Raw genomic sequence first — 59,213 nt, 5'->3', positions numbered from 1 at the left:
GGCTGGTGAATTATTTTTTAGGTGGAGCTATTTGAAATTTGGAATTTCATAGATGTGATTTGCTGCATTCTGGTACATTTTAGGCAAACTTCTCAACCTATTCGTCATCCCAGGGCGAGATGACGCGTAGTAAAGCGGGAGATAAAGATTCTCTCAGAATTAAGAGAAATTAACAAGTAAATACGAACGTTACTACCGGGAGTCGTGCATTAGGACTTCTAGGAACGCATGCCCGTCCCACTTTACGCTCAATGGTATGTTTCTGTACTTAACAGACCGTGTAGAATTGTAGGATTGAGCCAATACTTGAATTGACCAGTCTGTAAGTCGTCTGAGACGCCACTATCTTTCACGTGGTTCACTCTCATGGTGCGGATGATCTGTTGGGTCATGTTCACTTCTGGCTTGTCTGGTCCGAGTTGTTTTACAATGAGCTTTTCCTCAAAAGTTCTTCTTCAAAGTGAAGCAGATGTGAGGATTTGACTGTATTTGGGGCAAATTCATCCGACGTCGCCATTTCACACACTTTGCTGCTGGAATGAAAACATCTGTAAACAAGCAGCTGCAGTGGTGCATCTTGGTACTTTGGGGCGCTAATCTTCAGCGCCCCAAACCCATCAAATTCATCGACGATGATTGGCGGATGTGTATTCTTTTGCCTCACAGCAGGGCAGCCATTGGCTTAAATACAGCACAATGGGGCTGAACAGGAGCCCCGGCACCAGTCTATTGGCTCCTACACCAAACATGATAAACGTTCACGTTCTAAAAGTGGAATTTGAAAGTGAATGAAAATATAATTCTGGAGAGTTCTAAACCCATAAAGCAAAATCATCAATAGCATCGAATCAACACAGGTTATTTTTTCAAAATGAGAGATTATTTAAAAAATAAAATAAAAACAGACAGTCAGGTCAGGTGGGGCGGCGCCCCCTATGGGCGAGCCGCCACTGGTTTATCAGCGATCTCATCCCATGAGTTTAATGTACTCGGTTTGTGTTTTCACCCAAAAAGGGGAGGCAACCTTCCGGCAGCACAGGAAGTGACGTGTGGTTGAAGACATGTAGGAAATACATGGATCTATAACATGTCTGGATAAGGTATTGTTAGCTTAAACCTGCCGTGAGTCGCCCCAGTGGCCAGTCTGTGGAAATGTGTGATAAAATGTGAATATATGATTATATTTCTGTGATGTATTTTATCTGCATAATAGTGATATTTTATCTGAATCATTAGTCTAAGAGAAGAACGGGTGTGTGACAAACTACATTTGTGAAGGGATCGTAAAGATGGGCCAAAGAATGTTGCCCCAGGAGGGGGTGTGACAGCCCAGAGGAGTTTGGGTAATGTTTACCCAAGGCTTGATCTCTAGGAAAAATACCAGCTGTAAAACAAGTGCCTTGATGTGAGGCTGACCAATGAGAAATGTGACACGCCTATTCCAGAATATCTAATAAAACCAACCAGCATGGGAAAAAACGGGGTGAGACGCAGGAGGGTCAGCCAGGCTGCTTACAACAACCTGGCTGCTACAGCCCAGCGTTTTCTCCCAAGCTTGCCATACAAATGTCTGATATTTCTGTGTCGTTTCATATTCTAAGTTGAATTGTGTTCTCAATGTGTTACGGAATAGCATCGGTGTATGTCTAATTCCATGACAAAAATGCAGCTAAAATAATCCTTCACATTCGGGCGTTGGAGGGACAGGGACCTACAGCTTTAACAAAGGATGGACTTTGTGGCGATTGTGTGTGTGAGCGCTATCCTCTGATATCCTCCCACCGTCCAAATACATGTGAGTTCATCTGTGTCTCTGTGTTAACCCTGTCCTGAGTCAAGAGTCCAGTCCCACCTGAACTCATCTGTGTCACACTGAGAGCAGCTCCATTCAAACTCAGGATCACTGTTTGCACTGATAAAGGCTGAGCAACAGGTGGCGCTGTCCTGAGAACATGTCCTGAGAACATGTCCTGAGAACATGTCCTGAGAACATGTCCTGAGAACATGTACTGAAACATGTCCTGAGAACATGTCCTGAGAACATGTCCTGAGAACATGTCCTGAGAACATGTCCTGAGAACATGTCCTGAGAACATGTCCAGAGCTCTGGATGAAGCAGGTCTCACCTCTGGTCTTCAGGAGGAGCTTCTCTAAAGTCTGGAGGATAGTCTTTGGAGCGGCGGTCACTTTTCAGAGACGGAGAGCTGGGAGCAGTTCCAGGTCTAGGTTTAGACCCGGGGCCAGGTCCAGGTCCATGTGGGCCCATGATGTAGGAGCTGGAATCAGAAGAAGAGTCCATTTGAACAGAATGTACAGAGAATCTCTTATAAGGGAGGTGTCGAGAGCTAGAGCACAGCACTGTGAACACTGTACCCGGTCCCCCCACCTCCTCCACCTCCACCAACCACTTTAAGATTGTAATGTCTGTGTTTAGTTTGTATGTTCTGATCAGCTCCTTCCATGTTGTAAGAACAGATTTGACCCAGGGATTCTTCACCTCCTCCGTCAGACTCAAGCATCTGTCATCTGCAGTAAGACCTGTACAGGAACCTCAGGCACCACATGACTCTCAGTATAAGACCTGTACAGGAACCTCAGGCACCACATGACTCTCAGTATAAGACCTGTACAGGAACCTCCGGCACCACATGACTCTCAGTATAAGACCCGTACAGGAACCCCCGGCACCACATTACTCTCAGTATAAGACCCGTACAGGAACCTCAGGCCCCACATGACTCTTCAGTATAAGACCTGTACAGGAACCTCAGGCACCACATGACTCTCAGTATAAGACCTGTACAGGAACCCCCGGCACCACATGACTCTCAGTATAAGGCCTGTACAGGAACCTCCGGCACCACATGACTCTCAGTATAAGACCCGTACAGGAACCCCCGGCACCACATTACTCAGTATAAGACCCGTACAGGAACCTCAGGCCCCACATGACTCTTCAGTATAAGACCTGTACAGGAACCCCCGGCACCACATTACTCTCAGTATAAGACCTGTACAGGAACCCCCGGCACCACATGACTCTCAGTATAAGGCCTGTACAGGAACCTCCGGCACCACATGACTCTCAGTATAAGACCTGTACAGGAACCTCAGGTACCAAATTACTCTCAGTATAAGACCTGTACAGGAACCCCCGGCACCACATTACTCTCAGTATAAGACCTGTACAGGAACCCCCGGCACCACATGACTCTCAGTATAAGGCCTGTACAGGAACCTCCGGCACCACATGACTCTCAGTATAAGACCTGTACAGGAACCTCAGGCACCACATGACTCTCAGTATAAGACCTGTACAGGAACCCCCGGCACCACATGACTCTCAGTATAAGGCCTGTACAGGAACCTCCGGCACCACATGACTCTCAGTATAAGACCTGTACAGGAACCCCCGGCACCACATTACTCTCAGTATAAGACCTGTACAGGAACCCCCGGCACAACATTACTCTCAGTATAAGACCTGTACAGGAACCCCCGGCACCACATGACTCTCAGTATAAGGCCTGTACAGGAACCCCCGGCACCACATTACTCTCAGTATAAGACCCATACAGGAACCTCAGGCCCCACATGACTCTCAGTATAAGACCTGTACAGGAACCCCCGGCACCACATGACTCTCAGTATAAGACCTGTACAGGAACCCCCGGCACCACATTACTCTCAGTATAAGACCTGTACAGGAACCCCCGGCACCACATGACTCTCAGTATAAGACCTGTACAGGAACCCCCGGCACCACATGACTCTCAGTATAAGACCTGTACAGGAACCCCCGGCACCACATGACTCTAAGTATAAGACCTATACAGGAACCCCCGGCACCACATGACTCTCAGTATAAGGCCTGTACAGGAACCCCCGGCACCACATTACTCTCAGTATAAGACCCGTACAGGAACCTCAGGCCCCACATGACTCTTCAGTGTAAGACCTGTGCAGGAACCCCCGGCACCACATTACTCTCAGTATAAGACCCGTACAGGAACCCCCGGCACCACATTACTCTCAGTATAAGACCCGTACAGGAACCTCAGGCCCCACATGACTCTTCAGTATAAGAACTGTACAGGAACCCCCGGCACCACATTACTCTCAGTATAAGACCTGTACAGGAACCCCCGGCACCACATGACTCTCAGTATAAGACCTGTACAGGAACCCCCGGCACCACATGACCCTCAGTATAAGAACTGTACAGGAACCCCCGGCACCACATGACTCTCAGTATAAGGCCTGTACAGGAACCTCCGGCACCACATGACTCTCAGTATAAGGCCTGTACAGGAACCCCCGGCACCACATGACTCTCAGTATAAGACCTGTACAGGAACCCCCGGCACCACATGACTCTCAGTATAAGACCTGTACAGGAACCAGCGGCACCACATTACTCTCAGTATAAGACCTGTACAGGAACCTCAGGCACCACATGACTCTCAGTATAAGACCCGTACAGGAACCCCCGGCACCACATTACTCTCAGTATAAGACCCGTACAGGAACCTCAGGCCCCACATGACTCTTCAGTATAAGACCTGTACAGGAACCCCCGGCACCACATTACTCTCAGTATAAGAACTGTACAGGAACCCCCGGCACCACATGACTCTCAGTATAAGACCTGTACAGGAACCCCCGGCACCACATGACCCTCAGTATAAGAACTGTACAGGAACCCCCGGCACCACATGACTCTCAGTATAAGACCTGTACAGGAACCCCCGGCACCACATGACCCTCAGTATAAGAACTGTACAGGAACCCCCGGCACCACATGACTCTCAGTATAAGACCTGTACAGGAACCCCCGGCACCACATGACTCTCAGTATAAGACCTGTACAGGAACCAGCGGCACCACATTACTCTCAGTATAAGACCTGTACAGGAACCTCAGGCACCACATGACTCTCAGTATAAGACCTGTACAGGAACCCCCGGCACCACATTACTCTCAGTATAAGACCCGTAGAGGAACCTCAGGCCCCACATGACTCTTCAGTATAAGACCTGTACAGGAACCCCCGGCACCACATTACTCTCAGTATAAGACCTGTACAGGAACCCCCGGCACCACATGACTCTCAGTATAAGACCTGTACAGGAACCCCCGGCACCACATGACTCTCAGTATAAGACCTGTACAGGAACCCCCGGCACCACATTACTCTCAGTATAAGACCCGTACAGGAACCTCAGGCCCCACATGACTCTTCAGTATAAGACCTGTACAGGAACCCCCGGCACCACATTACTCTCAGTATAAGACCTGTACAGGAACCCCCGGCACCACATTACTCTCAGTATAAGACCTGTACAGGAACCCCCGGCACCACATTACTCTCAGTATAAGACCTGTACAGGAACCCCCGGCACCACATGACTCTCAGTATAAGACCTGTACAGGAACCCCCGGCACCACATGACTCTCAGTATAAGACCTGTACAGGAACCCCCGGCACCACATGACTCTCAGTATAAGACCCGTACAGGAACCTCAGGCCCCACATGACTCTTCAGTATAAGACCTGTACAGGAACCCCCGGCACCACATGACTCTCAGTATAAGACCTGTACAGGAACCCCCGGCACCACATGACTCTCAGTATAAGAACTCTACAGGAACCCCCGGCACCACATGACTCTCAGTATAAGACATGTACAGGAACCCCCGGCACCACATGACTCTCAGTATAAGACCTGTACAGGAACCCCCGGCACCACATGACTCTCAGTATAAGGCCTGTACAGGAACCTCCGGCACCACATGACTCTCAGTATAAGACCTGTACAGGAACCCCCGGCACCACATGACTCTCAGTATAAGACCTGTACAGGAACCTCAGGCACCACATTACTCTCAGTATAAGACCTGTACAGGAACCCCCGGCACCACATGACTCTCAGTATAAGACCTGTACAGGAACCCCCGGCACCACATGACTCTCAGTATAAGACCTGTACAGGAACCTCAGGCACCACATGACTCTCAGTATAAGACCTGTACAGGAACCCCCGGCACCACATGACTCTCAGTATAAGACCTGTACAGGAACCCCCGGCACCACATGACTCTCAGTATAAGACCTGTACAGGAACCTCAGGCACCACATGACTCTCAGTATAAGGCCTGTACAGGAACCTCCGGCACCACATGACTCTCAGTATAAGACCTGTACAGGAACCCCCGGCACCACATGACTCTCAGTATAAGACTTGGACAGGAACCAGCGGCACCACATGACTCTCAGTATAAGACCTGTACAGGAACCTCAGGCACCACATGACTCTCAGTATAAGACCTGTACAGGAACCTCAGGCACCACATGACTCTCAGTATAAGGCCTGTACAGGAACCCCCAGCACCACATGACTCTCAGTATAAGACCTGTACAGGAACCTCAGGCACCACATGACTCTCAGTATAAGACCTGTACAGGAACCTCAGGCACCACATGACTCTCAGTATAAGACTTGTACAGGAACCCCCGGCACCACATGACTCTCAGTATAAGACCTGTACAGGAACCTCAGGCACCACATGACTCTCAGTATAAGACCTGTACAGGAACCTCCGGCACCACATGACTCTCAGTATAAGACCATTGAGCACAACATTCTGGATAACACCAGCAACGCTCTGAATTTACCTGAAATAAAGTAATTTTTCACACAAGGTAAACCTTGCCCCCTTTTACTTTTGATAATTGTAGAGTTTTAGATCAGATTCGAAGTTTCTTTCCATATAAATCTAGAGATAGTTTTATTCCATCATCAAACAGAGTCTGGAACAGAGAGAGAAATCTGAGCAAGTAAGTCAATTCTTTGACTTACACTTTAGTAGGGCATAAGGTTCCATCATAGTACTAAAAAGAGGAGTATAATTTGCCAGAACAGTTTTCAATTTAAATGGGTAAGTTTTTCTAAAGGTCAAAGGGGGGCGCAAATAAGATACTGGACCAATATCATGAAGAAAATGGATCACATTAGGTTTGGAAAGTTCTGGTTTGATCAAACACAATTGAACATCATCTGCAGCAATTTTATGTTCCGTCCCATTAACACTGGGAATTATTTTTGATTGTCTAGTAAATTGGGCCTATGTTTCCAAATACAAAGCAAACAGGAGGAGAGACCAGGCACAGCCCTGTCTGACCCCTCTGTCCAGAGTCAGTGGATCTGTCACATGACCATTGATTTTAATTCTTGATGTTGGACCATCGTAAAGAGCCCCAATATTATTTTAGATTTAAATCCTTTATTTTAAATGTGTTTATCACTTTAAATAAATAAGTCCAGCTACAGAATCAAATCCTTCTCAGCATCCAGACTTATTCTTCCATCTTTGTTCAGTTGTGCTTGTATTTGTCTCATTCTGTGTAAGGATGGTCTTATGTCGTCTTGTGTTTGTCGTTCAGCCATAAATCCTGTCTGATCTAGTCTTTAACAAGATACAGAACTTCTTATTCGCCGACAAAAGTCCAAACTCATGTCAGTCAGAGCTTTTCCTCCTCCTCCTGTGAAAGTCTCAGGTTTAGACTCCAAACGGTGCTGTTCCTCTGCAGAGTCTCAGACAAACAAACACAAACACTTTTGTCTTTAAAGCTTCAGAAACAGAGAAAGTTTGAATTGAAGCTCGTTTTAGTTTGAACGTTTGGGAAGAACAGGTCCTCGTGGTCAGAGGTTCAAACCGTTTATGACACTGAACTGTTATAAAGGTCAAGATCTTTGTTTTTACTCTGAATCTGACCTGGATCTGTGTGAAGAGCTCTGGTCCTCGGCCCTTTGGTCTTCATTCAAGGACCTGAAGTGAGACAGTCTCTGTGGGCGACTTTAGGGACAGAAAGAAGAAAAAACAGGTTTAAATCAGGACTTCATTAAAGGTGCCATAACATGCTTTTGTTCACGTTTCGTAGTCTATCCTAAGTGTATCATTGATAATAATAAGGGTTGTGCAACACCCTTAACATAATAGTTAAGAAATATCGCCCAGACCTTGGACCCCCTCACCAACCCAGAAATGCAGACGGCTTGGTTTGATATTCGCCCCCACCCTTGTGAAGAGCGATCTGGCTCCCCCGCCCAACCCGTGACGTAGTCTCAGGGTGAGGGGGGGATGATGACGCGTGCCTGTGATTATGACGTGGTCCTGTGAACACCCCCCGTCAGTTTGGAGATTGGAGGAAAGGAGATAGTCTGTAATAAAGCTAAACACTGCGGGAATCAATCAAAAAAACACTCTGGACATTTATGAAGCACAAATAGCAATGCAAGAAGGTTAAAAGCTCTGGAAAGTCGATTTTGCATGTTATGGGACCTTTAAGACTAAAACAAGAACTTTCTCCAAACGGCACAGGTTCTTTTGGCAGGTCTGGAAGTCAAATCCCTTTTCATTATTCCCAGTGCCACTTCACAATATTGATATAAAGCTGACATTTCCCTCTCGGACACAGACGCCTGGCTCCTGCTGCAGCCGAGGCACAAACCACTCAATATAAGAACAGCAATGTGTCCCATTCTTACCTTTTTATCAAGTTCTCCTGTCGCTCCAACATCTGGAGCAACATGGGCTTTGCCATCCTCCCCCAGATCTCTGCTCAGACCTGCTCAGACCTGCTTTAGTCCTGCTTTAGTCCTGCTTTAGTCCTGCTTTAGTCCTGGTTTAGTCCTGCTTTAGTCCTGTTTTAGTCCTGCTTTAGTGTCGTGTGAAGTTGCTGCTGGAATCTTGTCCGACCACATTTCTCTTCCAGGAAACAATGATAACTTATTTAAAGTCACACTGTTCAGTTTTTTCTAAAGCGTCTCTCAAACTGGTTGAGTCACTTTGTCCTCTGAGTCATGAAGTTCACATGAGATTACATACTTCAGGGTTAAACTTCTATGTCATTGTCTCCTGTAATGAGCAGAACATAAAAGAAGCTGCGGTAAATAGGGATCATCCTTTTACGTTTAAGTTCAATTAAAAAGTTAAAAATGACAGAAATAGTGTCGAGGAAATAATCTGTGTCATAATTAAACAGCTAATAAGCTGCTCATAAGAAAAGACACTTGTTAGTTTCTTTGTGCCACTTTATTTTACTCTATGTGCGGATCAATCATGGGGAATGGAACAGGAAGTGGTCACATATAACCTCCAAAATAAAACATTTACATAATAAACAATAAAGTGCATTTACAGAACATTAGCAATAGTTAAACTACACATAAATAATCATGTGTATGAGAACACAATTCTAACAACAACAAAAAGTTTCTTATCAAAGCCTGATCTGAGCCGGTCAGAGCCGGTCAGAGCCGGTCAGAGCCGGTCAGAGCCGGTCAGAGCCGGTCAGAGCCGGTCAGAGCCGGTCAGAGCCGGTCAGAGCCGGTCAGATCTCTGAAGCTAAGCAGGGCTGGGCAGGTCAGGACTTGAATGGGAGCCACAGTGGAGGAAACTCCTGGTGAACGGGTGAAGCATCTGCTCATGTCCAACCAGGAAGTAACATTATAATGTAACATTATAAAGTAACATTATGAAGTAACATTATGAAGTAACATTATGAAGTAACATTATGAAGTAACATTATGAAGTAACATTATGAAGTAACATTATGAAGTAACATTATGAAGTAACATTATGAAGTAACATTATGAAGTAACATTATGAAGTAACATTATAATGTAACATTATAAAGTAACATTATGAAGTAACATTATGAAGTAACATTATGAAGTAACATTATGAAGTAACATTATAAAGTAACATTATAAAGTAACATTATGAAGTAACATTATGAAGTAACATTATAAAGTAACATTATAAAGTAACATTATGAAGTAACATTATGAAGTAACATTATGAAGTAACATTATGAAGTAACATTATAAAGTAACATTATGAAGTAACATTATGAAGTAACATTATAAAGTAACATTATGAAGTAACATTATGAAGTAACATTATGAAGTAACATTATAAAGTAACATTATAAAGTAACATTATGAAGTAACATTATGAAGTAACATTATAAAGTAACATTATGAAGTAACATTATGAAGTAACATTATGAAGTAACATTATGAAGTAACATAATGAAGTAACATTATGAAGTAACATTATGAAGTAACATTATGAAGTAACATTATGAAGTAACATTATGAAGTAACATTATGAAGTAACATTATGAAGTAACATTATGTAGTAACATTATGAAGTAACATAATGAAGTAACATTATGAAGTAACATTATGAAGTAACATTATGAAGTAACATTATGAAGTAACATTATGTAGTAACATTATGAAGTAACATTATGAAGTAACATAATGAAGTAACATTATGAAGTAACATTATGAAGTAACATTATGTAGTAACATTATGAAGTAACATTATGAAGTAACATTATGTAGTAACATTATGAAGTAACATAATGAAGTAACATTATGAAGTAACATTATGAAGTAACATAATGAAGTAACATTATGAGGTAACATTATGAAGTAACATTATGTAGTAACATTATGAAGTAACATTATGAAGTAACATTATGAAGTAACATAATGAAGTAACATAATGAAGTAACATTATGAAGTAACATTATGAAGTAACATTATGAAGTAACATTATGAAGTAACATTATGAAGTAACATTATGAAGTAACATTATGTAGTAACATTATGAAGTAACATAATGAAGTAACATTATGAAGTAACATTATGAAGTAACATTATGAAGTAACATTATGAAGTAACATTATGAAGTAACATTATAAAGTAACATTATGAAGTAACATTATGAAGTAACATTATGAAGTAACATTATAAAGTAACATTATGAAGTAACATTATGAAGTAACATTATGAAGTAACATTATGAAGTAACATTATGAAGTAACATTATGAAGTAACATTATGAAGTAACATTATGAAGTAACATTATGTAGTAACATTATGAAGTAACATTATGAAGTAACATTATGTAGTAACATTATGAAGTAACATTATGAAGTAACATAATGAAGTAACATTATGAAGTAACATAATGAAGTAACATTATGAAGTAACATTATGAAGTAACATAATGAAGTAACATAATGAAGTAACATTATGAAGTAACATTATGAAGTAACATTATGAAGTAACATTATGAAGTAACATAATGAAGTAACATTATGAAGTAACATTATGAAGTAACATTATGAAGTAACATTATGAAGTAACATTATGAAGTAACATTATGAAGTAACATTATGAAGTAACATTATGTAGTAACATTATGAAGTAACATAATGAAGTAACATTATGAAGTAACATTATGAAGTAACATTATGAAGTAACATTATGAAGTAACATTATGTAGTAACATTATGAAGTAACATTATGAAGTAACATAATGAAGTAACATTATGAAGTAACATTATGAAGTAACATTATGTAGTAACATTATGAAGTAACATTATGAAGTAACATTATGTAGTAACATTATGAAGTAACATAATGAAGTAACATTATGAAGTAACATTATGAAGTAACATAATGAAGTAACATTATGAGGTAACATTATGAAGTAACATTATGTAGTAACATTATGAAGTAACATTATGAAGTAACATTATGAAGTAACATAATGAAGTAACATAATGAAGTAACATTATGAAGTAACATTATGAAGTAACATTATGAAGTAACATTATGAAGTAACATTATGAAGTAACATTATGAAGTAACATTATGTAGTAACATTATGAAGTAACATAATGAAGTAACATTATGAAGTAACATTATGAAGTAACATTATGAAGTAACATTATGAAGTAACATTATGAAGTAACATTATAAAGTAACATTATGAAGTAACATTATGAAGTAACATTATGAAGTAACATTATGAAGTAACATTATAAAGTAACATTATGAAGTAACATTATGAAGTAACATTATGAAGTAACATTATGAAGTAACATTATAAAGTAACATTATGAAGTAACATTATGAAGTAACATTATGAAGTAACATTATAAAGTAACATTATGAAGTAACATTATAATGTAACATTATAAAGTAACATTATGAAGTAACATTATGAAGTAACATTATGAAGTAACATTATGTAGTAACATTATGAAGTAACATTATGAAGTAACATTATAAAGTAACATTATGAAGTAACATTATGAAGTAACATTATGTAGTAACATTATGAAGTAACATTATGAAGTAACATTATGAAGTAACATTATAAAGTAACATTATGAAGTAACATTATGAAGTAACATTATGAAGTAACATTATAAAGTAACATTATGAAGTAACATTATGAAGTAACATTATGTAGTAACATTATGAAGTAACATTATGAAGTAACATTATGAAGTAACATTATAAAGTAACATTATGAAGTAACATTATGAAGTAACATTATGTAGTAACATTATGAAGTAACATTATGAAGTAACATTATGTAGTAACATTATGAAGTAACATTATGAAGTAACATTATGAAGTAACATTATGTAGTAACATTATGAAGTAACATTATGAAGTAACATTATGAAGTAACATTATGAAGTAACATTATGAAGTAACATTATGAAGTAACATAATGAAGTAACATTATGAAGTAACATTATGAAGTAACATTATGAAGTAACATTATAAAGTAACATTATGAAGTAACATTATGTAGTAACATTATGAAGTAACATTATGAAGTAACATTATGAAGTAACATTATGAAGTAACATTATGAAGTAACATTATAAAGTAACATTATGAAGTAACATTATGAAGTAACATTATGAAGTAACATTATGAAGTAACATTATAAATGATATAAACAACAAAATGCTCAAACGAGAGAAAATGTTTTGGTGAAATCTTTTAAAGAATGATGTTGACTATGTTTAAGTGAAACATGTGGTTTCACCTGTAATGTTCATTTGAACTCTTTATAATCCTGGAATAAAATGAACAAAACCAGGGCCTCGGTGCCCCCTGGTGGTCAAATGTAACATTACAAGAGAGAGAATTTCTCCCGATTGACTTCTTTGGTAAACTTTTAATAGGAATGATTTATTGTATTCAGCCACAATCACAAACGCTCTAACGTGGTGTGTTCTACAAACAGGAAGAGCTCAAGATAGTTCTTCCACATTGTACTTAAGGCACTGTTTATTATAAGAGCTGGATTAGAGTCCGGAGAGCAGAGCGGCTCAGTGAAGGCGTCGCTGAGGCTGTGGAGGAGGACCAGCAGGTCTGAGAGCACCAGGTTCAAACACAGTAGACCCCCTCGCAGACCCCCAGGGTTCTAGAGTCCAGAAGCAGCACCAGCTGTCGAGAGTCGGGCCACACCGAGTAGTAGCTGCCAGAGAAGTAGAGGCCCCGGGAAGAAGGGTTTCCCCCAAATTTACTCTCAGGCATTTGTCCTCTGGATTCCTCCGACCAATCAGAGGCTCCGAAAACAGAGGTAACAAAAAAAAGTGGAGCATCCATCAGTTGTTCAAAGGAAACTGTGTAACACCCTAATCAGATTACTTTCCTAGTAACACATTAATAATTGAGTAATTAGATTATAATTACAGCCCTAGTAACTTTTTCAGACAAAAATAAAAGATCTTTCATCTGCGTAAATCTGCTACATAAAGTTTAAAAAGAAAGCAGTTGCATCTTAGTTCTGTCATCTTTGGCTGGTCATGAGATGTTACTGACTTTTACACTTTACAAGGTAAGAACCATCTTTGTTCTTTGTTAGGAATCAGCACCAACATATTTTCATATATGTTCAAATTGTGAAAATGATTATTACATAGTTCATGTGGATCGGTCGAGTGATCACAGAGACATGAACCACAAACCCTGACAGAGTTCCACTAACTTTCTAGAGTTACTGATGGATTTATATGTGGCACTAGTTTTACAGCTTGGGCTTGTTCAGGGCGAATAGTGGGAGTCATTTCATCTCATTTATCTCTGATTGTTTTTATTTTATTATTAAAAAATAGGAGGAAATCATCAGAGCTGAGAGGGCTCTACTGCTGTGACAGTGTGTTACCATGGTTACAGCGTTACTTTAGTTTATTTCTATTAGATGTGAATAGTATCTGGTTTGGGCCTTACAAAGTCTGAGGAATAAAGTCTGGCGGTAATGCAACAATTGGATGTCAACCGCCATAAAACAACAACAACAACAACAACAACAACAACAACAACAACAACAGAGCCTGCTGATTGGACAGGAGCAGCTTTTCCACGCTTTTAGAGATTCTTCTGTGTGGGAGGAGCCAAAGGCTCTTTATCATGTTCTAACTCTTTGTTTATGTGAGTGCAGTTCTTGGTTGTACCAGGAGGAGGCGCTTTGGCCTAATGACCTTCTGTTTTAACGTAGCTGCAGCATCAAGAGCAGACTTCAAAGACTTCATGGTCAAGTGGACAGATTGGTCACTTCCCCTGGACTAAAGCTGTTCTCAGCAGGATCACATGACATGATCACATGACATGTCACATGACATGATCACATGACATGATCACATGACATGTCACATGACATGATCACATGACATGATCACATGACATGTCACATGACATGATCACATGACATGATCACATGACATGATCACATGACATGATCACATGACATGATCACATGACATGATCACATGACATGTCACATGACATGAGCACATGACATGATCACATGACATGATCACATGACATGATCACATGACATGTCACATGACATGATCACATGACATGTCACATGACATGATCACATGACATGTCACTGAATATTTGAACTATTTTTCTGAAATTGTCCTTTTCATAATTACTTCATTCTGTAGATCTTCTCTCAGCACACGTTCAGGGAAAGGAGTTCGGCTTCACGGCCCGTCTCTCCTGTGACGGGATCCGACACAGGAATGTGAGTAAGAAAATCTGTGGTAAATTTGTTATGTAGTAGAAGAGAAAAGTGCACTGTAAAGCTTGAATTTTTGAAAACTCTTGAAAAAAGGTCGATCAAACCTTGAGTCAGCAAACTCTAAAATTTCTGGTAAAATCTAAAACCCATGTTGCCTAGTCTCCGGATAGGAACAGAAATAGGACGGAAGAGAAAACAAATAAATGTAGAACATCGAAATGGGTAATTGTAATAATTGTTGCTGTTCAAAATTAGGTGAAGTATATGACTAAATATGGAAAAACAGCGATTAAATATTTGGGAAAAGAGAGATTAAGCGTGCAAAGTACCATTGAATTGAAAATAAAGGTTCAAGAAAAAACAAAAAAAAGTTAAGAAAAAAGATGAAGAATTAAAAATGACAGCATTATGCTAAAAAACGTAAGTAAGAAATTAAGAAGGCTTTTCTTTTTCTGTAACAAAAAAAGAAAAGGACAATGAAACCACTCCCCTCAGGAGACAGCATCCAGATCCTGAACCCCCCGGTTGCAGCAGCAGCAGAGGTGTCGCCAGACCCCACAGCACCACCAAGAAAGAGGGAGGAGAGCTGAGATAAATGAGGGACAGGTTCTTGAAGACCTGAGATACAACATATTGAAACAGTGCCAGTTGTGTATGTGTGAATTTAAGTGTGATTGGAGTGAACTCTTTTGAAGCAGGAGGATTGGTAGAAACCTAAAGGTGTTTAAGACAAACTTGTCGTTGTTGAAGTAGATCGAGAAACCATCTCATTAAGGCTTTAGGTGGAAGGAATTAGGAGACTAAAACATTCTGTTATTCTGGGATAGAGCCCTCAATACGTGGCCGGATCAGACAATAGGGTTGACCTAGAAGCTTGCCACGTAGGAAACACACTACGGTTCATGACCTAGAAGCTTGCCACGTAGGAAACACACTACGGTTCATGACCTAGAAGCTTGCCACGTAGGAAACACACTACGGTTCATGACCTAGAAGCTTGCCACGTAGGAAACACACTACGGTTCATGACCTAGAAGCTTGCCACGTAGGAAACACACTACGGTTCATGACCTAGAAGCTTGCCACGTAGGAAACACACTACGGTTCATGACCTAGAAGCTTGCCACGTAGGAAACACACTACGGTTCATGACCTAGAAGCTTGCCACGTAGGAAACACACTACGGTTCATGACCTAGAAGCTTGCCACGTAGGAAACACACTACGGTTCATGACCTAGAAGCTTGCCACGTAGGAAACACACTGCGGTTCATGAGTCATTCTCCTTGAATCCCAACCACACTCTGTAACTAAGAACTGATATAAATTAAGTACAAGTTAATAGAAGATATGTAAGCAATTATTTAATAATAAGAAAAACTAAGAAAGTTCATCAGGACAGGATGATGATTAATGAAAATGGGGGGAAAAGTAAATGGGGAGTCAAAATGTGATTCAAAGGAAATCGTAAAGTACAGGCTTGTGAAAATGTTTTAATGAGATTACTTTTTTACTTTTCCTGACTTTCAGTTGTAAAGAACTTCAATGTGCAGCATCATGGTTTAATTGGGCAATTAAAATATACTGAAATAAAAATTGTGGGTGTAATCCCTCATTGGTCCAGGCGTGTTCCATAGTAGAAAAAGCTTCAGTTGTTTCATCTGGACTCAGTTAGAAAAAGTTTTTCAAACTGAGTCCAGATGACTACAACTGAAGCTTTTTCTACTATGAAATAAAAATTAAAACTTTTGTAAAATATTCATCCTTATTAAAGGTGTAATGGACGATTTTTTTCCGATTTGAGAACTCAAGTGGAAGTGTGTACTTGCCCCGTGCGCATGCAGAGAAAAGCCTTGCATTTGTTTATTAGCGCGACGGATCACATCATCTCTCGTCTCCCGTAGATTTGCATCTCTTCAGAGACGGCTCAAACTGTCTTTCTTTCTTAATTTTGTCATGTACACCGAGGGAACTATATTATGATAGATCAATGCGGATGAGCCAACCAGGCTGCAGGTGAGCGGTAGGTGCATTCTATGATTGATACGTGGCAGGACTAATCGGCCGTCCACGCCACGAGGAAATGAGACTCAGATTTGGGTCCATTACGCCTTTAATTCTTCACTTTAGAAATGGGAAACGTAATTAGTTTATCAAAGTTCCGTTTTGATTTGTCAAAAACTGAAATATGTGCTTAAATAATCATTTCCATGGTAATATTGTTCCATAGTATGGCATTAAACTGTTTCCATGGAAACCTGCAGGAGACATTAAACACCAGAGCAGCTTCTTGTTTGTCTTTATTTCATACAAAAACATTTCTACAAAAACAAAATGAAGGCGTAGCCCACGTCACAGAGTGGGCGTGGTCTGAGAGATGCAGAGCTGTGATTGGTCCGGATCAGAAAATGGGGTTTAACGCGTCGTGCAATCGATGAACGGCGACTTCCACCGTTTCTCTCAAAGTCTCGTCCTCCTCACAAACGACTGACTAAAACGAGAAGGAGAGAGTTAGAGAGGAGGGAGAGAGGAGGGAGAGAGGAGGGAGAGAGGAGGGAGAGAGGAGGGAGAGAGGAGGGAGAGAGGAGGGAGAGAGGAGGGAGAGAGGAGGGAGAGAGGAGGGAGAGAGGAGGGAGAGAGGAGGGAGAGAGGAGGGAGAGAGGAGGGAGAGAGAGTGGGAGGAGAGAGGAGAGAAGGAGAAAGGAAAGCGGGAGGAGAGAGGGCGAGGAGAGAGGGCGAGGAGAGAGGGCGAGGAGAGAGGGCGAGGAGAGAGGGGGAGGAGAGAGGGCGAGGAGAGAGGGCGAGGAGAGAGGGGGAGGAGAGAGGGCGAGGAGAGAGGGCGAGGAGAGAGGGGGAGGAGAGAGGGCGAGGAGAGAGGGGGAGGAGAGAGGAGAGAAGGAGAAAGGAAAGCGGGAGGAGAGAGGGCGAGGAGAGAGGGGGAGGAGAGACGGCGAGGAGAGAGGGCGAGGAGAGAGGGGGAGGAGAGAGGGCGAGGAGAGAGGGGGAGGAGAGAGGAGAGAAGGAGAAAGGAAAGCGGGAGGAGAGAGGGCGAGGAGAGAGGGGGAGGAGAGAGGGCGAGGAGAGAGGGCGAGGAGAGAGGGCGAGGAGAGAAGGCGAGGAGAGAGGGGGAGGAGAGAAGGCGAGGAGAGAGGGGGAAACAGACCCTGGTTCGTGGGTCGATGGACGCCGTGTTCTGGTCGACTGTCACTTTGAGTTTTCCATCAGAGAAAGTCACACATCCTTCACCAAACATGTCACTGGAACAGAGAGCGGGAGGACATCAGACATTTACAGAGAGAGAGAGGACATCAGACCGGGCTCTGGCCCAGACTCACTTTAACATGAGGCCCAGACTCACTTCAACATGAGGCCCAGACTCACTTCAACATGAGGCCCAGACTCACTTCAACATGAGGCCCAGACTCACTTCAACATGAGGCCCAGACTCACTTCAACATGAGGCCCAGACTCACTTCAACATGAGGCCCAGACTCACTTCAACATGAGGCCCAGACTCACTTCAACATGAGGCCCAGACTCACTTCAACATGAGGCCCAGACTCACTTCAACATGAGGCCCAGACTCACTTCAACATGAGGCCCAGACTCACTTCAACATGAGGCCCAGACTCACTTCAACATGAGGCCCAGTCTTTCAGGAAACACATCTTCAGGGTCAGAAGTCTCTCTGCGACCTTCAAGATCTGAAGCAGACACAAACTGTTATCTCTACATTAGCTTGATGTTAGCCCTACGATAGCGCTACGTTAGCTTGATGTTAACTCTATGATAGCTCTATGTTAGCTCTACGATAGCTCTACGTTAGCTTGATGTTGGCTCTACGATAGCTCTGCAATAGCTCTACGTTAGCTCTGCGATAGCTTTGCAATAGCTCTGCAATAGCTCTACGTTAGCTCTGCGATAGCTTTGCAATAGCTCTGCAATAGCTCTACGTTAGCTCTGCGATAGCTCTGCAATAGCTCTGCAATAGCTCTACGTTAGCTCTACGTTAGCTCTGCGATAGCTCTGCAATAGCTCTACGTTAGCTCTGCGATAGCTCTGCGATAGCTCTGCGATAGCTCTGCAATAGCTCTACGTTAGCTCTGCAATAGCTCTACGTTAGCTCTGCAATAGCTCTACGTTAGCTCTGCAATAGCTCTACGTTAGCTCTGCGATAGCTCTGCAATAGCTCTACGTTGAATGCCAGTGAATGAGGCGTACACTTCTGAGCGTTGGGGTTGGACTGCACCTCCAGGATCACTGTGGTCACTGCGTCTGCAAACATGTCGTTCAGAGGGTTCGCCGTCCACTGCAACAGAAACATGTCAGAGGCCCTCCCACATACGTCAGAGGCCCTCCCACATACGTCAGAGGCCCTCCCACATACGTCAGAGGCCCTCCCACATATGTCAGAGGCCCTCCCACATACGTCAGAGGCCCTCCCACATACGTCAGAGGCCCTCCCACATACGTCAGAGGCCCTCCCACATATGTCAGAGGCCCTCCCACATATGTCAGAGGCCCTCCCACATACGTCAGAGGCCCTCCCACATACGTCAGAGGCCCTCCCACATACGTCAGAGGCCCTCCCACATACGTCAGAGGCCCTCCCACATACGTCAGAGGCCCTCCCACATACGTCAGAGGCCCTCCCACATACGTCAGAGGCCCTCCCACATACGTCAGAGGCCCTCCCACATACGTCAGAGGCCCTCCCACATATGTCAGAGGCCCTCCCACATACGTCAGAGGCCCTCCCACATACGTGAGAGGCCCTCCCACATACGTGAGAGGCCCTCCCACATACGTGAGAGGCCCTCCCACATATGTCAGAGGCCCTCCCACATATGTCAGAGGCCCTCCCACATATGTCAGAGGCCCTCCCACATACGTGAGAGGCCCTCCCACATACGTCAGAGGCCCTCCCACATACGTGAGAGGCCCTCCCACATACGTCAGAGGCCCTCCCACATACGTCAGAGGCCCTCCCACATACGTCAGAGGCCCTCCCACATATGTCAGAGGCCCTCCCACATACGTGAGAGGCCCTCCCACATATGTCAGAGGCCCTCCCACATACGTGAGAGGCCCTCCCACATACGTGAGAGGCCCTCCCACATATGTCAGAGGCCCTCCCACATATGTCAGAGGCCCTCCCACATCCGTGAGAGGCCCTCCCACATACGTCAGAGGCCCTCCCACATACGTCAGAGGCCCTCCCACATACGCCAGAGGCCCTCCCACAAACGCCAGAGGCCCTCCCACCTCCTGTGTGAGTACAAAGCATTGTGGGAGCTGTAGTCTCACCTGGAGCAGCACCATCCCCGCCTCGTGCACCAGAGTGATGCTCTTGAACACTTTGACCGTGATCTTCTCTGCGCCCTCCACCTGCTCCACGTCTCCTGCAGGAACACCAGGCTTTAGAAACAGAGGAGCTCCACCGCATGACATCAGCCTGACATCGGCGTGACATCGGCGTGACATGAGCGTGACATCAGCGTGACATGAGCGTGACATCAGTGTGACATCAGCGCGATATGAGCGTGACAGCCTGACGTCGGCATGACATCAGCGTGACATCAGCGTGACATGAGCGTGACATCAGTGTGACATCAGCGCGACATGAGCGTGACAGCCTGACGTCGGCATGACATGAGCGTGACATCAGTGCGACGTGAGCGTGACAGCCTGACGTCGGCATGACATGAGCGTGACATCAGCGTGACATGAGCGTGACATGAGCGTGACATCAGTGCGACGTGGGCGTGACAGCCTGACGTCGGCATGACATGAGCGTGACATCAGCGTGACATGAGCGTGACATGAGCGTGACATCAGTGCGACGTGAGCGTGACAGCCTGACGTCGGCATGACATGAGCGTGACATCAGCGTGACATGAGCGTGACATGAGCGTGACATCAGTGCGACGTGGGCGTGACAGCCTGACGTCGGCATGACATCAGCGTGACATGAGCGTGACATGGGCGTGACAGCCTGACGTCGGCATGACATCAGCGTGACATGAGCGTGACATGAGCGTGACATGGGCGTGACAGCCTGACGTCGGCATGACATGAGCGTGACATCAGTGTGACATCAGCGCGACATGAGCGTGACATCGGCGTGACATGAGCGTGACATGGGCGTGACATGAGCGTGACATGAGCGTGACATGGGCGTGACATGAGCGTGACATGGGCGTGACATGAGCGTGACATGAGCGTGACATGAGCGTGACATGGGCGTGACATGAGCGTGACATCAGCGTGACATCGGCGTGACATCAGCGTGACATGGGCGTGACATCGGCGTGACATCAGCGTGACATGAGCGTGACATGAGCGTGACATGAGCGTGACATGAGCGTGACATGAGCGTGACATCGGCGTGACATGAGCGTGACATGGGCGTGACATCAGCGTGACATGGGCGTGACATGAGCGTGACATGAGCGTGACATGAGCGTGACATGAGCGTGACATGAGCGTGACATCGGCGTGACATGGGCGTGACATGGGCGTGACATGAGCGTGACATGAGCGTGACATGAGCGTGACATGAGCGTGACATGAGCGTGACATCGGCGTGACATGAGCGTGACATGGGCGTGACATCAGCGTGACATGGGCGTGACATGAGCGTGACATGAGCGTGACATGAGCGTGACATGAGCGTGACATGAGCGTGACATCGGCGTGACATGGGCGTGACATGGGCGTGACATGAGCGTGACATGAGCGTGACATGAGCGTGACATGAGCGTGACATGGGCGTGACATGAGCGTGACATCGGCGTGACATCAGCGTGACATCAGCGTGACAACCTGACATCAGCGTGACATGAGCGTGACATGGGCGTGACATCAGCGTGACATCAGCGTGACATGAGCGTGACATCAGCGCGACATCAGCGCGACATGAGCGTGACATCGGCGTGACATGAGCGTGACATCAGCGTGACATCGGCGTGACATCGGCGTGACATGAGCGTGACATCGGCGTGACATCAGCGTGACATGAGCGTGACATCGGCGTGACATGAGCGTGACATGAGCGTGACATCAGCGTGACATCAGCGTGACATGGGCGTGACATCAGTGTGACATCGGCGTGACATGGGCGTGACATGGGCGTAACATCAGCGTGACATCGGCGTGACATCAGCGTGACATCAGCGTGACATCAGCGTGACATGAGCGTGACATCAGCGTGACATGGGCGTGACATCAGTGTGACATCAGCGTGACATGAGCGTGACATCAGCGTGACATGGGCGTGACATGGGCGTGACATGAGCGTGACATGAGCGTGACATGAGCGTGACATGAGCGTGACATGAGCGTGACATGGGCGTGACATGAGCGTGACATCGGCGTGACATCAGCGTGACATCAGCGTGACAACCTGACATCAGCGTGACATGAGCGTGACATGAGCGTGACATGGGCGTGACATCAGCGTGACATCGGCGTGACATCAGCGTGACATGGGCGTGACATGGGCGTAACATCAGCGTGACATCGGCGTGACATCAGCGTGACATCAGCGTGACATGAGCGTGACATCAGCGTGACATGAGCGTGACATCAGCGTGACATGAGCGTGACATGAGCGTGACATCAGCGTGACATGAGCGTGACATGAGCGTGACATCAGCGTGACATGAGCGTGACATCAGCGTGACATGAGCGTGACATGAGCGTGACATCAGCGTGACATGAGCGTGACATCAGCGTGACATCAGCGTGACATGAGCGTGACATCAGCGTGACATGAGCGTGACATCAGCGTGACATCAGCGCGACATGAGCGCGACATCAGCGTGACATCAGCGTGACATGAGCGTGACATGAGCGTGACATCGGCGTGACATGAGCGTGACATGAGCGTGACATCAGCGTGACATGAGCGTGACATCAGCGTGACATCAGCGTGACATCAGCGCGACATGAGCGTGACATCAGCGTGACATCAGCGTGACATCAGCGCGACATGAGCGTGACATCGGCGTGACATGAGCGTGACATGAGCGTGACATCAGCGTGACATCAGTGTGACATGAGCGTGACAACCTGACATCAGCGTGACATGAGCGTGACATGAGCGTGACATGGGCGTGACATCAGCGTGACATCGGCGTGACATCAGCGTGACATGAGCGTGACATGAGCGTGACATCAGCGTGACATCAGCGTGACATGAGCGTGACATGAGCGTGACATCAGCGTGACATGAGCGTGACATGAGCGTGACATCAGCGTGACATCAGCGTGACATGAGCGTGACATCAGCGTGACATCAGCGTGACATGAGCGTGACATGAGCGTGACATCAGCGTGACATGAGCGTGACATCAGCGTGACATCAGCGCGACATGAGCGTGACATGAGCGTGACATCAGCGTGACATAAGCGTGACATGAGCGTGACATCAGCGTGACATCAGCGTGACATCAGCGTGACATCAGCGTGACATCAGTGTGACATCAGCGCGACATGAGCGTGACATCAGCGTGACATCAGCGTGACATCAGCGTGACATCAGCGCGACATGAGCGTGACATCGGCGTGACATCAGCGTGACATCAGCGCGACATGAGCGTGACATCGGCGTGACATGAGCGTGACATGAGCGTGACATCGGCGTGACATGGGCGTGACATCAGTGTGACATGGGCGTGACATGAGCGTGACATCAGCGTGACATCAGCGTGACATCAGCGTGACATGAGCGTGACATGAGCGTGACATCAGCGTGACATCAGCGTGACATGGGCGTGACATGGGCGTGACATCAGCGTGACATGGGCGTGACATGGGCGTAACATCAGCGTGACATCAGCGTGACATCAGCGTGACATCGGCGTGACATCAGCGTGACATCAGCGTGACATCAGCGTGACATGAGCGTGACATCAGCGTGACATGGGCGTGACATGAGCGTGACATGAGCGTGACATCAGCGTGACATCAGCGTGACATCAGCGTGACATGGGCGTGACATGAGCGTGACATGAGCGTGACATCAGCGTGACATCAGCGTGACATGGGCGTGACATGAGCGTGACATGAGCGTGACATCAGCGTGACATCAGCGTGACATGGGCGTGACATGAGCGTGACATGAGCGTGACATGAGCGTGACATCAGCGTGACATGGGCGTGACATCAGTGTGACATCAGCGTGACATGGGCGTGACATCAGTGTGACATCAGCGTGACATGGGCGTGACATGAGCGTGACATCAGCGTGACATGAGCGTGACATCAGCGTGACATCAGCGTGACATGGGCGTGACATGAGCGTGACATCAGCGTGACATGAGCGTGACATCAGCGTGACATGGGCGTGACATGAGCGTGACATCAGCGTGACATGGGCGTGACATGAGCGTGACATCAGCGTGACATGAGCGTGACATGGGCGTGACATGGGCGTGACATGAGCGTGACATGAGCGTGTTTACTGACCTGCGAGGTGCCGGAGCTGACTGACCAGGACTGAGATGGGGCCAGTGAAGGGAATGGCCTGAGTCTGCGTCACCGTGCCCATGTTCAGGTCTGTGTAGTCTGAAACACAAGAACACACGTGTGGTTCAGGCGGGCGGGGCCACGGGGGCGGGGTCACGGATTGGTCCATCCTCTGTCAGACTTGGGGGGTTAGACCCGGGTCCAGTCCGGGTCCAGTCCAGGTCCAGTCCAGGTCCAGTCCAGGTCCAGTCCAGGTCCAGTCCAGGTCCAGTCCAGTCTCTCACCGGACAGGTCAGAGGACGACAGGATGTGGTAGTTGAAGTTCCTCTTGACCAGAATCCCTGAGACTCTTTGACCCTGAATGCACTTCCTGTCCGCCAGTGACCCCATGACCTGCAGCAAAGCATCATGGGAGTGAGAGCAGAACAACGAGGAGGTCCAGAAGCAGAGGAGTCCGGAGCGGGTTTGACCTTGGCGAGCTTCTCTCCTCTGAAGTACAGCGTGACGGCCTCAGTGTTCCTCGGGTTGTGGACCTCGATGTGGACCTCGTCGTTGTCCTCGTACTCACGGATCAGAGCCGCTTTGAGACGCGCCATCTCATTCTGCTCGCCATGGACCAGGATCTGAGGGCGGAGCAGACGTGAGAGGGGCGGAGCAGACGTGAGAGGGGCGGAGCAGATATAAGAGGGGCGGAGCAGATGTAAGAGGGCGGAGCAGACGTGAGAGGGGCGGAGCAGACGTGAGAGGGGCGGAGCAGATGTAAGAGGGCGGAGCAGACGTGAGCGGGGCGGAGCAGATGTGAGAGGGGCGGAGCAGACATAAGAGGGGCGGAGCAAAAGTAAGAGGGGCGGAGCAGACGTATGAGGGGTGGAGCAAATGTAAGAGGAGCAGAGAGAGGAGCAAACAGGAGTAGACAGGTGCAGACAGGAGCAGACAGGAGTAGACAGGAGCAGACAGGAGCAGTACCACATGAGGAGGCTTGAGCGCTCGGATGAACTCGCTGGTCTGTTGATAGTCGGTGTGAGCGGAGAAGGAGATGTAATCCACTGACATCTTCAGAGGAAGTTTCTGTCCCGACATCGTGGCGATCTCGTCTGGCTCCGTCATGATGTGCTGCAAACAGGGGACGCTTTAGGAGGGACGCTTTAGGAGGGATGCGTTTGGGGGGATGCGTTTAGGGACGCTTTAGGAGGGACGCTTTAGGAGGGACGCTTTAGGGGGGACGCTTTAGGAGGGATGCGTTTGGGGGGACGCTTTAGGGGGGACGCTTTAGGGGGGACGCTTTAGGAGGGACGCTTTAGGGGGGACGCTTTAGGGGGGACGCTTTAGGGGGGACGCTTTAGGGGGGACGCTTTAGGAGGGACGCTTTAGGAGGGACGCTTTAGGGGGGACGCTTTAGGGGGGACGCTTTAGGAGGGACGCTTTAGGAGGGACGCTTTAGGAGGGACGCTTTAGGAGGGACGCTTTCGGAGGGACGCTTTCGGAGGGACGCTTTCGGAGGGACGCTTTCGGAGGGACGCTTTCGGAGGGACGCTTTAGGAGGGACGCTTTCGGAGGGACGCTTTCGGAGGGACGCTTTCGGAGGGACGCTTTCGGAGGGACGCTTTCGGAGGGACGCTTTAGGAGGGACGCTTTAGGAGGGACGCTTTCGGAGGGACGCTTTCGGAGGGACGCTTTCGGAGGCGCTTTAGGAGGGACGCTTTCGGAGGGACGCTTTCGGAGGGGCGCTTTAGGAGGGACGCTTTAGGAGGGACGCTTTAGGAGGGACGCTTTCGGAGGGACGCTTTCGGAGGGACGCTTTCGGAGGGACGCTTTCGGAGGGACGCTTTAGGAGGGACGCTTTAGGAGGGACGCTTTCGGAGGGACGCTTTCGGAGGGACGCTTTCGGAGGGACGCTTTCGGAGGGACGCTTTCGGGGGGACGCTTTAGGGGGGACGCTTTAGGGGGGACGCTTTAGGGGGGACGCTTTAGGGGGGACGCTTTAGGGGGGACGCTTTAGGGGGGACGCTTTAGGGGGGACGCTTTCGGAGGGACGCTTTAGGAGGGACGCTTTCGGAGGGACGCTTTCGGAGGGACGCTTTCGGAGGGACGCTTTCGGAGGGACGCTTTCGGAGGGACGCTTTCGGAGGGACGCTTTAGGAGGGACGCTTTCGGAGGCGCTTTAGGAGGGACGCTTTCGGAGGCGCTTTAGGAGGGACGCTTTCGGAGGCGCTTTAGGAGGGACGCTTTAGGAGGGACGCTTTCGGAGGGACGCTTTAGGAGGGACGCTTTAGGAGGGACGCTTTCGGAGGGACGCTTTCGGAGGGACGCTTTCGGAGGGACGCTTTCGGAGGCGCTTTCGGAGGGACGCTTTCGGAGGCGCTTTAGGAGGGACGCTTTAGGAGGGACGCTTTAGGAGGGACGCTTTAGAAGGGACACTATGGGAAGTGACGCCATCAAGCAGAACTCTAAATAAATCTGATTTAAATCCTCCACAAAAAGACGTTTAGTAATTCTAGTGTGTGTGAGGGGCGTGGCTAAAGCTAGTGTGTGTGAGGGGCGTGGCTAAAGCTAGTGTGTGTGAGGGGCGTGGCTAAAGCTAGTGTGTGTGAGGGGCGTGGCTAAAGCTAGCGTGAACAGGAACAGTTTTGCCTAATTTCTTTTACTTGTATGCAAAGCCTCAACACCGCGTCTGAAAGGCCCTGAAGCTCCCTGAAGCTCCCTGAAGCTCCCTGAAGCTGCCTGAAGCTGCCTGAAGCTGCCTGAAGCTGCCTGAAGCTGCCTGAAGCTCCCTGAAGCTGCCTGAAGCTGCCTGAAGCTGCCTGAAGCTCCCTGAAGCTGCCTGAAGCTGCCTGAAGCTGCCTGAAGCTGCCTGAAGCTGCCTGAAGCTCCCTGAAGCTCCCTGAAGCTCCCTGAAGCTGCCTGAAGCTGCCTGAAGCTGCCTGAAGCTGCCTGAAGCTGCCTGAAGCTGCCTGAAGCTCCCTGAAGCTCCCTGAAGCTCCCTGAAGCTGCCTGAGGCTTTCTGAAACTATCTATAGCTCGTTGAAGCTCTCTGAAGCTCCCTAAAGCTCCCAGAAGTTCTCTGAAACTATCTATAGCTTGTTGAAGCTCCTTATAGCTCCCTGAAGCTTCCTGAAGGTGCCTGAAGCTGCCTGAAGCTCGTGCGCTGCGTGGTTACCTTGGCGAGCGTTCCCTCCACACAGTATCCGGCGATGATCACTCCGTTCCTCTTGTCCGTGCACCAGCTCTCGAACAGCTCTCGGGACAAACCGCTCTGCATCATCCCTGGAGACGCCATGACAACGCTGGGCCCGATGTCGTCGAAGTGGTCCATGCTCTGAGGACACACCATGAGGACAACTGATACTTCTATTGGACCATTTTAAATAAAAGGCAACTGAAGGTGAAAAGAATACTTACAATTATAGTTGAATACTGACAAATATCAGAGTTTCCTTTTACATTTTGATATATATTATTTTGTCTAATTAAAAGGGAAGAATGGAGGAACACGGAGGGAACAGTCTCTTCATTTAAGTCCAGGCTTAAACGTTCCTCTTTGAAATGACTTATGGTCAAACCAGTTAGGAACAGAAATATAAACCCACAGCTTCAGCTCCGCTGCCCTAGCAGCAACTCTGCATCACTTATTCTATCAAACTATATTTCATATCCGAGTTCTCCTCAAGGACAGGGGGCGCTCTAAGGACAGGGGGAACCTGTTCAGGGCCTGATTATTGACTCACCTTCAGATTACTGATGTGCTTGAAGACAAAAGGGTTGTTGATGTTGATGGCTTTGCGTATCTTGTCGTTCATGGCGTTGATGTAGGTCTGGTACACGGCCATGCACTTCCGGGCCAGGGACGAGGCGTAGTAGATGGGAATGTCGTGGAGCTCCGGGTGGTTCTGCCAGTACTCGTCTGGAAAAGGAAGACGTGGTCAGAACTCACCTCAGAGGAAACTCAAAAGACTCTGGGTCAGCTCGTTTTCTGTTCTCACCAGAATCAGATCACCTCGACCTAAAGACAGGACTCACCCGGGATCAGCTCGACCTAAAGACAGGACTCACCCGGGATCAGCTCGACCTAAAGACAGGACTCACCCGGGATCAGCTCGACCTAAAGACAGGACTCACCCGGGATCAGCTCGACCTAAAGACAGGACTCACCCGGGATCAGCTCGACCTAAAGACAGGACTCACCCGGGATCAGCTCGACCTAAAGACAGGACTCACCCGGGATCAGCTCGACCTAAAGACAGGACTCACCCGGAATCAGCTCGACCTAAAGACAGGACTCACCCAGGATCAGCAGCAGCTCCTGAGCTCGTCCTAAAGCGAACACGGGGATGAGACATCGGCCTTCGCGGTTCACGATGTCGTGGACTGTGTTACAGAAACGAGCCTCTCGCTCCTCGCGCTTCTCGTGGATGTGAGTGCCGTACGTCGACTCCTGCCAAACAACAGTAAAATACTGTCAAGGCAGGTGCAGGGTTAGGGCACAAGGTCACGCCGGGGGTCACTCCGGGGATCACTCCGGGGGTCAGTCCGGGGTCACGTCACTCCGGGGTCACTCCGGGGGTCATTCCTCGGGTCAGTCCGGGGTCACGTCACTTCGGGGGTCTCACCGTGATGAGGATGTCCGGTTTGACACTGGGGATCTCGGCGGCCATCAGATGTCTGTCCTCCTGACGAGAGAAGTCTCCGGTGTAGAGGATCTGCAGAGCGTAAGGTCAAAGGTCAAGCAGAACTGTCTAAACTGCCCAGTTCTCATTTCGTAGAGATGGCTCCAATAATAATGCAAATAATTCAATTCAATTTATTTTGTAGCGCCCAAAATCACAACAACAGTCGCCTCTGAGGGCGAAATAATCAGTGTTAAAATATGATTTGACGCGTTCCCTTCGTCTGTCAGCGACAGCAGTGAAGGGGAGGAGCCAGAGAGTGAGGGGGAGGGGCCACACAGTGAAGGGGAGGAGCCACACTTCATTGAAATACAGTTTAATAAACACATTGCAATAATCAGAAGTGAAGCGTGAGAGGATTTACACTGCAGAATGGTCTGGACACAAAGTGCTTGTAGAAGACCTTGTGTCACGGCTGAAGACCTTTCAGGCGTTACAAAAGGACGACGCACCTTGACTCCGGCGATCTCGATCATAAACATGGCGGCGCCGAGCACGTGGCCCGCGTGGTAACACCAGAACTTGATCCCAGCGACCTCCTTCACCTCGTGGAAGTTTATGGTCTCAATCTTCTCCATGGAATCCTCCAGGTCCGTCTCCGTGTACAACATGTCGTCTGCTGAGATGTTACTGCGGAAACACAGAGCGAAACCACGAGTCAGGTCTGCGGCCGGGCGCTGAAACATCAGACCTGAACTTCAAACTAAGCAGAGAATGCCATGGGTTTCAGAACCTTTGTCAGTTGTGCGGCCGAGCGACACAGAGGAAAGTATTGGAACACACTGCCATTTTGCAAGTCAGAAATGATGAAGGGTCAGAAATGTTCATCGTAGGTGCATTTCCACTGTGAGAGACCATTTTTTTGTTTAACCCGGAAATCACATGATCTTTAAATAATGTATTTGTTTGTTATTGCTGCAGTATTTTAATCGAATCAGAGCTGTTAGTTTGCCTTTATAAAGTCCACCTCTGCTCCACTTATTCATCTAAATGAGCAGCTCCCGTTTGAGCTCGTTAGCTGCATAAAGATGTCCAGCCCACAATCAGTCAGACTCCGCCCACTGCCATGGACATGACCAAAGAGCTGTCAGAAGACCCCAGAGACTGAACTGTAGACCTCCACGAGGCTGGAAAGAGCTACGGGCGAATGAGCAGCTTGTGAAGAAGGATCCATTTCCATATATTGCCCACCTCTAGTTCCTGATGCTTGTTTGTCCCAGGCCCAGTCGGATCTAGGGACCAGCAGCGTTCTCGCCGTAGGCGGCGCTAGCAAAAAGTACTTAAAAAATTTGCGCTTGATAAGGAAAGTCAATATGATCACACATTTTCCGACGCTTTTACAAAATAAAAGCAGCACTTTTAACGCCGTGCGTCGTAAACGAGCGCTGTCATTTATGCGGCAGCATGGCGGGGGCCGCGGCAGCATGGCAGCATGGCAGGGGGCCCGCGGCAGCATGGCGCCCTGCTAAAAGCCCTCAGCGAAAACACTGGACCAGGGTCACCCTCTTGTTCCTCCTGTTCACACGCCGCAGTTGGAGTCATTTACCTGACTTTGACGTAGTCCGACAGGAGCCAGCGGTAAATGGCTTTGGAGGCGTGAGTCATGAACGTCCGGCCCTTGAAACTGGTCTTCTGCAGGAACCAAGGCAGAGCTCCACAGTGGTCCAGGTGGAAACTGGAAAGACCAGAGTGAGACATGAGGGAGACATGAGTGAGACCAGAGAGAGACCAGAGAGAGACCAGAGAGAGACCAGAGAGAGACCAGAGAGAGACCAGAGAGAGACCAGAGTGAGACCAGAGTGAGACCAGAGAGAGACCAGAGAGAGACAAGAGTGAGACAAGAGTGAGACCAGAGAGAGACCAGAGAGAGACCAGAGAGAGACCAGAGAGAGACCAGAGTGAGACCAGAGTGAGACCAGAGTGAGACCAGAGTGAGACCAGAGAGAGACCAGAGAGAGACAAGAGTGAGACAAGAGTGAGACCAGAGAGAGACCAGAGAGAGACCAGAGAGAGACCAGAGTGAGACCAGAGTGAGACCAGAGAGAGACCAGAGAGAGACCAGAGAGAGACAAGAGAGAGACCAGAGAGAGACCAGAGTGAGACCAGAGAGAGACCAGAGAGAGACAAGAGTGAGACAAGAGTGAGACCAGAGAGAGACCAGAGAGAGACCAGAGAGAGACCAGAGTGAGACCAGAGTGAGACCAGAGAGAGACCAGAGAGAGACAAGAGTGAGACCAGAGAGAGACCAGAGAGAGACAAGAGTGAGACAAGAGTGAGACAAGAGAGAGACCAGAGAGAGACAAGAGTGAGACCAGAGAGAGACCAGAGAGAGACAAGAGTGAGACAAGAGAGAGACCAGAGAGAGACCAGAGAGAGACAAGAGTGAGACCAGAGAGAGACCAGAGAGAGACCAGAGAGAGACCAGAGAGAGACAAGAGTGAGACCAGAGAGAGACCAGAGAGAGACCAGAGAGAGACAAGAGAGAGACAAGAGTGAGACCAGAGAGAGACCAGAGAGAGACAAGAGTGAGACCAGAGAGAGACCAGAGAGAGACCAGAGTGAGACCAGAGAGAGACAAGAGTGAGACATGAGGGAGACATGAGTGAGACCAGAGAGAGACCAGAGAGAGACAGGAGTGAGACCAGAGAGAGACCAGAGAGAGACAAGAGTGAGACAAGAGAGAGACAAGAGTGAGACAAGAGAGAGACCAGAGTGAGACAAGAGTGAGACAAGAGAGAGACAAGAGTGAGACAAGAGAGAGACCAGAGAGAGACCAGAGTGAGACCAGAGAGAGACCAGAGAGAGACAAGAGTGAGACAAGAGTGAGACCAGAGAGAGACCAGAGTGAGACCAGAGTGAGACCAGAGAGAGACCAGAGAGAGACAAGAGAGAGACCAGAGAGAGACCAGAGTGAGACCAGAGAGAGACAAGAGTGAGACCAGAGAGAGACCAGAGAGAGACAAGAGTGAGACCAGAGAGAGACCAGAGAGAGACCAGAGAGAGACCAGAGAGAGACCAGAGAGAGACCAGAGAGAGACCAGAGAGAGACCAGAGAGAGACAAGAGTGAGACCAGAGAGAGACCAGAGAGAGACAAGAGTGAGACCAGAGAGAGACCAGAGAGAGACAAGAGTGAGACCAGAGAGAGACCAGAGAGAGACCAGAGTGAGACCAGAGTGAGACCAGAGAGAGACAAGAGTGAGACATGAGGGAGACATGAGTGAGACCAGAGAGAGACCAGAGAGAGACCAGAGAGAGACAGGAGTGAGACCAGAGAGAGACAAGAGAGAGACAAGAGAGAGACCAGAGTGAGACAAGAGTGAGACAAGAGTGAGACAAGAGTGAGACAAGAGAGAGACCAGAGAGAGACCAGAGAGAGACAAGAGAGAGACAAGAGTGAGACAAGAGTGAGACAAGAGTGAGACAAGAGTGAGACAAGAGAGAGACAAGAGAGAGACCAGAGTGAGACAAGAGTGAGACAAGAGTGAGACAAGAGTGAGACCAGAGAGAGACCAGAAAGAGACCAGAGAGAGACAGGAGTGAGACCAGAGTGAGACCAGAGTGAGACCAGAGAGAGACAAGAGTGAGACCAGAGAGAGACCAGAGAGAGACAAGAGTGAGACAAGAGTGAGACCAGAGAGAGACCAGAGAGAGACAAGAGTGAGACAAGAGAGAGACCAGAGAGAGACCAGAGAGAGACAAGAGTGAGACAAGAGAGAGACCAGAGAGAGACAAGAGTGAGACCAGAGAGAGACCAGAGAGAGACCAGAGAGAGACCAGAGAGAGACCAGAGAGAGACAAGAGTGAGACCAGAGAGAGACCAGAGAGAGACAAGAGTGAGACCAGAGAGAGACCAGAAAGAGACAAGAGTGAGACAAGAGTGAGACCAGAGAGAGACCAGAGAGAGACAAGAGTGAGACCAGAGAGAGACCAGAGAGAGACCAGAGAGAGACCAGAGAGAGACCAGAGAGAGACAAGAGTGAGACCAGAGAGAGACCAGAGAGAGACCAGAGTGAGGCAAGAGTGAGACCAGAGTGAGACCAGAGAGAGACAAGAGTGAGACATGAGGGAGACATGAGTGAGACCAGAGAGAGACAAGAGTGAGACCAGAGAGAGACCAGAGAGAGACCAGAGAGAGACAGGAGTGAGACCAGAGTGAGACAAGAGTGAGACAAGAGTGAGACAAGAGTGAGACAAGAGAGAGACCAGAGAGAGACCAGAGAGAGACAAGAGAGAGACAAGAGTGAGACAAGAGTGAGACAAGAGTGAGACAAGAGTGAGACAAGAGAGAGACCAGAGTGAGACAAGAGTGAGACAAGAGTGAGACAAGAGTGAGACAAGAGTGAGACCAGAGAGAGACCAGAGAGAGACCAGAGAGAGACAGGAGTGAGACCAGAGAGAGACCAGAGAGAGACAAGAGAGAGACAAGAGAGAGACAAGAGAGAGACCAGAGTGAGACAAGAGTGAGACAAGAGTGAGACAAGAGTGAGACAAGAGAGAGACCAGAGAGAGACCAGAGTGAGACAAGAGTGAGACAAGAGAGAGACAGTTTGAAGTCTCCTGGTTCAGAATAAAAGCAGATAAAGTTCTCACTGGCTGATGAGCAGCAGGTCGACCTCGGCCGGGTCGATCAGGTCGATGTACGGCAGCGCGTCCATTCCCTCCAGACCAGGATGGATCCCACAGTCCAGCTACAGCGAGAGGTCACAGCAAAACAACGAGAGGTCACAGCAAAACAACGAGAGGTCACAGCAAAACAACGAGAGGTCACAGCAAAACAACAAAGGTCACAGCAAAACAACAAAGGTCACAGCAAAACAAGATCACCATAAGAACTACGTCCTCTTCAGTTTTATAACAAAGAAATCGTGACTTTACAAGTTAGAAATAGAAGTTCATGTTTTTTTTATTACAAAAGATGAACGGAATTTAGAATGTTTTTGTTTACAAAGTGTTAATAACTCTTACACATTTGTGAACATTATTATTATTAGTATTTATGCAACAAAGAAAGTTTACACTTTCGTACCATTATTTTTCGTCCTTTAAACTCCAGAATGATGCACGAGCGACCCACTTCCTGTCCCGCTCCGCTGAAACACAAGGATTTTAACAGTTATTCATTCATATTTCATCAACACTAGATGAACCGGGTCTGCACCGGGCTCTGCACCGGGTCTGGACCGGGTCTGCACCGGGCTCTGGACCGGGTCTGGACCGGGCTCTGGACCGGGGTCTGGACCGGCTCAGGCTCTGGACTCACAGGGGTCGGATCAGAAGCTGGTCGCTCTCCTCCGCCGGGACGATGATGTCGGGCTTTCGCTTTGTTGCCATTTTTTTAATGTTTTATTATAAAATAGAGAAAAATCACTCTGTTTTTAGCCCATTAGCCGCATTAGCCGCATTAGCCGCATTAGCCGCGTTAGCCCCGCACTAAGTTCCACCGTTGTAACACTGAAAACGGTCCGGCCGGAACCACAGATTGAGTAGTTTTTGGTTCTGTTTGTTAATCGACATTTTAGGAATCAATTTTTAGGAAAATATCATTTTCACTTTTAGTCCAGGCAAAGTAACTCATTTTTAGCCAAAAATATAACTAATTGTAAAAAAAAATTGGGCATAAATAATTTCAATGAGGTCCAGAACAACAGACTAAAAGTCCTAAGAAATCCTCGTCGAGGAAATGTTAGATTCTCATCAAGCCACTCCTATCAAAATGAAACTTTACACAATGAAAGTACCCATGAAAAGTAACATTTTTTGTATTACAAGTTTCTTTAAAGATACATTTTGATATGCAAATGAGCTATACACAAATCAGGACATGCTCAAAATACACCCAAATAGGCCTATTTTTTTCCTTTACTCCTACCACAATAAAACTTTACACAATGAAAGTATACATGAAAAGTAAAACATTTTGTATTAGACGTTTCTTTTGAAATTAATTTGAATATGCACATGAGCTCCACATTTATTGAATATGTCCTAATTTGCATTGGCAGAAACACTATGACTATGACAAATACATCGGCCCAATCTTCATCCAATCATCTACTGCCAATGGCTGATGGTGATGCTGCTTTTGGACTGGCCGCTAACCTGAAAACTGCCTGGCTTGGTAGCACCTGCCAGGAGTATAACCCTGTATAATCACTGAGACCCTCCTCTGCACAACATTGCTAATGGTATGACAGGCAAGCAGGGAGTCAATGTTGAAAAAGTGGAGGAATTCACCTTCAGGAAAGCTGACCAAGCTGTGACACTTGCATCTAGATCGACTGTCCAGATCAAAGGAGAGACAGAGGTAGTGGATCCACAGCTGTTATTCCAGCGGCTTGTTGCAGTGAGAGACCGTTGTGAAGATTTGCCATCACTTTTCAAGTATGAACTCTGCAGTCACCCGCCTGCTTTGTTTGAGTCATCCTACCTCCGCCTACCTCCCCCTACCTACCAGTATCACCGAGTCCCTGGATTTGCTGAGATACAGGCCATTCTGTGACAGTCACTCAGAACTCCATCTCATGTCCAGTGGAACCTCAAACTCTCCCTCCGACATCAACTGCTGCAAAGTTCCATAGTCTTCGGGTCTTTTATCAAATGGTGGAGTGGAAAGGGGGAGGACCCAAAAGACTGGGGGTGGCATGTTTTGGATGGGAGATTGATGCCAGTAATGACCGATCAGCCTGCGGCACCACCAGAATGACTTGATGTAGTCCGCTGTTGTTGCAAAAAAGACTGCAGCACAAAGAGATGTTCATGCAAAAAACATGGACTTCCTTGTCCTGCCAGAATGTGGAGAATGTGGAGGCACAAGCTGCACAAACTCACAGTTTCCTGATTTATCAGATGAATAAGACCCAGATTGGAAGAACTGAGCAAAGAACAAACCAGGGACTGATATAGGGGGTGCCAGAACCAAGAGCCACAGAGGGGGTCGCAGTTCCCGGCTGGATAAAAAAAAAAAAAACATTAAAAAAACTTCAAAAAGAAAATCTAAAAAAATAAATAAATAAATAATAAAAAAACCTCCCCTGTTGTTGCTACCTTGTCGTGGGGGGCGGGGCTTGTGTGCCTTCGTGACCCTGATGACTATACCGGCGGGGGTTATACTCCTGGCAGGTGCTACCAAGCCAGGCAGTTTTCAGGTTAGCGGCCAGTCCAAAAGCAGCATCACCATCAGCCATTGGCAGTAGATGATTGGATGAAGATTGGGCCGATGTATTTGTCATAGTCATAGTGTTTCTGCCAATGCAAATTAGGACATATTCAATAAATGTGGAGCTCATGTGCATATTCAAATTAATTTCAAAAGAAACGTCTAATACAAAATGTTTTACTTTTCATGTATACTTTCATTGTGTAAAGTTTTATTGTGGTAGGAGTAAAGGAAAAAAATAGGCCTATTTGGGTGTATTTTGAGCATGTCCTGATTTGTGTATAGCTCATTTGCATATCAAAATGTATCTTTAAAGAAACTTGTAATACAAAAAATGTTACTTTTCATGGGTACTTTCATTGTGTAAAGTTTCATTTTGATTGGAGTAAAGGAAAAAAATAGCCCCATTGGGGAGTATCGTTGTCTCGTCACATCTCGGGTTGATGAGAATCTAACATTTCCTCGGCGAGGTTTTCTCAGGACTTTTAGTCTGTTGTTCTGGACCTGATGAAATTATTTATGCAAAAAAATATATATTTTACAATTAGTCTGTTGTAAAATGCTACTTTGCCTGAACTATTTATATTTGGGAATGTTTACAGAGCCCAAACTGACGTGATCTTTTGTGCCGCGGCTCCTGAAACTGCTGCTATTTGACCGCAACGTTTTAGACCGCGCCGGGTTAAGGTTAGGGTCAGGGTCAGGGTCAGGTTCAGAGTTAAGAGTTAGGGTTAAGGTTAGGGTCAGGGTCAGGGTTAAGGTTAGGGTCAGGGTCAGGGTTAAGGTTAGGGTCAGGGTCAGGGTCAGGGTCAGGGTCAGGTTCAGAGTTAAGAGTTAGGGTTAAGGTTAGGGTCAGGGTTAAGGTTAGGGTCAGGGTCAGGGTCAGGGTCAGGTTCAGAGTTAAGAGTTAGGGTTAAGGTTAGGGTCAGGGTCAGGGTTAAGGTTAGGGTCAGGGTCAGGGTCAGGGTCAGGTTCAGAGTTAAGAGTTAGGGTTAAGGTTAGGGTCAGGGTTAAGGTTAGGGTCAGGGTCAGGGTCAGGGTTAAGGTTAGGGTCAGGGTCAGGGTCAGGGTTAAGGTTAGGGTTAGGGTCAGGGTTAAGGTTAGGGTCAGGGTCAGAGTTAGGGTCAGGGTCAGGTTCAGAGTTAAGAGTTAAGGTTAGGGTCAGGGTCAGGGTCAGGGTCAGGGTTAAGGTTAGGGTCAGGGTCAGGGTTAAGGTTCAGAGTTAAGAGTTAGGGTTAAGGTTAGGGTCAGGGTCAGGGTCAGAGTTAAGGTTAGGGTCAGGGTTAGGGTCAGGGTCAGGTTCAGAGTTAAGAGTTAGGGTTAAGGTTAGGGTCAGGGTCAGGGTTAAGGTTAGGGTCAGGGTCAGGGTCAGGTTCAGAGTTAAGAGTTAGGGTTAAGGTTAGGGTCAGGGTTAAGGTTAGGGTCAGGGTCAGGGTCAGGGTTAAGGTTAGGGTCAGGGTCAGGGTCAGGGTCAGGGTTAAGGTTAGGGTTAGGGTCAGGGTTAAGGTTAGGGTCAGGGTCAGAGTTAGGGTCAGGGTCAGGTTCAGAGTTAAGAGTTAAGGTTAGGGTCAGGGTCAGGGTCAGGGTCAGGGTTAAGGTTAGGGTCAGGGTTAAGGTTCAGAGTTAAGAGTTAGGGTTAAGGTTAGGGTCAGGGTCAGGGTCAGAGTTAAGGTTAGGGTCAGGGTTAGGGTCAGGGTTAAGGTTAGGGTCAGGGTCAGAGTTAGGGTTAGGGTCAGGGTCAGGGTTAAGGTTAGGGTCAGGGTCAGGGTCAGGGTTAAGGTTAGGGTTAGGGTCAGGGTTAAGGTTAGGGTCAGGGTCAGGGTCAGGGTTAAGGTTAGGGTCAGGGTCAGGGTTAGGGTTAGGGTCAGGGTCAGGGTCAGGGTCAGGGTCAGGGTCAGGGTCAGGGTCAGGGTCAGGGTCAGGGTTAGCCATGAGGCTATATGGCAGTGCCGCAGCTCCTGAAACTGCTGGGCCCTTTGACCGCGCCGCGGCTCTGCAGCCACGGCCTTTATATTTATGTGTAAATTGTAACAGCAAAACATAATATTGGATTTTGCCACAGAAAACCAACTCCTTTCCAGATCCAAGTGGAATGAGTTTAAGATAAGATAAGCCTTTATTTGTCCCACAATGGTGAAATTCCAGGGTTGTAACACAAGTAGATACAGAAGTAAAACAACAAAGAACAGATAACTTCTAAAAAGCTTTTTTTTTTTAAATACTCTTAATAGAAAAGCTCTTATATTCTAAATAAAAAAATAAAAATAATAACAATAGTAACAATAGTAACACTCTTATTTACAGCAGTTATATGGACGGAGAATATTGCACCAATATGATTGACATTATGTCAGAGTATTGAACATGATGTCAGTGTTACACATGATTATGTCAGTATTGCACATGGGTATGTCAGTATTGCACATGGGTATGACAGTATTGCACATGGGTATGACAGTATTGCACATGGGTATGACAGTATTGCACATGACAGTATTGCACATTGGTATGACAGTATTGCACATGGGTATGTCAGTATTGCACATGGGTATGTCAATATTGCACATGGGTATGACAGTATTGCACATGGGTATGACAGTATTGCACATGACAGTATTGCACATGGGTATGACAGTATTGCACATGGGTATGACAGTATTGCACATGACAGTATTGCACATGGGTATGACAGTATTGCACATGGGTATGACAGTATTGCACATAACAGTATTGCACATGGGTATGACAGTATTGCACATGGGTATGTCAGAATTGCACATGGGTATGACAGTATTGCACATGGATATGTCAGTATTGCACATGGGTGTGACAGTATTGCACATGGGTATGACAGTATTGCACATGACAGTATTGCACATGGGTATGACAGTATTGCACATGGGTATGACAGTATTGCACATGACAGTATTGCACATGGGTATGACAGTATTGCACATGGGTATGACAGTATTGCACATGGGTATGTCAATATTGCACATGGGTATGACGGTATTGCACATGGGTATGTTAGTATTGCACACGGGTATGACAGTATTGCACATGACAGTATTGCACATGGGTATGACAGTATTGCACATGGGTATGACAGTATTGCACATGGGTATGACAGTATTGCACATGACAGTATTGCACATTGGTATGACAGTATTGCACATGGGTATGTCAGTACTGCACATGACAGTATTGCACATGGATATGTCAGTATTGCACATGGGTATGACAGTATTGCACATGACAGTATTGCACATGGGTATGACAGCATTGCACATCGGTATGACAGTGTGACAGCAGCAGAAGGACAGACTGTGAAACGTCTCCTTCATACAGCGAGGGTGGATCAGTCACTGAAGCTGCTCTCCAGAGTGGACAGTGCAGAGTGGACCCCTGCAGGACACTCTGTCCCCTGCAGGGGACAGAGTGTCCTGCAGGGGGCGACACTCATGGTCCAGCATAGATGTGAGTTTAGCCAGGACCCTTCTGTCCCCCACCTACTGCACCGAGTCCAGAGGACAGCCCAGGACGGAGCTTTGTCCAGCTTCTTCCTCTCCCTCTGTGATGACCACACCTACAGGAGCTGATGCACCACAGAGGAGGAGAAGGTCTTACATGGTCAAAAATTATATAAATCCCACAAGGCAAAAAAATACCCTAAAACCACCTGAACACTTAGAGCGGACTCACTTTGCACCTGTAACTGACAAAACTGTCCATGAGATCATCACCAGTCTGAGTTCATCTACAGCTGCCTCCATGTGTCACCTCCAGATTTCTAAAGTCTGAGCTGAACAGTTTATTTGCTCCATCACTCACATAATTAAAGCTTCAATCTGGAACATTCACAATGTCTTTGAAAACTGCATCATAAAGCCTCTCCTAAAGAAGAGCAGGGGGAGGGGGGAGGGGTCAGAGGGGAGGGGGGAGTGGTCATAAAGCCTCGCACGACAAAGTCTAAGGAATAAAGTCTGGCGGTAATGCAACACTCGGATGTCAACCGCCATAAAACAACAACAACAACAACAACAACAGCAGGGGCCAGGGGGAGGGGTCAGGGGGGAGGGGGGAGTGGTCATAAAGCCTCTCCTAAAGAAGAGCGGGGGTCAGGGGGAGGGGTCAGAGGGGAGGGGTCAGGGGGAGTGGTCATAAAGCCTCTCCTAAAGAAGAGCGGGGGTCAGGGGGAGGGGTCAGAGCGGAGGGGTCAGGGGTCAGGGGGAGTGGTCATAAAGCCTCTCCTAAAGAAGAGCAGGGGTCAGGGGGAGGGGTCAGAGGGGAGGGGTCAGGGGGAGTGGTCATGAAGTCTCTCCTAAAGAAGAGCAGGGGTCAGGGGGAGGGGTCAGAGGGGAGGGGTCAGGGGGAGTGGTCATGAAGTCTCTCCTAAAGAAGAGCAGTCTTAATAAATGACTCATTTGATGTTGTTCAGGTTTTAGAGCTCATCACACTGAGACTGCTGTTGTCATGGTGACTGAGACTGCTGTTGTCATGGTGACTGAGACTGCTGTTGTCATGGTGACAAAGCCTCAGTTTTAACTCTGTTAGATCTGATGCTGCTTTTGACTCTGTCGATCATGGGGTCCTCTTACAGAGACTAGAGGACTGGGTGGACATCACTGGCCCCGCCCTAAACTGGTTAAGGTCCTATCTGAAGACAGGAAGTACTTTGTGTCTCAGACCACATGCCCTGACCTGTGGGGGCCCCAAGGGTCAGTCCTGGGACCTCTTCTGTTCACCCATCTCCATGCTGCCGACCGGCCTCCTGCTGGTGCCAGAGTCAGGACTAAACATGGACCGGCCTCCTGCTGGTGCCAGAGTCAGGACTAAACATGGACCGGCCTCCTGCTGGTGCCAGAGTCAGGACTAAACATGGACCGGCCTCCTGCTGGTGCCAGAGTCAGGACTAAACATGGAGCGTTGAGTTCGATACATCAAATGGAGTGACACATTTTTCTTTTTAAATAGAAGAGTCTGATCAGGCAAGTAAAAAACAGAAGATTAAAAGTAGAAAAGTGATAATAAATAAATAAATACTTATTAATAACATTAATACATTCATTAATTTTATTCTGCATTAATTTGTAAAATGGAATAATAAGCGTTTAATTTACACCTCAAGACCTGGTCGGTCTAAACCAGCACTAAACCAGGTCTGAACCAGGTCTAAACCTGGACTAAACCAGGTCTAAACCAGGACTAAACCAGGACTAAACCAGGACTAAACCAGGTCCAAACCAGGTCCAAACCAGGACTAAACCAGGACTAAACCAGGACTAAACCAGGTCCAAACCAGGACTAAACCAGGTCTGAACCAGGTCTAAACCAGGTCTAAACCAGGACTAAACCAGGTCTGAACCAGGTCCAAACCAGGAATAAACCAGGACTAAACCAAGTCTAAACCAGGAATAAACCAGGACTAAACCAAGTCTAAACCAGGACTAAACCAGGACTAAACCAGGACTAAACCAGGACTAAACCAGGACTAAACCAGGACTAAACCAAGTCTAAACCAGGAATAAACCAGGACTAAACCAAGTCTAAACCAGGAATAAACCAGGACTAAACCAAGTCTAAACCAGGACTAAACCAGGTCGTTGCACCAATGAAATTTCCCCATGTGGGACAATAAAGGAATATCTTATCTTATCTTAAACCAGGACTAAACCAGGTCCATCTGTTCGTCTTATGCCGAGTTAAAATATCCTGAAAAACCCTAAATGTAAAAGAGAAATGGAACATTTATTTAAACTTACTTTATTTTCTGTGGTAAATAAGTTACATCATAAATAAGTGATTCTGAGGCAGAACCACGTGACTCATAAATAGATTTAAATAAAGTCAATAAATAAATAAAGTTAGACTGGGTTTGGTCCAGCTCCAGGTCAAAGGTCAAAGAAAGTCCAGGGTCCAGATTGGTCCGGATCAGGTTCTGAGCGCGTGCATGAGAACCCGCGCGTGCCCTCTGACCCAGGCTCTGTGACACGCGCTCAGACTGATCGGTGCCGCGTGCTCGTGCCGCGCCTCGTGCTCGCGCAGAGACGCAACTCTTTTGAAGGGCTTCCCGCAGCGCGCGCACTCGTGAGGCGCGTCCTCGGCGGAGTCCGAGTCACAGTGCGCGTGCGCGCGGGCCCGGTGCCAGCGGCGGTGAGACGCGCGGTATTCCACGCGGTGCTGCGCGAGCGCCAGCGGCTCCGGGAAAGTCCCGCGGCAAAGCTGACACACGAGCCCGGCCAGAGGCGCGTGCGGCCGCGGCTCCGGTGCCGCCTCTTTGATCTTCAGCCCGAGCACCGGGGATGTGGTGACGTCATCGCACACTTGAAGTCTCCGCGCGCGTGTCTTTCTCCGCTCCTCCAGGCGCGTGCACTTGGCCCCGGAGCCCGTGCGCGTGGACGTGATCTGTGGCGCGAGCCCGGACTCCGGCTCCGGGAGCGCGGCGCGTGCGTGTGGACACTCCGGGGTCACGGGGCTGAAGCGGCGCTCGTGCTCGCGGCCCACGGGGCGCGTGGGGCTGTGCGGCGCGTGCACGGCCTCGGGGTTCCCAAACTGCACCGGGGGCGCACGCGGGGGCGTCCGTGCGCGCGGCGGGAAAGAGAAAAGTGAGAACAGTCCAGGCGCGTGCGTGACGCGCTCCTCGGTGCGCACGCGGTGCGACGCCGCGCTCGCGCCGCTCCTGCGCCTGATCATCAGACCGCGAGGCATCTTCTGTTTGTCCCCGCGCGCGGAGCCACGCGCTTTTAAAGAGCCCCGCGACACGCGCCGCCTCCACAGCCAATCACAAGCCCGCGCCTTCACAAAGGGCCCCACGTGCCCGCACAGGGGCCCGCGCGACCCCAAACAAACAAACCCGCGCCCCGGGTCAGGACCAAGACCAGGACCAGGACCAGGACCAAGACCAAGACCAGGACCAGGACCAGGACCAGGACCAGGACCAAGACCAAGACCAGGACCAGGACCAGGACCAGGTTTATTGCCGGGGGATGCTGTCCTCAGAGACATGTGAGCGTCCTCCAGGAGACGCTGTCCTCAGACACATGAGAGCGTCCTCCAGGAGACGCTGTCCTCAGACACATGAGAGCGTCCTCCAGGAGACGCTGTCCTCAGACACATGAGAGCGTCCTCCAGGAGACACTGTCCTCAGACACATGAGAGCGAGAGGACGAGAGGACCTGTTTAAGAGAAATGGCCCCCACCTATGCAGAGGAGGAGTGAGGGTGCAGAGGCGGAGTGAGGGTGCAGAGGCGGAGTGAGGGTGCTGACAGAGAACCTGCTCCACGCTCTGAGGCATTGGACTGGGCCTGGACAGGGTCCTGAGCAGATAGTTAGAGAAGAGAGGAATGAGAGAAGAATTCCTGCTCCATCAGCCAGAGACCGAGCCAATGTTTCAACATCAAAAGCACCACAACCTCAGCCTCCACCAAAGGATTCATCAGCAGCTGCTCCACATTCACCTCCACCGCCTCCAGCAAAGGAACAATCTTCAAAGGCCTTGGACCCATCTGTGACAAGCCCAACAACATCCCTGTCATCGCCCCTGCCTTCACACCAGCCCTGGGTTCCCCCTGCAACATCTACTCCCACTAAAGATTCATCATTCTCCTTCTCATCTCCACTCTCACCCATGGGCCTTCCCAGCCATTTTGAAAGTCTGATCAAATCAGGCATTAAGATGGCTCCACTCACGCCCAATATAGCAAGGGCTATGTCAGTACCGACTACACCAACAAAAGCCCCACCACCCATCCCCCCTCGCCTCTCACCTGGTCCCAAACTCTCCTTGGCTACAAAAGCCCCACCACCCATCCAACCTCGCCTTTCACCTGGTATCTCCCATAGCTAGGATGCACTGGGTCTCAGCGTTGCCGGGACTTATTGTCACATTAAAAATCAAACCAACCCGGGGCCCTATGTAAAAAGAGCCCCCCCTAGTGCTATTTCTGTAGTCACATCATCACACAGATGGAAAAACAAAATGCGAGTCAGGCCCAATCTGAGAAATGTGATTCATATTCCCTGTGAAAAGATAAAGCCCAGTCCCACTGAAACTAGTCTGAAACTTGCTGTGCTAAATGTCAGATCCTTATGTCGGTGTAATCCCTCATTGGTCCAGGCGTGTTCCATAGTAGAAAAAGCTTCAGTTGTTTCATCTGGACTCAGTTTGAAAAAATAGACGTTTCGACTCTCATCCAAGAGTCATTGTCAATAAAAGAATTTAGGTCGAGAACTCGGATATTAATACTGTTCTGTGGTAAGACCCACCCATTGGGAGGAGCCTTCCTGAAGTAGAAAGAGTTGTTTGTTTCAACAGAAACTCCCCCTTGTATCTACCGAGCCTATTCAGAATTTTAATGGCCTATTAGAATCCTCTTTGTCTTTGTGAGACCCTGGCTCAACCACCCTGAGTACCTGATTAGCATCTAAATGTCCTGGTCCTGGTCCTCTACCTTTCCAGGGGTTCAGTATCCCATTATAAATAACAGGAAGATGAAACCTTAGCCCTCCATTTCTGTTTAAAGAAGGTCTTTCTTTTTTAACAAAAATAGCTTCCTTGACTCCTCTTTCAAACCATCTTTTCTCCTGCTTAAAACCTTCACCTCACCGTCTTCAAACGAGTGATTAGAGGCTTCAAGATGGAGATGCACGGCACTCTGAGGTCCTGAACTTGTATTTCTTCTGTGCTGATAAAGCCTCTTGTGTAGAGGCTGTTTTGTCTCACCTATGTACCGTTCTTTACAGCTTTCTTCACTGCATTGGATCGAATAAACTACATTGCTCTGTTTTTGAGTCGGCAACTTGTCCTTTGGGTGAACCAGTTTTTGTCTTAAAGTGTTTCCTGGTTTAAAATAAACAGGGACTTCGTGTTGTCTAAAAATTCTCTGCAGTTTTTCCGACAGGCCAGACACAGATCCTTATGTAACAAATCTCTCTTAATTAATAATTTTATTTCTTCTTATAATCTTGATTTTATGTTTTTAACTGAAACATGGCTTGACAAAAACACAGGAAATGTAGTTCTGATAGAATCTGCTCCACCCAACTTTAAGTTTGAATCTGAAACACGAGAAAACAAAAAAGGGGGTGGAGTCTGTGCTGTCTTTAGAGATGAAATAATTACCCGCAGGTTGTCTTTTGGGGTGTTTTCATCATTTGAGTATGTATCCTTTAAAATGGAGCTAAAACGGTCTCCATCCATTCTCTTCATTGTTTTATACAAGCCTCCCCAGCACTGCCAAAGTTTTATTGATGATTTTACTGAGATGCTCTCAGTCATATGCACAGACTTTGATGGTTTGGTCATTACAGGTGATTTCAATGTGCATGTTGATAATATTTGTGACAGAAACGCTAAAGAGCTTGATGCTGTCCTTGAAACCTTCAGTCTTACTCAGCATGTGAGAGGCCCCACCCACAGCAAAGGACACACTCTAGATCTCATAATTACAAAGGGGGTAAATATTTCAAATGTTAATGTGATCGATGTTGCTCTGTCTTATCATTTCTGTGTCTTCTTTGACCTGTCTGTTTCTCCCAAACCTCCGGTTGGTCCTGCAGTTGTTCAGAGGAGACACATAAGTGATGGCACAGGTGCACTGTTTATGGAAATGATAAACTTTGAAAATGTCTCATGTTCTAATGTAAATGATTTGTTGAACTCTGTTACATCTAGTGTTTTGAATGTTCTGGACACCATCGCCCCTATAAAGGCTAAAATGGTTAAAAATAAGCAGAAGGCGCCGTGGAGAAATGATGATTCGGTCAGGGCACAGAAAAGGGAGTGCCGCAGGGCCGAACGGAAATGGCGCAAGTCAAAGCTCCAGGTTCAAAAAGAGATTTACAAAGAAAAGCTGAACATGTACAACCTAATCTTATGTAGAACTAGGGAAAGATATTTTTCTGAAAGAATTGGAAGCTGCAGTAACAACTCGTGTGTCCTGTTTGCCACAGTAAACAGATTAACAAACCCTCCAGCTCAGCTGCCGTTAGAACTCATTTCCACATCCAAGTGTAATGAGTTTGCATTATTCTTTAATGACAAAGTTCAGGGCATTAAAAATGCTATAAATCCCACAATGCAAAAAATTACCCTAAAACCACCAAGACACTTAGAGCTAACTCACTTTGCACCAGTAACTGACAAAACTGTCCATGAGATCATCACCGGTCTGAGTTCATCTACATGCTGCCTTGATGTGTTACCCACCAGATTTCTAAAGTCTGTGCTGAACAGTTTGTTAGCACCATTCACTCACATAGTTAACATGTCGCTTCAATCTGGAACATTCCCAATGTCTTTGAAAACTGCGGTCATAAAGCCTCTCCTAAAGAAGAGCAGTCTTGATGCCGCAGTACTGAGTCATTACCGGCCCATCTCTAATCTGCCATTTTGGGGCAAAGTCCTTGAAAAGGTTGTTTACCAACAGCTCACAGATTTCCTCTTAATAAACAACTCATTTGATGTTTTTCCGTCAGGTTTTAGACCTCATCACAGCACTGAGACTGCTCTTGTCAAGGTGACAAATGACATCCGCCTGAACACTGACACGGGCAAAGCCTCAGTCTTAATTCTGTTAGATCTGAGTGCTGCTTTTGACACTGTCGATCATGGGATCCTCTTACAGAGACTAGAGGACTGGGTGGGCATCACTGGCACTGCCCTAAACTGGTTAAGGTCCTATCTGGAAGACAGGAAGTACTTTGTTGAAATTGGTAGCTGTGTCTCAGACCACATGACCCTGACCTGTGGAGTGCCCCAAGGGTCAGTCCTGGGTCCCCTTCTGTTCAACCTCTACATGCTGCCGTTGGGTCAGTTGATACGCAGTGAAAATGTGTCCTATCACAATGATGCAGACGACACTCAGATCTATGTTTCACTATCGGCAGGTGACTATGGACCAGTAGATTCACTCTGTCACTGCATCCAACAGATCAGTTTGTGGATGCAAAACAACTTTCTCCAGCTGAACTCGGACAAGACTGAAATAATCGTTTTTGGCCCACAGAAACAAAGAGAAAGTGTTAGCGGTCACCTCCAGAGTCTCGCTCTAAAACCTACAAACCAAATTAGAAATCTGGGGGTAATAATGGACTCAGACTTGAACTTTAACAGCCACGTCAAATCAATAACATCAGCAGCTTTTTACCATCTAAAAAACATTGCCAAAATCAAAAATATAGTGTCAAAACCAGATTTAGAGAGACTTATCCATGCGTTTGTCTCCAGTAGATTAGACTACTGTAACGGCCTGCTCACTGGTCTCTCCAAACGAGCTGTAAAACAGCTGCAGTACATCCAGAACGCTGCTGCTCGGGTCCTGACCAGAACCAGGAAGTATGATCACATTAGTCCTGTTCTCAGGTCTCTGCACTGGCTCCCTGTGGCTCAGAGAATAGACTTTAAAGCAGCTCTGCTTGTGTACAAGTCTCTCCATGGCCTAGCACCAAAGTACATCTTGGATATGTTAGTGCCATATGAACCATCTCGGACTCTGAGGACCTCGGGGACCGGCCTCCTGATGGTGTCCAGAGTCAGGACTAAACATGGGGAATCTGCGTTTCAGTTTTATGCAGCTAAAATCTGGAACATTCTTCCTGAAGATGTGAGACAGGCTTCTACTCTGACAATGTTCAAATCTAAGCTAAAAACAGTTTTGTTTAGCTGCGCATATGACTGAAAGGATTTTTTCTTTGCACTCTTCTCTTTTGTTTGTGATTTTATTAGTTTAGACAATCAGTTGGATTGATAATTTTTAATTTAGTTAATTTTATTGTATTTCTGTTTCTGTCATTTCTTTGTGATTTGAATGCATTTTTCCTGCTGTGAAGCACTTTGAATTGCCTTGTGTATGAAATGTGCTCTACAAATAAACTTGCCTTGCCTTACTTGTACTTTGTGGCAGTAGTGTAGTATTAGTGCAGTACTTGTATTTGTGTACAGCAGTAGTATTAGTGCAGTACTTGTACTTGTGTACAGCAGTAGTGTGAGTGCAGTACTTGTACTTGTGTACAGCAGTAGTGTGAGTGCAGTACTTGTACTTGTGTACAGCAGTAGTGTGAGTGCAGTACTTGTACTTGTGTACAGCAGTAGTGTGAGTGCAGTACTTGTACTTGTGTACAGCAGTAGTGTGAGTGCAGTACTTGTACTTGTGTACAGCAGTAGTGTGAGTGCAGTACTTGTACTTGTGTACAGCAGTAGTGTGAGTGCAGTACTTGTACTTGTGTACAGCAGTAGTGTGAGTGCAGTACTTGTACTTGTGTACAGCAGTAGTGTGAGTGCAGTACTTGTACTTGTGTACAGCAGGTGTTTTGGGGGAGGGGCTTCGTCGCTTGGCCTCATTTCAATCACAAAAGAACAGTTAATGTTCAGCTCCAACAGATCTCAGTCTCTGCTCCTCCCCTCTTCCTCTGCTCCTCCCCCTCTTCCTCTGCTCCTCCCCCTCTTCCTCTGCTCCTCCCCCTCTTCCTCTGCTCCTCCCCTCTTCCTCTGCTCCTCCCCTCTTCCTCTGCTCCTCCCCCTCTTCCTCTGCTCCTCCCCCTCCCCTCTTCCTCTGCTCCTCCCCCTCTTCCTCTGTTCCTCCCCCTCTTCCTTTGTTCCTCCCCCTCTTCCTCTGCTCCTCCCCCTCTTCCTCTGCTCCTCCCCCTCTTCCTCTTTTCCTCCCCCTCTTCCTCTGCTCCTCCCCTCTTCCTCTGCTCCTCCCCCTCTTCCTCTGCTCCTCCCCTCTTCCTCTGCTCCTCCCCCTCTTCCTCTGCTCCTCCCCCTCCCCTCTTCCTCTGCTCCTCCCCCTCTTCCTCTGCTCCTCCCCCTCTTCCTCTGCTCCTCCCCTCTTCCTCTGCTCCTCCCCCTCTTCCTCTGCTCCTCCCCTCTTCCTCTGCTCCTCCCCCTCTTCCTCTGCTCCTCCCCTCTTCCTCTGCTCCTCCCCCTCTTCCTCTGCTCCTCCCCTCTTCCTCTGCTCCTCCCCCTCTTCCTCTGCTCCTCCCCTCTTCCTCTGCTCCTCCCCCTCTTCCTCTGCTCCTCCCCTCTTCCTCTGCTCCTCCCCCTCTTCCTCTGCTCCTCCCCTCTTCCTCTGCTCCTCCCCCTCTTCCTCTGTTCCTCCCCCTCTTCCTCTGCAACCTGGCTCTCCACTTCACCCTGCAGCATCTGGCCTCATCAGCCCCCCTCACCATCTCAGACTCCCCCATCTCCACTGTGGACCCCCTTCTCTGCACCTCCATCACCAGGACCTCAAGTGAGGGCCCACCATCACCAGGACCTCAAGTGAGGGCCCACCATCACCAGGACCTTGTAATGGCAGAAAATGGGTCATGTCATGTCATTCTAATGTTGTTTTAGGCCATGACATGTCACGGAATTAATATCTTTGTTGTTCTCCTGTGCAGATGGGATAAGAATATGAGGTCCTGATTATACTGAATATCAACTGTCCGGCGCCTCTTAATCATCAATTAATGCGTCAGGACCGGATTCAGTGTGGAAATGGTCTTTGATTAAACCTCTGAAGAGAGAGCTGGAACCGTCACGGACGTGATAGTCTGGTCTATCTCTTTTTGAGCTGATTTGGGTTGTGATTATGTTATGTTTGTTACCACCTATAAAAGGTGTACTTTGTAACTTGTAAAGTTAGGTAGGGACAGAACGAACTTGTCTTAGGGAGAGTGAGGGTGTTTATCCACTGTGCACGTGAATAAACTTCCACCTTTTGAGAGAGACCGAGAGACTCTGTTTCTGCTTCAAGTTATTGCCTGGTTACTCTTTACTTGATCATTGTTTACAGGAAACTGCCGTAACAATTTTGGCGTCTTACGAACGACGGATCCTTCGGCGGCGGTCCATCTTTTCGGGGTTCGTGTGAAGCAGGGCTGGCCACCTGGAACACCACATTCCAGCCTCCACTCTCCACGGTTTGAGACGGGAGGCCTGCGTCACCGGCCCGGAGGAGAGGAGCGCCGACGTTCGGATTCGAAAACAACCACCACGGTGAGTCTTTTTTTGTCTCTCTCAACTAGGTCGAATCATAGGGTATTAATCTGTTTTTGTAATTTTTTTTGTACTTTGTTTTACTCTCGGATCTGTTTTGAATATTTCTTGTGATATTTTGCTAAAGTTACATTTACTGGTGTCTGTAGGAGGACATTGTTTGTTTTTATAACACACTCGAGATAACCATAATCAGTCGGCAGAAGGCCACTGCAGAGAAGAGCCCACTTATTTCACTAGCTAAAGCAATTTAAACATTGTCTTGTAGTCTAGTTTTGCCTGGGGTAAAAATAGTCTTAGCGAGTGGTGGACCCTAGACTAAAGAAGAGTGGAAGGTACGATTTAGCATAACACAGACGTGTGATTTTGACTTAACGTACGGTTACAAAATGGGGAAAAATCAATCGAAGTGTGTAAAAATTCCTGAGACACCAGTAATGTTGATAATGTCAAACAAGTATGGGGCGGAGTGTTTAGAATGCTTGCCGATTTGGACTGAAAAATATGGGTTCCCAGTGGGAGGGTCTTTAAGCATGAGTCAAATTGCAAAACTTAAAACAAACTTAGAGGAAGCACAAGAGAAGCTGTTAAAATCTAAAAAAGTATTAAGTGAATCGGTTAAGTGGGTGCGGAAACACGAGAAGTGGGTAAAAGTGTGGGAGACGGAAGCTGAGTCACGTGAGCGAAAGAGACTATGTAAACAATTGACTGTGAAGGTTGAATGTGAGGAAGAAGGAGAGAGTCGAAAACCGCCGCAATATTCACATACTGCTGCCAACCCTTATCGCACAGCAGACACCAGCACACACACGGCTGGTGCGCGCCCACGCACACACGCACTCACACTCACACCGCCACAACTGGGAGAACGGATCACTTCGTCTATGCCTTCTCTTTATCCAGATTTGACCGCTCTTTCTGCGGCGCTGCTCGACACCGACCTGGACGCCTACCCCAGCGGTCGACCCCACCCAAACCCACCACCAGAACTCGAGGAGGACGGAGCCACAGGGGGCATCGAGCCAACGCAAGTAAAATACAAAAAACCCAAACCTGCTCAAGTAGAAAAGGACTGGACTAAACTTCTACGGACAGGACAAGATATTGGACCACACATGTCCTTGCCAATGGTGGAGGTGGCAGGCCCGGAGGGACAGATGTTTGTTTATAGACCCTGGAGCCCAGAAGAGGTCCTGGCCAACTCCAAAGCCCTGCCTGACCCAGTGCCCAATGGGACTACATTTGCTAGAGAATTCGAAGAATTTTGCCAAGAGCTAAGACCTTCCGGGTTAGAATGTAGAAAAATTTTACTATCTGCTCTGAGGACTAGCGATTTTGCAAAAATTAAAGGAGCCATTCCACCTAATGACATGCGGGCCGACAAACCAGTCTATGAACACAATGTGGGATACATTGCGGCTATAAAGGGGCTGAATACGGCCATCACTGAGGCCTTTCCAATCAAATATGACCCTGAAGCCCTCCTGGGGTGTAAACAAAAGCCAGACGAGACCACAGACGACTATTTTCATAGATTCTCCGTTCTGTATAAAGAAAAGAGTGACATGGTAGACACACCGGGCTCAGCATATGAAGAAAGCCTTTGTCGGGCCCTCTGCCCTGGCATCCTTCCAGACATTTTTGCCAAAGTGGAAAAGTTGTATATTGGTGGACTTGACCAGCCCAAGCTCGATGACCTGCGCAGATATGCACGTCATGCGCAAAAGCTTATCTCAAAGACACAAAAAAAAAAGGAAGAGAAACGGGCTACGGAACAACACGAGGCCACACTGACGCTTTTTTCCGGTAGACCAGATGGGCATCACCAACGCGGCCGTGGGCGTGGGAGACGAGAACAACGTAGGGGGGCGTGTTTCACATGTGGACAGTTCGGACACTTTGCCAGAGATTGCACAGCTGCACCACAGCAGCCCGGACCTTATGTTAACGATCAACTTCCCACAGCAAATCACGCACCGACCCCCCACGTACCCAGACCACAACATTTTCTCCCCACTATGCAGCCTGGACCTTACTATGCTAACGGACAACTGCCCATGGCCAATCATGGACTCAGATCACAACAAGCTCTGCCCACTCAACCATGTTTAGCTCTTCCAGCTCCTGGACATTATGGGGGGTCGGATTGACTGGCGGGGGCGGAAGGGGGCAGGTCCGAGCACGCAGCAGAGACGACTGGCTCAACGACACACGCACCGGAACAACACCCACAACAACGCCTGCAAGAGGGTAACATGCACCTGGCACAACTCACACACGCAATCACCTATCTTGAGGCATGTGCAGTGGTACCGGAGGGTACCTATTCTAAAATGAGTCAAGCTAAAGCTAAATTTCCAGAGTACCAATTGAACGTTAACGGGGAAAAAATTGATTTTTTGGTGGATTCAGGGGCTACAAATTCAGTGATTAAATGTTCTGCACTAACGAAAAACCTCGGCTGGGGGGTCGTTACACATTTTCATTATCAGCTTCTGGGGAGACAACGAAGGAGCATTTCACATCTCCTTTAACATGTTTTGATGTCGGTGGTCACTCGTTCAAACATTCATTTCTCTATTCCCCTTTGTGTCCAGTGAACTTGATAGGACGGGATCTGATGTGTCGATTAGGAGTTGGCCTTATCTCCACATCAGACGGCCTGCAGGTCACAAATAACAGAGAATTGGTACATGGTTTAAATTTTCTGGCAGAGCGTACAGAGGCTCCTGAATATGACTATTTTTGGAAATTGTCCCCAAATTCCTCAATTCAGTTAATTTCATTAGCCTATGAGAAAGTGACACACAATGAGAATGTTGACTTCAAGGATGTGAGAGAATTGCAGTGCTCGTTTTGTTTGCCCACAGATGCAACAGAAATAGAATGTGATTTTGATGCTTGTTGGAATGAATGCTGTGAGGACTTTTTAAAGACGGAACATTTATTCTGGGGTAGAGACTTTTCTGTTGTCTCCGTGTCACTCCCCGATTCACTTAAAAACTTTAGCCTGTCAAAGTCGAATCTGTACGTAGCATTATCAAAACCAAAGAATGCTAATTGGGGGGAGGTACAGGATTTTGTCCATCAGTGTTTTATAGCGGCGGACTGGGATAGTGTTCCAAACTCTAATGTGACATTTTCACGGTCTTCGGGCGCATGGCGGGTGTGTTTACAGTCGCCTCTGCATTCCTTTCGCTGTGTTTCCACTGATAAGAGATACGCTGCTCCGGGAGCGGATTGTTTTTTATCTCAGGCTGGGGCAGAGGCGATACCGGAACTAAGAGAGGTGGGGGTTGACCTGTGGGCTAAGAGTCCAACCGATGTCGGCCTGATTCGAGGTTGTCAGCCCGTGGTGATCACCCCGAAATCTGACGCTCGCCCCTGTAGACCACAATATCCTCTGCGCCCAGAGGCGGTTGAAGGTATTACTCCGGTGTTTGAAGCCCTGAGGGAGGCGGGAGTAATAGTTCCTTGTGAATCGGGGGGGGTACGGAGCCCCATATTTCCGGTTAAAAAACAAAGCGAATCTGGGGTACCAGAGAAATGGAGGTTTACAAACGATTTGAAAGCAGTGAACGAAGCTGTTCAACCTGTCGTTGCTGTGGTGCCAAACCCATACACTATCTTATCTCAGATTCCTCCAGAGGCAAGATATTTCACAGTTGTGGATCTAGCTAATGCTTTTTTCTCTGTTCCCGTTCACCAGGATTCGCAGTTTTGGTTTGCTTTTGAGTTTCAGAATCGACTCTGGACTCTCACAAGGCTGTGTCAGGGGTTCGTGCATTCTCCAACATGGTACAATGCAGCGCTGCGAGATTCATTGGCTCCCTTGCGACTGGCACCAGGTAGCTGCCTGCTACAATATGTGGATGACATATTGTTGTGCTCGCAAACCGAGGACCAATGTAAACAAGATACGGTGACCTTACTCAAACATTTGCATGCAGAAGGCCACAAGGCCAGTCTCTCAAAATTGCAATATGTTAAAGAGGAAGTAATATTTCTGGGTCATGTGATATCTAAAAATGGCAAAAGCATTACGACGAAGCGCGTTTCAGCCATTCAGAATATTCCGAAACCAATAACTAAGAAACAATTGATGTCATTTCTAGGAATGTGTTCATATTGTCGACAGTTCATTCCAAATTATTCTGTAATGGAGTCTCCTTTAGGTGCACTAATCCATGGAAAAGGCCTTAGGACTAATGACAAACTGACATGGACAGAGGAAGCAGACAAAGCTTTCTGTGAGTTGAAAATGGCTTTACAGAAGCCTCCAACTCTGGGGTTACCTGACCCAACAAGACCTTTCACACAGACTGTTGACGAACGCAACGGCTGCATGACTTCTGTCCTCTTACAGGCGCACGGGGGCTCCCTGCGACCTGTGGTTTTTTTCTCTGCTAAGCTGGACCCCGTTGCAGCCGGCATGCCACGATGTCTACGCGCGGTGGCGGCTGCTGAAAAAGCAGTCTTGGCCTCGCGTGATCTGGTGGGCTATGCTGAGCTAACACTGCTTGTGCCACATGCTGTCTCTCTGATCCTGCTGGAACAGAAAACTTCACACCTTTCTGCTTCCCGATGGCTCAGGTACAACACAGTTTTGCTTGAATTACCTAACGTCACAGTAAAACGATGCACACAGCTTAACCCTGCCACCCTCTTGCCCACCCCTGAAGAGGGCGAAGCTCACTGTTGCATTTCTACAATCGAACAGGTGTGCACCCCGAGACCGGATCTGAAAGAGGAGCCACTTGTTAACTCTGACTTGGTTTTTTATGTAGATGGATCAGCATCTCGAGACACCAACACGGGACAGAACCGTGTTGGCTTTGCAGTATGCTCTGAGTGGGATGTGGCGGCCTCAGGCCCACTGCCCTCTCATTTCTCTGCACAGACTGCAGAATTGGTGGCTCTGACAGTCGCATGCACATTGGCGAAGGGTCAGTCCGTCACAATTTTCACAGACTCTCGCTATGCGTTTGGTGTATGCCACGACTGGGCGGGGTTGTGGCGACACAGGAACTTTTTGAAATCGGATGGTAAGCCTATTCTGAACTGCACGCAAGTTGGGGAACTCCTGACGGCGATCTTGCTCCCATCTGATATTGCTATATGCAAATGTCAAGCTCATACTAACAGAACTGACCCAATTTCACAGGGAAACAGCAGAGCGGACAAGGCAGCCAAGGCCGCATCTTATCTCTGCAGACAAGAGCAAAATGAATGTTTTGTGTCTAATAACACTTCTCTTCCAGAGTCCTTATCAGCCATGCAGGAATTCTCCACGTCAGAGGAAATCTCTGTGTGGAAGAAGGCGGGGGCTGAGAAGTGTGATGGCATTTGGGTTGGGCCTAACAAAAAATCCGTTTACCTAAACATTTTTTCAGGCAGATGGCGCTGATCTCACATGGACGCGACGACTCAATGCTAGCTTACTGTAAAGAATTGGATGACCTGTTGTCCTCAATTTCTGCACAGGTGAAAGCCGCTCTCCCAAAGGCAGCAGAAGCTGTCCTCCACAACTTCAAACCAGGTGACTGGATCTTGATCCGAGAGCCGAGGAGGAAAAGGTGGTGTTCCAAAAGGTGGATTGGCCCGGTCCAGGTCCTCCTCATCACTCACACCGCAGTGAAAGTCGCAGAACGGGGCACCTGGGTTCACGCATCTCACTGCCGAGCCATCTTCAGCACACCTGCGGAGATCAACGACAACGCGGGTGTCGGTCCACTCGTGGGTCGGACACAAGGGGCAACCACTGAGGACGTCGTGGGACCTTTTTGCAACGATCTCAAGTTCGAGAAAGTCGGGGTCCGAGCAGGTCGTAAACCTCGAAAGGCACCAGAGCCCACTGATCGAGTGCTCCGAGCACGGGGCACGTTGCCAAAACCCGGCGCGGTTTAAAGCTCCACGTTCTTCTGCATCGTCTGGTAATATCTACACAAATACTGTCTTCATCGTCTTCATGATTCCTGAGGCTCACCCGGCTCCTCCTGGGGGGGGGGGAGTCCCCCGGAGCGTCAGAGCTCTAAATGGTATCTGACCGACAGAAAGGTCGAGCTCAACATCAGGTTGCTGAACTATAGAATAATGATTTATGCACTGGGTCTGTCAATAGTTCTGGCGTTGGGAATAATATGGTTTATCACTCTGCCTAGCTGGATGTGGCCCCACAGAGAAAACAGAGTAGACCGTAACACTCGTACACTGCACTATGACGACACATCCAAGATCGAGTCTCTCACAGACACTTATAACCATTCCACCGTCTATACACTAAACTATTGGTATCGATATGCTAAATATGTAGCCGACAGTCACAAGCGGAGAGATTGTTATGTATGTACACACATGCCCATGGCAACCAACTCTCCACACGTGCTCCCTCCCCCTGTGCCTAATTTATCCAACATGTTACCTGGCACTCTAATTTCTAGAGATAATGTTAAACTTCTGAGTAGGATAGTTTGGTCTGCGTGGAGAGCGGTGATTCCTCTTCTCCCACGCAAGATTAAGTTCCGACCTCAGATTCACATCAGCATCACATCACATTCACCTCCTAAAAATGTAAAACTAGACGCGGGTGCACTTTACTAAGAGGGAGCTGCTGTACCTACATTCCTGCTAATGATGAGGATGGGGGTGCGATCCAACAGGGACTCGCAAATTTGACCAGACTCCGTAATCTCATGGAATCTGAAACTGTCACTGCCACTCACCCTTTTTCTGTGTTAGGATGGGCTCTTACTTCCTGGCGTGACGTACTCATACATGTTGGCATTATTGTAGGGGTAATCTTGATTCTGTTTTCTTGTGTTCTCCCATGTTTGTTCAAAGCGATTGGTAAAATGGTTTCTGCTCAATATGTGTCTGTTCAGGTTCCAGGGCCAGATAGAGACGCGTCTAAGCAAGACACAGGCGACATTAGTGATTCAGATGATGATTCAATCATCAAGGGAATGAGACCTTAAGCCAGTAACGGCATAAACAAGAGCGGAGGCAAATAAAACTTTAACAGTTTTATTAATTTCTTTTAAACGGTTTTTAAAATCACTGATTCAAAGGGAAATTGTAATGACTTAAATTAAGACAAGAGATGGACTGAAATCTTTATTTTGATGAAATTAATCGAGCATTTTTTTCTTCTTCCAGAAGTCAGCATCAGCCTGTCCGTCCTGAGCCCCATTCACAGGGGAATTCCTCCAGGTTTCTACTTTTATCCCAAAGTGGTTTTGTAGTTTTCTCCTGGCCGGTGGAGGGGGTCTCGGGACGGGGGAGCTGGGGTTAACTTTATTAATATTTTTTATTAATTATTTTATCTATTTTTTATTATTATTATTATTATTATTATTATTTTATTTCTAAAATTCAAGGGTTCAATTTTATTAATTAGTGTTTTTAATCATTAAATTTGTCATTTTTATTATTTTTTTATTTTTTTATTTATCTAATTATTGTTATTATTAATTTTTTGTTGTGTTATTAATTATTAATTAATATTTTATCTGATTGGTAATTGATTGATGATATGATATTAAACAGGGGTTTAAGATAATCAAAAGAGTGGTATTGTAATGGCAGAAAATGGGTCATGTCATGTCATTCTAATGTTGTTTTAGGCCATGACATGTCACGGAATTAATATCTTTGTTGTTCTCCTGTGCAGATGGGATAAGAATATGAGGTCCTGATTATACTGAATATCAACTGTCCGGCGCCTCTTAATCATCAATTAATGCGTCAGGACCGGATTCAGTGTGGAAATGGTCTTTGATTAAACCTCTGAAGAGAGAGCTGGAACCGTCACGGACGTGATAGTCTGGTCTATCTCTTTTTGAGCTGATTTGGGTTGTGATTATGTTATGTTTGTTACCACCTATAAAAGGTGTACTTTGTAACTTGTAAAGTTAGGTAGGGACAGAACGACCTTGTCTTAGGGAAAGTGAGGGTGTTTATCCACTGTGCACGTGAATAAACTTCCACCTTTTGAGAGAGACCGAGAGACTCTGTTTCTGCTTCAAGTTATTGCCTGGTTACTCTTTACTTGATCATTGTTTACAGGAAACTGCCGTAACAACCTCAAGTGAGGGCCCACCATGACCAGGACCCCAAGTGAGGGCCCACCATCACCAGGACCCCAAGTGAGGGCCCACCATCACCAGGACCCCAAGTGAGGGCCCACCATCACCAGGACCCCAAGTGAGGGCCCACCATCACCAGGACCTCAAGTGAGGGCCACCATCACCAGGACCTCAAGTGAGGGCCCACCATCACCAGGACCTCACGTGAGGGCCCACCATCACCAGGACCCCAAGTGAGGGCCCACCATCACCAGGACCTCAAGTGAGGGCCCACCATCACCAGGACCCCAAGTGAGGGCCCACCATCACCAGGACCTCAAGTGAGGGCCCACCATCACCAGGACCTCAAGTGAGGGCCCACCATCCCCAGGACCTCAAGTGAGGGCCCACCATCACCAGGACCTCAAGTGAGGGCCCACCATGACCAGGACCCCAAGTGAGGGCCCACCATCACCAGAACCCCAAGTGAGGGCCCACCATCACCAGGACCTCAAGTGAGGGCCCACCATCACCAGGACCCCAAGTGAGGGCCCACCATCACCAGGACCCCAAGTGAGGGCCCACCATCACCAGGACCCCAAGTGAGGGCCCACCATCACCAGGACCCCAAGTGAGGGCCCACCATCACCAGGACCCCAAGTGAGGGCCCACCATCACCAGGACCCCAAGTGAGGGCCCACCATCACCAGGACCCCAAGTGAGGGCCCACCATCACCAGGACCTCAAGTGAGGGCCCACCATCACCAGGACCTCAAGTGAGGGCCCACCATCCCCAGGACCTCAAGTGAGGGCCCACCATCACCAGGACCTCAAGTGAGGGCCCACCATCACCAGGACCTCAAGTGAGGGCCCACCATCACCAGGACCTCAAGTGAGGGCCCACCATCACCAGGACCCCAAGTGAGGGCCCACCATCCCCAGGACCTCAAGTGAGGGCCCAC

General features: G+C 47.5%; 2 protein-coding genes across 2 annotated transcripts; both read right to left on the bottom strand.

Annotated features, from left to right (window-relative positions):
- Nucleotides 1-17,237: 17,237 nt before the first annotated feature.
- LOC140356925 (cleavage and polyadenylation specificity factor subunit 3-like) lies at nucleotides 17,238-34,495 on the bottom strand. The gene is made up of 18 exons (XM_072442069.1): nucleotides 34,315-34,495; nucleotides 34,081-34,144; nucleotides 33,645-33,742; nucleotides 30,600-30,728; nucleotides 29,506-29,683; nucleotides 28,997-29,086; nucleotides 28,671-28,821; nucleotides 28,115-28,290; nucleotides 27,547-27,705; nucleotides 25,356-25,502; nucleotides 24,860-25,012; nucleotides 24,674-24,782; nucleotides 24,390-24,488; nucleotides 20,226-20,320; nucleotides 19,140-19,227; nucleotides 18,553-18,622; nucleotides 18,082-18,175; nucleotides 17,238-17,409 (listed from the first exon to the last, which is right to left on the bottom strand). The coding sequence occupies exons 1-18, from the start codon at nucleotides 34,383-34,385 to the stop codon at nucleotides 17,320-17,322; spliced, it is 2,061 nt and encodes a 686-aa protein (XP_072298170.1). The 5' UTR covers nucleotides 34,386-34,495; the 3' UTR covers nucleotides 17,238-17,319.
- A 7,464-nt stretch (nucleotides 34,496-41,959) lies between these two features.
- On the bottom strand, nucleotides 41,960-42,978 carry insm1a (insulinoma-associated 1a). The gene has a single exon (XM_072444166.1). It carries the CDS (start codon nucleotides 42,916-42,918, stop codon nucleotides 42,142-42,144), a length of 777 nt encoding a protein of 258 aa, XP_072300267.1. The 5' UTR covers nucleotides 42,919-42,978; the 3' UTR covers nucleotides 41,960-42,141.
- Nucleotides 42,979-59,213: the final 16,235 nt, after the last annotated feature.

This window comes from Eucyclogobius newberryi, unplaced genomic scaffold, assembly GCF_026437365.1.
Source record: "Eucyclogobius newberryi isolate DKJ021-1_F unplaced genomic scaffold, fEucNew1.0.hap1 SCAF_1, whole genome shotgun sequence".
In the NCBI taxonomy this organism is placed as follows: domain Eukaryota; kingdom Metazoa; phylum Chordata; class Actinopteri; order Gobiiformes; family Gobiidae; genus Eucyclogobius; species Eucyclogobius newberryi.
This window is presented reverse-complemented; position numbering and strand designations above follow the sequence as displayed.

Coding starts and splice junctions, on each gene's coding strand:
- insm1a (XM_072444166.1), bottom strand. CDS start 42,918: ATGCCTCGCGGTCTGATGATCAGGCGCAGGAGCGGCGCGAGCGCGGCG.
- LOC140356925 (XM_072442069.1), bottom strand. CDS start 34,385: ATGGCAACAAAGCGAAAGCCCGACATCATCGTCCCGGCGGAGGAGAGC. Junction 33,743..34,080: donor TTAAAGGACGAAAAATAATG/GTACGAAAGTGT, acceptor CTCTCGCTGTAG/CTGGACTGTGGGATCCATCC. Junction 29,684..30,599: donor TCGGACTACGTCAAAGTCAG/GTAAATGACTCC, acceptor GTGTTTCCGCAG/TAACATCTCAGCAGACGACA.